The sequence below is a fragment of the Mytilus trossulus genome, chromosome 10 (assembly GCF_036588685.1).
Source record: "Mytilus trossulus isolate FHL-02 chromosome 10, PNRI_Mtr1.1.1.hap1, whole genome shotgun sequence".
NCBI classification, from domain to species: Eukaryota; Metazoa; Mollusca; class Bivalvia; order Mytilida; family Mytilidae; genus Mytilus; species Mytilus trossulus.
The window spans coordinates 698,735-770,823 of record NC_086382.1 but is presented as its reverse complement, the minus strand read 5'-3'; the positions used below and the strand labels follow the sequence as shown (position 1 = coordinate 770,823).

Genomic DNA, 72,089 nt, shown 5'->3' with positions numbered 1-72,089 from the left:
ATTTCAATAAATGTAATCTATGTATTATTCGTAAATTATAAAGTAAGGGATTTCACTACCAGAAATTACTAAAAAAAACTTTTTCTAAATTCTTCCGTAAATATTAAGCTTTGGCTTTGAAGTTTGTTTGCACCTGTAGAAAACTTATTTGAAACGGGATAGCACATTCTAACCTTTATGGAGATGTTATTTACCGAAAACCTGAAAACTGTTATTAGATCTTTGAAATGTTTTAATCGGTATTAATATTGATTTTGTTATCAATAAATTAAAATCAAAGTAAATATCATTTTAATATACCTATGCACGTTCATGGCTTTATAATTTATCGATACCTGTATCTTGCCGGTTTATTCCCGATTGTCCCACTTTTTAAAATTTTACAGTTCTGATTGTCCCACATGAAAAGTTCTGATTGTCACACATTATTTTTTTATGTGAAATGTTCTTAAATAAACAGATGACTTTGTGTTTATTTTGTTAAAATAACAAGAATTAATTATTAACTTTTATATAGTATTATTTTTGGATTATATCCATTTTATTAATTATTAGATATGATTTTTTTTAAATTATGAAATTAATTAAATAATATAACATTTTGTATCTAAAAATATATCTAAAATGTTACTTTTAATTATAAAACATATACAAATAACAACATTTATAATTTTTGTTTTGATAAGATTCTAACTAAATATCATTAAATAAAGGCAACAGTAGTATACCGCTGTTCAAAACTCATAAATCCATGGACAAAAAACAAAATCGGGGTAACAAACCAAAACCGAGCGAAACGCATTAAATATAAGAGGAGAACAACGACACAACACCAAAACGCAACACACACAGAAACAGACCAGTCATCAGACAAAACACCACGAGAATAACAAATGTAACATGAAAACCAAATACATGATTTTGGGATAGACAAGTACCGTGCCACGTCTTATCTCAATATCTCAAAAATAAGAGAAAACACAAACGACTCAACGTTAAAAATGCATACATTTAACATGTTTACAAAAAAAAGAGTATAAATAAATTTAATATTTTTTTGTTAAAATTCTAAATAGGTATTAAAATAATGCACACAATCAAAAAAAGAGTATAAATCAATTTAAATTGATTTGATAATCTAATTAAAGTTAATAATTAATTTTTGTATGAACAGAGGATGCTCTGAGATCATTGTTCATGTCACACAGCACAAGCTGCTGAATGTGATAAATATGGGATGCTCATTGAGCACTTCTCACTAGTGCTTTATAATGTAAAAATGCTGAAATTTTGACTATTCGCGGTTGACGTACTCGTACTGATCACAGTTTAACACTTCTCACTTTTTGGACAATCATCATGGATATACCTGATGAACTGAATGCCTTGTTAGCAGCCATGAAGTTGACTGGTAAAGAACCTGCCTGGTAGTTCTCGGCAAGTACTGACCAGGTGACAGTACAGTTGACGTGGACCAAGGCTAAGGAACAAGAGGCACCCTCCTGTAAACCCAAGCCGGACCTGAAGAGTAAGCCAACATCCACCAGGAGAAGGGACGCCAAGCGTTACGACCAGTGGATGGCAAACAAAACAGCCGTTGTACCTGCTGCCCTATCCAACAAACCACCATCACGCAAACCGAGGCAAGAGACAGCGTAGTTGGATATGTACTCACACCAACTAAGTACAAAGGGGAACCAGTTGGGGTTGTAGTCAATAGCTATAGTGATATTGTCACCAGTCCCTACAACCCCAAAAAGACCTGCCATCGCCTGGTATTTCACACCTCCACAAATGACAGAGGCAAGCGCAGTAGGATCGACTTGGAAGAAGGGTTTGACATCGACGACCCAGACCTACTGCGCACACCACCACACACTTCGCCCATCGTCAACGAAGATTCCAAAGAGGCAATACAAGCAGCCATACTAGCAGCACGACCTGATACTCCGTACCAGCAACACCAACGCAGTCGGAGTAAAATGAAGGCTAAAAGACAAACAGACTCCGGTCTTTAAAATCGGTTAGTCCAGTCCGCAATATCCAGACAGGATAGCCAGACGTGAAACATCCACATATCATCATCACATTTTGATCATAATCAGTAATTCTAACTTGAAGTATAGATGGCTAACGCACAGTTACAAGTCACGTTTATAGACAACGGGCAGAGCCTTGTATACAGAGACTACCGTTTCCAGGTTAAGAACAGACGCAATGATACTGGAGATGTGCTACAAGAACCTGCCCTGCAACTATTCGTATATTAAACAACATACCCATTGGATTAAACCTAGTACACAATCATCCACCAAACCCAGCCAAACTAGAGGTGACCAAACTATTGCAACAAATAAAGAAAAGATGTAGAGCAGAGACTACTCATGTACCAGAAATCTATAAACAGGAAATAGCCAAGCTTCGTACACCAGAATGAAATGATGATACTCAAAGGATGGTTGAACAGCTACCAACTTTCACTTCTCTGAAGTCCAGTCTTTATCGTCAGCGAGAGGACCCTATACCACATCTACCAACATCTCTACTGAATATTGACCTCCAGGATGAGTGGACCCAAACTATAGCTGCTGAAAAATTCTTGCTTATCAACGATGGTACTTTTGATAAGATTCTTGTATTCGCCACTGACAGCAACCTACAACAGCTGTATACTCTACATGCACTGATTGATGGATAGATGTTCCCACTGGTTTTTGCACTTTTACCTGGAAAGTCAGAAGACACCAGATGCTTCTCACTACTGAAGAATGCTTGCACCCAACGCCAGATTCAACTGAACCCAACTACTTTCATAGAATACGAATCTGCTGTACAGAATTCTGCAAGATCTCTTTTTTCGGGAATTACTATCAAAGGCTGTTTTTTTTCCACTTTACACAATGTATTTGGCGTAAAGTGCAATCAACAGGGCTCGTCACAAACTACAAAGGGGAACCATACATCCACCAACTGATACGCAGGGCAGCAGTTCTCCATCTCGTACCAACAGCAGAAGTAGAAGACGTCTGGTTTCATGCACTAGAAGAGTTGGAAAACTCAGATTCAACTGCAAATACTACCCCTTTTACAGATTACGTCACTACTTACTGGGTTGAAGAAAACAGACAGCTGTGGAATCACTACCAAACAGAAGGACCAAGAACAACTATATGGTTTACTTTATAAAGCATGTTAATTTGATTTGTATAATTCAGAAAATGATCCAAGTGCCACACCCATACATATATACACTACTAAATTACCTCAAAGAAGAACAGGCATTTAACGAGATAACTCTTATCCAGTACCATGCCGGGGAGTAAGACTTACAGAAGAAGACAATATACCCAACTCAACCAGCGCCTTCAACAACTGAAAGATCAACTACAGAATGGTGATATTACTGTATTTCAGTTTGCAGACACTGCCTCCTATTTGTTACATTTGGACTAGATTTGTTTAATGATATTTTGTGCTATGTATGATTAAGCCTTAATGGTATACTTATGTATTGTGAATGCTTTATTGTTGAACCTTCTACATTATGTGTGCTTTATACTATCAATTTAGTTCAAAAATGCTTGATTGAAACCCATTATCATACATTAATGAAGAAATGAGTAGTGCTTGATGTATTATATTTTATGACTTTACATTATATTCTATGTAAAATGCTATTTCATATTAATATGTGCAAAATAAAATATTTAATAATCATTTTATCTTCTTTTTTTTTAAATTACCGAAAAATTATTAGTTACCTGTAATTACCTACTTCACACTATAAAACAGATTAATCACAATCAAAACAATTCCCGATTGTCCCACAATTAAACTTCCCAATTGTCCCACAAACATCTTCCCGATTGTCCCACAAAAATTCACTACCTTTTTACCTGTAATTTCAAAAAGTGGAACAATCGGGAAGACACCATCTTGCCATTGCACAAGGTTATGTTTATTTATGACTGTTAATGAAGTTTTTACACTAGATCCATGGGATGTTTGATATGAACTGATTGATATTTTAGTCTAAGATGATTTTTTTTATTAGTTCTTATTTGCTTAGAGCAGTTCCCTACCACGTCCACTCTGTCTTTCTGTATATGTCGTTGATGTGTATCCATCTGATGAGTTTAGTCTTTTTCAATTGATTTTAATTGTTTTTTATGTTGTATTGTTGCACCGGACTAGGGGAGGGATTGCACCATCCAACTAGTTTAACCTCTTCATGTTATATATTTGCCTGTCCAAAAGCAGTAGCCTGTTACTGAGTGGTTGTCGTTTTTTGTTTCTCTTATTTGTTTTTCGTCCAAATATTTGCATAAAATTGAAAATGGAAATGGAGAATATGTAGAAGAGACAACAACCCGACTAAAGAACAGACAACAGCCGAAGGCCACCAATTGGTCTTCAACGCAGCGAGAAAAGCCCGCACCAGGAGGTGGTCCTCCGCTGGCCCCTAAATAAAGGTGTGTACCAGCTCAGTGAAAATGGACATCACACTAAACTCCAAAATATACAAATGAACTAAAGTTAAAAAACATACGAGACTAACAAAGACCAGAGGCTCCTGACTTAGGACAGGCGCAAAAATGCGTCGGGGTTAAACATGTTTTGTGGGATCTCAACCCTCCCCCTGTAGCCAATGTAGAATAAAGTAATACATATCAATACGCACAGTAAAATTCAGTTAAAAAGAAGTCCGGTGTCAGCCATGCCAGCTTCAGACCTCAATTAAACTGATTGATAGATTATGTCTTCACCATATGAAAATCAAGTACAATCCTTCCCGTTAGTGGTTTATTTTATTGCATAGTTTATTTGTTTGTTGTGCCATAACACCACTGTCCCAGAATATGCGGAGGGTTTAGAGCCGACAAACTAGGATAACCCCGCCACATTCTGTATGTTACTGTCCCAAGTCAGGAGCTAGCCTGTAAATCGGTGGTTGTCATTTGTTGCTGTGAATCATATTTGTTTTTCGTTCATTTTTTGGTAAATAAACTAGGCCGTTAGATTCTCGTTTGAATGGTTGTACATTTTTCATTTCGGGGCCTTTTGTAGTTGACTATGTGGCATGAGTTTTTATCATTGTTAAAAGCCGTACGGTGACCGATACTTGTTAATGTCAAGGTCATTTGGTCTCTTTTGGTTGTGTTATTGCCAATTTTACCACATCTTCTTATTTTTATATTGCAAGTAACATGCCATCTCGAATACTCAAATTAAAAGAATGTATTTAACTGCTTATTTCTAATCCAGTACATAAATACGCATACAGAGAGCCAATTATAAATTATATATTGTCAAAATGGCATTTATTGTGTTATTAACTTTATGAAACTCCTTTTTAGACACGTTTCGAAAAAACGGTTTCGTTTGTTATAAATCAGTTCTGAAATTAATCTTTTGTTAATGTGAGTTCCAGTTATTCAAGTTCTTAAAAATCTGCTTTATATGCTTGCTAAAAAGTTTTGAAACATTCCAACTTCCGTAATGTTTCCTGTTTGAAAAATCTATCCTCTCTTTCCAATCTTTCCAAACGTCACTTTACACCTTACTGCGGTCAAGCTTAGCGAAAGGTCGTGCGACATAATCAGTCAAACAAACTTTATTAGATTAACTCTCTAAGGAACGTCATTTTCATTGGTCAATTCAAACCTTCAACCTCACACCTGCGAAAAAAGAACACACGTACTATAACGTTGAATGGGCTGATTAATATTCACGTAGCTGGTCAAGGTCGTTTAAAGCTTCCATCGTCATATTCGCATGCATGATTCCACAATTCTAGCTTTTATAAATGTGCATGTGAAATTCATTGGTTTTATAATTTTCTGCAATTGGTAGTAAAGTTTAAACTTTAAAAACTTAACAGTTTTCACATCTAAATATTCAATTTAAATGTCTCCTATAGATCAAGGGACGACATCAAAAGATCAATGTAGGATAAAAAAAAAATCAATTCACATATTGTTTTCATTGACTCCCCCCAAGTTGCTTATCCTGCCCTTTATTTTACTCAATGGACTCGATGAATTCACGTTGTACTTGAAAAATGAAACCGTACTTTACTACAAACATTTTTCATATTCTATGCCAAGTTTAAGGTATTCGACAAAGGATAGTGATTTTTTTTTCTGATTCCGTTTACTTGATGGAAGAAAAAATCCCGAAATTGTAAGTAAATTCATAACATGTAACCAACCATGCTTTGTTAAGAAAAAACGGAGATGACCAATCATGGCACAGGGAATGATTAAATGTAGTTTATAAACCCCAACGATATACATTTTTGTACTCCATGAGGTTTTGCTATTTTCGGTTGAAAAACGAACGTAAATTATATATTGGTTTTACACTAGTAATTTTGGGGCCCTTTATAGCTTGTTGTTCAGTGTGAGCCAAGGCTCCGTGTTGAAAGCCGTACATTGACCTATAAATGTTTACGTTTATAAATCGTTATTTGGATGGAGAGTTGTCTCCCTGTGTCTCACACCACATCTCCCTATATCTATGTAAATAGAAGTAAAGAGTTTTTTTAAAAAGTGTTTATTCATTAAATCATTTAAATATTTTGATAAAAAGGTGATTTTCTTCTTGTACATGCATTTAGTCATCCTTAATTTCTTGATATTTTGTTTATCAGTTTAGCATACACGTTCCGTTTTGTATTTCATTTTAAATACGAATACATACTAAATATACTTTGGCGGATAGTACAACAATGTTGTGCAGCTCTATTCTTACAGTATAAAATTAAAAGATAAATGTTCATTCATTTAAAATCGAAAACAGTACATTTATATTTAAAAAAGAAGATGTGGTATGATTGCCAATGAGACAACTCTCCAATAGAGACCAATATGACACAGAAATTTACAACTATAGGTCACCGTACAGCTTTTAACAATGAGCAATGCCCATACCGCATAGTCAGTTATAAAAGGCCCCGAAATGACAATGAAAAACAATTCAAACGAGAATTGTTCCTTATAAACTACGACATTTCTCACAAGTATTAATTTATTATTTAGTTCCACACATGCAAAAGTAAAATCTTCGCCAATGTAACATTTCAATTTATTACAACAACATGCCTTCACTGAATTCATTCAGGTGCACAAATTATACGATTAAAGTCATTTTGTTTCTATCTTTTAGGGACAATTTCCTCCGTTTATGGTACGCTCATAGCTACTGTGTGTATGTTTTATAGCATGCAAATAATAAAAGAGGAATGTCAGAGCAACCCATCATTAATTATTGTATTGTATTATGAGATACTTATCATAAGTGACTACGACATTGTTAGGATTATAACCTATCGTCAGTATGAAAGAAATTAAAAGTGGTTTATATATTCATCCGTATAAAAGCGGCACATGTATTTTATTTTATCCTTATATTTCTCATCATGCCGGTTACAAGATAATTGAGTTGATGCATGCATAAAAAACTTAGAATATTACTCAATACAAAATATCAGTATTATATTTCGACCCCACTATTTGAATTTAACAAAACATTTATTTAATTCTTTTGACCAAATGTTTGTAAACTATACAAATCATTGATTTTACGTTCGTAGTAACATAGCAAATTTCATTGTCGGTCACCTGTGTCAATTCACATGCATACTGACTACATTGCTGTTGTATTTGAATCTTTCGACCAATGAAACGAGACGTTACAAATTGTTAATTTATGATACGCCAGAATGTTATCAATGAACTATCAAACGCTAAACCTCACTGTATATCACTATATGTAGCTTACACAAGCTTTTCGTGGAAAATGTCTTAAAAACTGTTTTTTACATTTGTTGTTATCATCTCTCTTTGGGAGTAATGCGTAAAACATTTTTGTGGCCTGCATGGTATCACCGATAGCAAAATAAAGGTTTCCTACGGAGTATTCAAGACTAGGATAATTACTTTGGTTGGTTGCTATCATTTGTGTTATACGTTCCACCCATTGTGCGGCCCCTGTACGTATTTCGTCAGTCTGTTCAGTTTGGAATAATACATTTATAGCAATCAATAATCATCTTCGCTGACAGGTATTTGGCATTGTCATTTTTGGCGCCTATAACCTTCAATACTGCAGATACTAAATAGTCATTTTGTTCATTAAATCTCTCTCTGCAAGTCCTCATGATATCGTTTAAAATAACCGCATTTACAAGATTGTCATTTCAATCAAAAACAATCAAGACGTACTGCATTTCGCTTCTCTCAGTCAAGCAGAAAAAAGTCGGTTAAACTGTAGTTATTTTCGTCATATAATTCAATACAACTAAACATTTTAAACACAATATAATATTCATCAAACTAAGCATCAATGCCTTAATCATAATTATAAATTTAAATCAAATTTCTAGAATACGTCTTGTAACAAAAATAATCCGATATTACCCCAGCAAACAAACGTAACCTCGATTATCTAAAGCAAAAGTCTGAAATTGACTGCTTAAAATGCTTCTGTCATATTTTGAACCCTTCTGCAAAGGACTTTTCATTGTCAATAGTAAGAAGCCACAAGCTGAAACATCATACCAAATAATTTATTGCAATCTGCTCCATTTTGTACCAGCATTTCTACTATGTCTTTATGATGACTCATATACGAAACAAACAAAGGAGATGATCCACTGAATGTACACTTATCAATATCGGCTCTGTTGTCCAGTAGTTCTTTAACTATCTCTTTGTGATTTTTCTGACAAGCAATGAACAACGGTGTTGCTCCATTATTCAAACACTTATTTATGTCTGCTCTATTGTCCAGTAATACCTTTACTATCTTTATATTATTATTGTAACAAGCAATACACAAGGGAGATGTCCCTTTATTGTTACACTTATTAACGTCTGCTTTGTTGTCAAGTAATACCTTAACTATCTCTATAATATCATTTTGACAAGCCATAAACAAAGGAGATGGTATATTATCGTTACACTTATTAACGTCTGCTTTATTGTCCAATAATAACTTTACTATTTCTTTATGATTATTCTCACAAGCAATAAACAAGGGAGATCTTCCTGAATCTTCACACTTATGAATGTCTGCATTGTTGTACAGTAATATCTTCACTATCTCTATATGATTGTTCATACAAGCGATAAACAACGGGGATGCTCCAACGTCCAGGCACTTATTGATATCTGTCTTGCTGTCGAGTAATAGTTTTACAATGTCTGTACGATTTGAATGACTAGCAATAAACAAAGGAGAAGCTCCTGAATCGGAACATTTATTAACATCAGCCTTGTTATGCAGTAATATCTTAACTATATCTACATTATTATTCTGACAAGCAACATACAAAGGGGATGCTCCATCATGTACACACTTATTAATGTCTGCCTCTTTATTCAGTAATATATTTACTATTGCAATATGATTATTCTGACAAGCAATCCACAAAGGAGATTCTCCACTATTTAAACATGAATTGATTTCTGCCTTGTTCTCCAGTAATAACTTCGCTAGCTCTTCATAGTTATTCTGACAGGCTACATACAAGGGAGACGCTCCATTATATGCACACGTTGTTATATTGGCCTTGTTTTCTAGTAATAACTTAACAATCTCTATATAGTTACTTTGACAAGCAATTAATAAAGGAGATGCTCCCTCCTCTGTTAACTTATTAATATCTGTTTTTTTGTCCAATAATAATTTTACTACTTCTATATTATCATTCAGACAAGCACCAACTAATGGTGATTCTCCATTATGTCTACACTTATCAATGTTTGCATTGTGGTCAAGTAACAGCTTAACTATCTCTGTGCGGTTTTTGAAACAAGCAATAAACAAGGGAGATATCTCGTTTTGTTCACACTTATGTATGTCCGCCTTGTTGTCCAGTAATAACTCCATTACCTCTGTATGGCCTTCTTGTGCAGTAACAAGTAAAGGACTCTCACCTCTAAGGTTGCACTTATTGACATCAATACCGTGATTAATACACCAGTTGATGAATGGAATATCACCTAAGAAACAACAGTGTATCAGAACAGTGTTTTTGTAAGCAACATCACAAGTAAGTGCTAATTGTCTCTGGAATGAAATATCTAATGTGTTTAAATGACAGAGAAATTTCTGTCTGATCTCTGGTATTTGCAAATTGAGATTATCAAACACATGCTGTACTTTACCTTTAGACCAGTCACAAATCAATCGCTGCATGTATATTAGGTGGTATTCTGGTTTTATTGTGATAAACTGAACCGTACTGTCTCTCTTTTCTAAAACAAACCTTTGACTAATTAACCAGCTATCGGCATTATTTATCAAACACTGAGGCATGCTTTTCCCAAAATAATATGCTAGGAAGTCAAATATTTTATCATGGAGACTTGTATATACATCTTGTTCTTTTTTCATGAATGTATGTATAAGAGACTTCATTTCATCTAATAAGGTAAGTCGAGATGTTCCTCTGTTCAGTTTACATGCTTCACATGTATTTTTTATTCTTCTTTTAGTTTCTTTATCTATTTTGTCTGTCAACAATTCCTCTTTTAGTCTGTTGTTAAACATGACACACATAGCTAAGGCACAATATTTTTCAAAATGTCGATTTTGATGCAACTTGTCAAACTCTAATTCATAAACTTGAAATGGATTCTTGAAGAAATCTATTATGTTTGGTTGAGGATTTTCATTATACCATTTACAGAGACGTGGAAAACAATCATATAAATCACAGATCGAAATTATTTCTGATGTTTTTTCTTTAAGATATAGTTCTGCTATTGACTGTTCCTCTGTTTGTGATAAACACAAATCCTCTGATAACAAGTTGCATTCGCATCCCCTGAAAATTGATAAGAATTTAAATCTATCATCCTGATAAACTTGAAGTCGACATGCAACAATGATTTTTGTTGTTACATTTTGAATCAATAATTCTTTAATACTTTCCATGACTGATTCAAAACTATTTACGTCAGATTGGTTTAGAGAATTAGTTCCACAGAAGTCATCCATAACGAACAGTGTTTTTTTATTTGGATTGTTAAATTTAACAATGTCATGTGGATTGGTTACGGGTAAAACATTGTACCCATCAGCACCCATTTGTAATGCCACGTGTCGTAGAGTTACTGTCTTCCCAACACCAGGACTTGCTGTAATAGTTACACAACTGTGTTCCTGTATACATTTTAAAACATAATTGGCAGCCTTCGTTTCAACCAAATTGGAATCATCCAATGTCCATGCTTCTAATTTCGTACTGATTTGTTCTAAAGTATATGAATTTAAATAATATATTCCATGATACTCATACATTGAAATTTTGCGATGTGTGCATTGCTGGTATTTAGCTGTGGCTATCAAGCAAACAATATGGAAGCCTGTAATATTCATTAATAATATTCGACTTCATAATATTCTCGTAACAGAGAGGCGAAAGATAGAAAAGGGACATTCAAACCCACAAGTCAAAAATACACTGACAACGACAAGTCAAAAACTGAAAAGAATAAAAGACAAACAACAATTATATAGAAAACATGAAATAGAAAACTAAAAACTGGGCATCACGAACCTCACAAAAAAACAGGATGTTCTTGCTCTGAAAGGATGAGCAAATCCTACTCTAAATGATAATAATTCGGCAGTCACATTTGTGGCAAAATTGCAGAATTACGGTTACGAACTTAAGAAACAATTCGGCTTCATCTGTGAAAAGGTATTTCCTAATGGTCAACCAACTCGTCATTTTAATCTGTTGTCAATTTCTTTAGTATGCATCTCAAGTTCGACGGGATATATACATTCAACATAGTCCAAAAACTTCGAATAATTTAGTGATAGTAACTCATCTTTATAGCGGAAGTTAAAGTGAAAGTATAATGACAACTTCTTTTCTTTATTCCTCGGGATCAGAAGCTCATGTATACAAAGTCAGCCACATGTAAGTTAAGGAACACATTGACTTGAAGAGGATTGTTACGGGTCAAAGTGTACCAAATTTTTTATCCTGTAGACGTAGGCATTTATTGAACCCTTGGCTTTGTTCAGGTAGCCAATAATTTTATTAGTAAAGGATGCCAAACAGAACAATGACCTACTTTCGAAAGAAAACGATTTTACTAGTAGGAATTTCAATGAAAAAGCTCATGTGAAAAGTGATCTGCTTAATTTTGTAATATACAACCTTGATGAATCGCTCATATTCATAGATATACCGTAGAAGTACTTTGTTCGTTGGGTAACAATATTTGGTGGATTACGTTTATGGCTTTATCCACTAATTTATGTGTCAAACGCAACATAATAATTGTTACTAATATCCAAATCAAGACGATTAAAGATTAATATTAACTACATGGATACAGGCATTGAATATCGGCGACGCACACCAATTATAAGAGAAAAACAACGGAATAACAGAAACATTAGGTCAAAACAAAAACAAAACACCATCATGCATAGAACGGACTGTACTGCACATTTTTCAAGGCCGTACGGTAAGTTTTAGATGGTAATTTATGTGTGATTTATTTTTTTCGACCCTTTTGTGTATGCAACCGGATGTGACGTACTATGATTTGGTTGTATTACATCTGAAGAAGACTTGTTTGTTTAATAAACTGCATCTGATTTTTTTCCTTTGTAATTCTGATTATTACTAGCATTACTATCAAGTTTTGTGATAACCATTCAATAGTTTGAGAAATATCTAGTACAATGTTATACGATATCTTCAGCGATTCGACAAAATTATTTTGAAAAACGTAAATAAAGCTGCATCATGATATAATATAGTGTGAAACAATAAAAGATGAAATATTTTTTGTTTCTACCGACAAGATTTAACTTTTTTATGCCAAAATGTTCACTCATTAACGAAAGGGATGTGATAATAAATAAGTAATTGAAGCATTCAAGCTGTAGGAACCATCCTTATAAAGGTATACTGATTCCATGGAGTTTTATATAAGTCTTTACCTAAAACTCACATTTAAGACGCGTTCCAGAGAGAGACATAAAAAGCTTCCCTTTTAGTAAATAATTTGTTGTAAACGCTATAAAGTATAATTTCTTTTACTTATTACTAAATATTTATCAAATTATTACTTTGGAAAAAGTAAAGCAAAATATAAGAAATACTGCGAAAAGTCAGAAAAGCTCCCCAAAACAATGAGTGTTGTTTGTTCTGTATAATAATATATACTGTATAGTCTATTACAAGGCAATTTTCTCATAAACATTTTTTGAGAATCAATCCATTCAAAATATTCCATTTATTGTGATATTTCACTGAAATGCCATGAAATTTTAACAAATGAAACTTCACACAAGGTCAAAGGTGAATGTGCAGCTTTCCATATTAGATGTAATACAACCATTGATTTTCCCCGATTAGTCTTAATGAAATTTGAGCTTTTTAAAACAAATGTGCTAACTGTATCTTTGTTTTGAATTAAGAAAGACTTGGCAAGAGTAAAGTTTATTCTGTCCAGTACTATAGAAAAAACTACATAATGTTTAATTGCATATAAGAAAACCCATAACTGGAAGTTAAACCAGACAATTGTGTACCTCTTTTCTACCTGTGTACCAGCTTTAGTAATCCTGTGAACTTAAGTTTCCATAATGTTTTATAGAAACACAAAAAAAAGAAATAATGGTGATATGAAAAACCAAAGAGGTTTGTCTAGATGTCTTTTACTTCAATGAAATGAAGGATATATTTTATACAACTGTGAAATTCTAGGAAATATCGACCATTTTTCGTATGCAACCGGATGTGACGTACTATGATTTTGAGGTATTTCACCAAAAATAAAGAGATAAACTTCAGGAGATACATGCAACTCAAAGCAAACAATAACATGACAAAGAACTAAACTTGATTATCTCATAATGTAAACGAGAAAGTAAACCATGCATGGCCTTCTGTTCAAGTTCCTTCTTTGTATGTTCGGATATATTGATCTTCAGTTCAAAGTTTCTGTCCATGGAATAACCAGCATAAGGAATTCCAACAAATATCATATGTTTTAAGTAATTTATGAATGGACCTATAGTTGTTAATGTTTGTGTCATTTTGGTCTTTAGTGGATAGTTGTCTCATAGCCAATCATACCAAATCTTCTTTTATATATTTTAAGTTTTTGTTCTTATCTCTTATGTAGGTATAATTTGTCAAAGGTGTGATCCCTACCTCTTATGTTCCAAGGTACAGTCGACTGTCCCAATATTTTTGTCCTTAATTCATTACATTCATCAAGCATACTTTGGCCACCTAGTCTACAAACAGCCTGTAAACAATGATAAAAAAAACATCAGATACTTCTAAGCCTTTTTCATACGCATTTTTGGAATTTCAGATTATAATGATTCAGCTTATCAGGATTTTGTTAACTTATGTCAAAATGGTTTTTTTTCTTATCTTCAAAATAAAAATTAAAACCATATCTTGCTCTTGATATCCTCATTTACTTTCATGTTTATAACCTTAATCTTTAAAAGGGGACGAAAGATACCAAAGGGACAGTCAAACTCATAAATCTAAAACAAAGTCACAACGCCATGGCTAAAAATGAAAAAGACAAACAGAAAAAACAATAGTACACATGACACAACATAGAAAACTAAAGAATAAACAACACGAACCCCACCAAAAACTAGGGGTGATCTCAGGTGCTCCGGAAGGGTAAGCAGATCCTGCTTAAAATGTTTTCTTCATTATGAACATGTGAGCTTTTAAATTTGATTATATGCTAACAACTTCAAGGTTGACTATTACCAATCCCCTTCCCTTTTCATGAATGTGATCTACAGAATTAGACCATTCACCAGGTTTGTAATAAGATGAGCAACAAGATGGGTGCAACACGTAGAGCCGGATCTGCTCACCCTTCTGGAGCACCAGAGATCACCATCAGTTTTTGCCGGGGTTCGTGTTGCTCAGTCTTTAGTTTTCAATGTTGCTCCTTGTGTTCTATTATTTGTCTGTTTGTCTTTTTATGGTTTTTTCATGGTGTTGTCAGTTTTTTTTCGATTTATGAGTTTGACTGTTCCTCTGGTATCTTTCGCCCCTCTTTAGCGTGATACATAACTTAAAGACAGATATACAAATGCATTGAATAGCACATACGACTAATGTTCATATAATCCACTAAAGTGTAAAAGTTGTTTTATAAATTTAAATTTAACTGTTTTCCAACTTCATTCCAATATATCAAATTGTATGACAACTAGAAAAATCATTTTACCATATACCTAGTCTTACCCCACTAATATCATTCCATGCTTTAATGAAAAATGTGTTTTCTAACTTCCCATCTTTATTGTGTGCTATGAGGTTTCTATAGTATTTCACCCTCCCCAAATCAGCTGATACTGTAATGTCTGTAACCAATGGTAACTTGCCATAATGGTTTAACCCAGTAAGATTTGTAAGCAATGTTATCATCAAAGTTATATCAAACATTTTTGACTCTGGAACACCTGTTAGTAGAGTTAAATCATCAGTTTTAAGTATACTATTCATCAGTCAGTTATTGCTGCGACGTATAAGAACCTTTTGGGGGACTTGTTGGTAGTTGGAATTTAGTTTGCGTTACTTTTACATGTTTTAGAAACATCAAAATTACCGATCCACAAATGTATGCTGATCATTTTTTGTTCTTTGCGACTTGTTTCTTTCTTCATATGAGGCTGATTTCATGCAAAAACTTTTAAGAAAGAAGGAAAAACAGTTACAAGTATTCCTTAACTGATTCCGCTATCAAAACTATTTTCTCACACTAAATAACTAAAGAATTAATAACTAGGTTGAAAGCATCACTTTCATCGAACGTGAAATAAAGGATACAACCGATACAGATAACTCTGCCACATATCTTGACTTACATCTAGAAATTAACAGTGAGGACCTGTTGAAAACAAAACTTTACGATAAAAGTGATGATTTCAGATTCATAATTGTTAACTTTCCATTTCAATGTAGCAACATCTAAACAGCGCTTGCATACGGACTAAATATATACGATAATGTAAATATTTATATAAAACAAAACAAAAACACGCGGCAAATGAACGTCATAGTAGTTATTATAACATAATGTATCCAAGCAATGCAATTAATGTGTCAGTGTTGTAATTTATTTCAATGAAGAAAACCGTGATAGCCAAAACGTAAGGGAATTTGTGTTATAGTTTTTTATTATATATTTTGTATCTTGCATTGATTTGTAGGATCCTTCACAATACATATGTCAGCTGATCTGTAACAATTCCATCTTCATGCCTTATATATCATGTACTGTATTACGACGCTAGATTACAATTGACGAAGAAAGGAAGCACCCGGCCACCGAAAGCTTTATTTTTGTGAAGCCAAGGTGGTCGCGTTGTTTAGCGCGTCGGATACAGTAGCATATATATCTCAGTAGCATGAGTTCGAATTCCGGCGAGGGAAGAACAAAACAAATTTGCGAAAGCAAAGTTACAGATCTAACATTGTTGGGCTAATGTTTAGACAAATGTCTAAAAATAGCAACAATCAACATTCAATCTATTTAAGCGTGGATCAGTTTGTGAAAATAAACTGATACCGTTACTGAATTAAAATTAAATGTCTAAAAATATAACTTAAACACGCTAATTAATACATTAAAAGTTCTATTAGATTTTAAATAGAAATACTCAATATTTTGCTAAAAATTAGCTTCACCAGGCGTGTGCATCTCTCAAGGTGAAATCGGATGCATGACAAAAAAATATGGTTGTAGCTTAATCTATACAAGATTTGAGGAAAAGTGTAACATATTGATTGATGTTGCATAACATATGTTTGTAGCTACAACTACATGAAGTTGGAATGAAAGTTTAAAACATTTATAGATGTTCGATTAATTGTATGAATTTCTATAAATTAATTTGTATGATTTGAAGATAATTATGGTTTTGATTTGCTTTGATTTTTTTTTTCGTCCCTCTCATTGAGTCCATCAGGTTCAAGAGTTCGGAACTGGTGCATCCAAAATCTCTCTCTTTTTTGTCTTCCTTGTGTTTCCCATTTTTAATTTTTCTCAATGATTTGAAAAGTGCAGTTTTCAAAATCATGTCCTGCTCTTAAAAGGTGTCTTGTAATTGGGTAGTTCCTTTCTTTTGTATAAAATGACCGATGGTTATTCAGTCGGATGTTACATGGTGTTTCTGTTTCACCAACATATTGTAATTTGCAAGTTCCACACATTAGAACATAAATGCAATTTTGCGTATTGCAATTTGATGTTATAAATATGTTGTATTTTTTCTTTGTGACTGTGCTGACGAATTGGGTTTCGATGTTGGCGACTTTGCAGCACTTACAATTGTCCATTCCGCATTGTTTATAACCTCCAATTATTAATATCTCCTGTTTAGATACTTTGGATGTTACTAGAATATCTTTGAGGTTTTTTGGTCTGCGGTAAGCCATAACGGGAGGTGATGGAAAAATCTCTTTTAAGTAAGGATCATTTTCAATAAGACGCCATTGTTTGTGGACAATTGATGAAAGATTAGTCAGGTGAGGACGAAAGCTAACAACAAACGGGATTTTATTTATTTGTCTTGGCCGTCTTTTCTTTCTAGTCAAGTAGGTTTTTTTTCATTTTCTTTTGCTTTACCGAAAGCTTCTGAAATATGTTTGTTCTTATAACCTCTTCAATTGAGTTGCTGTCTGAATTGCCCCAAACGATGGTTTAATTTGGATTCCGATGAACAAATCCGTTTTAACAGTTTTAACCGTTTGGCTTGGCTGTACGGAATGCTCCGGGAGCAGTGTTTCGGGTGACAACTTTTCGGAGAGAGAAATTGGTGTTTATCAGTTTTTTTGGTGTGAAGATCGGTTGTCATGACTCCGTTTTCTAGGGTTATGGTGATGTCGAGAAAAGCAATTTTCTCATTTGAAACTTCAGATGTGAACTTTATCGATTGATGGAAGTTGTTACAGAAATCGAGAAATTCTTGCAGACGTTCTGCAGTTTGGTTCCATTCGATGTCGATGTCATCATTATACCGGAGCCAAGGCAAGGGTTTTTATGGTACATTCGAAAGGATGCGTTCTTCGAGACTCCCCATGCAAATGTTGGCAAAAGAAGGTGCCATTTTGATTCCAATACTGGTTCCGTCAACTTGCAAGTAGTGCTGGTCGTTGAATACAAAATTGTTGTTTTCAAGCACTAGTTTCAGCAACTGAACGAGACAGTATGTTGGGGGATGTTTATCCTTACGATTGTTCCATACTTGTTCACAAGCGACTATTCCTTCATTTTTGGGAATATTTGTGTAAAATGAAAACACATCCATCGATACCAAAATTGTGTTGTTTGGTAAGGGATTTAATTAATCCATTTTCTTCAAATAATCTGTAGTATCTTGGATGAAAGATGGCATTGTTCTAACATGTGGTCTAAGATGGTAATCCACGAATTCAGATATTTTTTCGGTTAGATGGCCATTTGCAGATACTATCGATCTTCCCGGAATCCCTTCTTTATGAAGTTTTGGGAGCAAGTAACGTCGACCGGCTGTGCAGGTTTCATGAGGGCGTAGATAGTCGTACTTGTCGTCATCTATGTGTTTTTGCTGTTAATGTCTGAAAGGACCTCATTAATTTGTTTTCTTATTTTTTTGTAGGATCACTTTCTAAATGTTTGTAAAATTTGGTATTTGAAAGCTGACAATTCCCATCTTCAATGTAGTCGGTTTTGTTGATCACTACAACTGCACTTCCTTTGTCTGCTTGTTTAAAAACAATAACATCACAGCTTTTTAAATAATTAATGGCTTGGCTTTCTTGTTCAGAGAGATTCCGTAAACGTTTGCCACTGACTGATGATTTTACTTCAGTTTTAATAGATGATATAAAGAATTCAAAATTGTCGTTCTTACTCCTTGGTGGATTTCATTCGCTTTTCTTTTTAAATATTGGGATGCACTTGTCCTCTTATACACATACATATAAACAAGTCTAAATTGAAAACTACGTTCAAACATATGATTGCGTTGGATAAAAACCGCAATTTGTATACGTGTGCATGTAAAACAAATTTCGTTGAAGAAGGGTCTAAATACAGAACAAACAATATTTTCCAAACGATCAAAAAAGTGAAAAAGTATGTTTAAACAAAACGCATTTGACTAACAGGTCGAACAACTTATGTTCTTAAACCCTGCTGACTGCCATTGGCGATTGCCAAATTAAATTGATCACGAGATTTAACAAAATGGATCTTAATATAAATTAAATACTAAACAGAAAACAATAAACTTGTGGCCAAGATGTTATGCCACAAACACAAGGTGTCAATATTTTTTTTTTGTACACCAGATCTAGATTTCGACAATATGTGTCTCTTCAATGATGTTAGGGATCGAAACGGTATTTGGAAGGCAATATAATTTACCCTCAATTTCAGATAAACTCTTGAATTTTAAGAGTCAATATAGGATGAACAGATCATAAATTCGGACGGAAAATATGATACAAGCCCAAACGAAAAAATATAAACAAGTCGAAATTGAAAACTACGTTCAAATCTTTGTTTGCGTTGGATAAAAACCGCAATTTTATATTTGTGCATGGAAAACAAATTTCGTTGTAGAAGGGTATGTGTATATATATTTACCGGTTGATACGAATTTACAGGGCTTGAGTTTCATATCATTATGTCCTTGAAGACAGTTGCTGCTCACAGGGACACTTGTAAACCAAGATTCCAAGTAATGAAGTTGAATTCATCTCTTTGTCAAATCACGAGTTGGTTGACCGTAAAATAATATCTATTTCAAAAATGATAACGAATATGTTCCGATTGTCGTAACTACAATCCTGTCCCCCTTTCCCAGGATGTGACTTAACAAACTCGAGTTATAACCGGGTTTGTGCTTACAAGGGCAACACGACAAGTACCTCATGTATAACGAGGTTTGATAACTATTCCGGTGCACCTGAGATCATCTCCCCTTTTTGTTCTTTTAGGATTCAGTGTTCCCTTTTAGCAATGACGTTGTCAGATTTTTTTTTTACTAATGAGTTTGACTTTTGGTATCTTTCGCCTCTCTTTTAATCTCCGATTGCTCTGATGCCCTATTTTTTTGTATGACTTGTCCGGGCTGTAGAACGTTGTGGATACTAAAAAATTCCAAAGATCTTTTAGTCAGAGTACATACAATCTAACTCTCCTTCATCTTGCAATAGTATTAAAACATTTGAGTTTTCTACACTTTACACAAGAATCTCACATTCCAAACTAAAAAACAAATTGAATGAGTTTGTTTTGCTTGTTTCATAAAACAGAATGCCAACGAAGATACAAGTATCTGTTCTTAGGGATGGATAAATCCTTCTTTGTAAAGGATCAATCTGATTCAACAAAGAGTTTCTCTGAAACCAACATTATCAAGATGCTTGATTCCTTGATTGACAACATATTTGTTTCGTTCGGAGGACGTGTTTTTCAACAGACTGTCGGCATTCCAATGGGAAGCAATTGTGCCCTCTTCTTGCCGACTTAGTTTCTATTCTTTATTATTATAAGGCTGACTCCATACATGAATTTCTTAGGAAGAAAGTAAGAAGTTAGCAATATCCTTAACTCTACTTTCCGCTATATAGATGATGTTCTTTCACTAAATTATTCAAAATTTGGTGACTATGTTGAACGTATCTATCCTATCGAACTACAGATAAAGGATGCTACAGATACAGTTAATATAAAAAAGAAGATGTGGTATGATTGCCAATAAGACAACTGTCCACACGAGACCAACATGACACACACATTAATAGCTATAGGTCACCGTACGGCCTTCAACAAAGTCGGCCTCATATCTTGACTTACATCTAGACATTGACAATGAGGGTCGGGTGAAAACAAAACTTTACAACAAAAGAGATGATTTCAGCTTTCCAATGGAGAACTTTCCATTTCGAAGTAGCAAAATACCAGCGGCACCTGCATACGGGGTATATAACTCCCAATTGATACGATTATCCCGCGCTTGCATGTTCTAGCATGGATTTCTTGATAGAGGGTTGCTGCCCAAAAGGAAGCTATTAAACCAAGAGTTGCAAATGGTGAAGTTGAAATCATCCGTTCGAAAATTTTACGGACGCCATCACGAGTTGGTTGACCGTTATGGAATAACCATTTTACAAATGATATCGGATATGTTCCTTACGTCGTAACTACAATCCCCTTCCCTACATGAATGTGACCTACCGAATTAGACTATTTACCGGATTTGCTATAACATGAGCAATTCAACGGGTGCCACATGTAGAGCAGAATCTGCTTACACTTCCGGAGCACCTGAGATCTCTCCTAGGTTTTGGTAGGGTTCGTTTTGCTTATTCTTTAATTTCTTTGTTGTGTCATATGTACTATTGTTTGTCTGTTTGTCCTTCTCATTTTTAGCCATGGCGTGGTCAATTTATTTTCGATTTATGAGTTTGACTCTCCCTCTGGTATTTTCGTCCCTTTTTATGAACGTATAAAATACATGAAATTTATTGACACAGACATTTGGTGCAATCTTCTGTTTAATACAGTTGTGACTATATAATGCAGAAAAAAGCCTTTTCTTGTGTACAAAAACCTACCATTGCGTGGAAACAAAATTTCCCACTGTGATTGGTTGATTATCTTTTTCTTTTTCAGATCATTCAGTTTGTTGGTTTCTTTCTTAATAGTAATATTAATATTCAATGGATTAAATTCATTGTCAAACAACACTCGTACTGCACGAGGGGAAATTTCAGACACCAACAAACTCATCCTGACATAGTTTTCCTCTTCTTCAGAAATTGTTGCCATTTCATTTTCACCAATACTTAGACTGGTCTTTATGTTTTCTATTATCTAAATTGAAAAATTATCCTAAAATATATGTAATGGTTTTGTTTTATTTAAATTTTCATGCAACTAATTTTTCAATTCAAATCTTTATCATGACATAACATAAAACACTACAAATAAACAATATCAACAAGATCATTATTATACATTGTGTAGATTTGTCTCATTGGCAATCAGACCACAACTTCTTTTTTGTCAATTGTCAATTTTCACTACAAAAGTCCAAAAGTCTGAAAAGACCACTTTCTGTCTTGATTTGCATGAACTTTTACTCGACATTCACCAAAAGTATGACTTCTGTCTTAATTTTTCTTGACAATTCTCATTTATATTAAATTTGTAGGAAATTTACTCGACAAATTTTCGACATTCTGAGTATGGTCTTAAAATTTCTTGACAAATTTTTGACATTTGAATACTGACTTGAAATTTCTCGACACATTCTTGACATTCTTATTTTTTCTCAGTATGGCTTGACATATTCTAAACATTATGAATTAATTAAGTTTTTATTTCTCTTCATATAAAAAAACACAATATATAGGCATGTTTCGTCAAATGTGGGTATGTTGATATAAAACAATTTAAATGTTGACTTTTAAATATTTACAAACATTGATTCCTAAATCTAATAAATAATTGCTAAATGAGTAAAACAAATCATACTGTAGACATTTTCGTTTTATATGTATAATATTCAATGTTAATATGGTAAATTATTGTACCAAAATGAGGTTTTTATAAATAGCAAAGTATGATGGTATCCTAGTTATTCTAGGGATATTTATAGTCCTATACAAATCCTTGATTAAATAAACAGAAGAAAATTTGTGTAATGTCATCTGTTGCAAAACATTTATATATTAAGTATTACATCTGGACAGGATTTTCCCTATAAAATTAAGGTATTCCACACTTGGGTATACACAACTGTTATATGGAAATTTAATACTTTAATACCTGTTATCAGCAATGCAACTTTATCAGTTGACTGACCATGCTACTACAACTTAAAAAGTGTGTTGATAGATGAAAATGAAAACATTATTTTAATAAATTGATTTCCTGAGGAGAAAAAAATCAGCAGTGAATAATCACAAATATTCAGTTTTGATAAAAAAAAAAATATGAAATTCAACACTCAATTTGGAATAAAAAATGTTTTTTATAGTTCTAAAAAATTGAACAAGTTTTTGAATCAAGATTGGAACAAATTCTTTGACCCAAACGAAAGTCCCCCGTTTTGGCCACACAAACACGCACAAAAAGAAACATGGTCACATTTTAAAACTGCCTCAAGTCACCCATTTTAGTAAAGCAAATTTGACGGGCAGTTTTTCGAACGGCAAAAATCTAAATGCTGTTTGTCAGTAACTTTGACATATATTCAAAGTGAAAACAATTAATAAAATGTATAATAAAATACAACTCAAAATTAAACTATATTGGTGGCTATTCGGGGTATTCTCACTTAAATGCACCCAAAGGGTATCCTTACTATACCAAATTAATCCTTGATTCTTCAAAGTTTAGTTAAGCGATAGTAAAAATGAGTTTATAACAGCAACAGAAAGTCATAAACAGTGCAGAATGTGTCTGTTTACATTTCAGGCGAAATTTAAACTGCTGAGATAGTGTAAAGTCTTGTTTAGACCGTCAAGAATGTGTCGGGATATTTTCAGACAGCTTTAAGACTGTCAAGAATGTGTCAAGACATAATCAGACATTTATTAGAATGTCAAGAATATGACAAGACACATTCAGACATTATCAAGAATGTCAAGAATATGTCAAGACTGATCGAGACAAATTAAAGACAGTCAAGATTTTGTCGAGACTAATCAAGACTCTTATCAGATGATACAGGAAGTGTCGAGAAATTTTAAGAAACTGTTCATACTGTCAAGACACTTGTCAAGAAAAATCAAGAACCTCATTAGACAAATTCATACTATGTTAAGAATTTTAAAACATAATTTAAACAAATAAAGAATGTCGAGTAAAAATTCATGCTAATTCAGACAAAAATTTCATGTCAGATATATCGTCAGATATAAGAGATAGTGTTTTCATTAACAGCCTTATTAACATTATAGATAAGCCGACGCACTTTGATACACGTACAGGTAACACTTTGTTGTTTGATCATATTTTAGTGTCATATTCGATACCTGTTGTCGATAAAGACACGGTGCCCATAGATTGAGGGATCATTGATCAAGATGGAACATATGTCACAATTAATTGCGGATTTACAAGTAGTCGTACTTATAAGCGGAAGATTTGGGATTATAAAAATGGGGATTTTGACCTCATGAATCAAATGGAATCAAAGACCGATTGGGAGCATTTGATATCTAACGCAGAGAACATAAATGCTGCTTGCACTAATTTCACAAATTCACTCCTTGACATAGCATCAGAGTGTATACCTACACGAGTAGTTGTAGTGCGATGTGATGACAAAATTTGGTATAATTCTAACTTGCGTCGTGAAATGATCAAGCGCGACAGATTTTCGTAAATTATTTCTAAGTTTGAAATCATCTTTCGCTGAACTTAAGTTTAAACAACAGCGAAACAAAGTAAAAAGCAGGCTAAAAAACACTTTTACGTCAGTTTAAATGAAAATTTAGATGAAATCAAACAAGCGAATCCGAAACAGTATTGGAGGATTATTGATATGCATATTAAAAGCGACAGGCCTGTCCATGACGTACCACCTTTGAAGGATCCGAATCAAAATTATAATTTGGCATATGAGAGCTCAGAAAAGTCTTATATTTTGAAAAAAAATATTCTGTTCAACAGCTTATTTGTAGAATCCAGATTAGGATTTTCCAGCCTTTAACGATCGTTGTGCTGATTCCTGTCATCGATTGTAGTTAGTAAACAAGACGTGCACGATATGATTTCCACACTTGATGTTGATAAAGCGGTGGGGCCTGATATTATAAGCAAAATAATGTTACTTGCTGTCAGAAATCAACTTTCAAAACCATTATGTTTATTATTCAATAGGTCATTACGGGATAAAATATTCACAAACCAGTGGAAAATTGCACATGTTATTTCATTATTTAAAAGTGGTGATTATCTTTGCCCTCAAATTATAGACCTCTTTATTATCTTGTGTGAGCAAATTTCTGGAAAAAATAGTTTTTAAAAATATTGTTAATCATTTGCATTCACATAATCTATTATACAAGTTTCAATCAGGATTCATTCCAGGATATTCTACTACCTGTCAATTGATTGAGTTGTATAATCATATTATTAAGTCACTAAACGACAAACAACTTACTAGTATAACATTTGTGGACATAAGTAAAGCTTTTGATAAATATGGCATTAAAGGGGATTTATTATGTTTGTTGAAAAGTTACTTATCGGGACGGTCTCAAAGAGAGGTTATGAAAGATTCACTATCCACATTGGACTGTTTACGAGCTGGTGTGCCCCATGGGTCGGAACTTGGTCCATTATTATTTTTGTTTTACATAAATCACATTGCAGATGATCTAAGTGGGTTCAGTAGACTTTTTGCTGATGACATATCTATTGACCATACTGCACCCGATGTTACAAGTCTCAACACTTTAATAAATATTGATTTAGATAATTTGCAAAATTGGTCTGAAAACTGGATGCTAAAATTTAATCCTAATAAAACAGATATCATGATTTGTAATACTAGGAATATGCAGAACGTCCTTACTTTTGATTTTGGTGGAGTCTCAATAGCTCCTGTAGATACACATAAACATTTAGGTATTATTTTTAGTAGTGACTGTAAATGGATAAAACATGTTGATAAACTGATAGAGAAAACGTCAAAACTTATTTTGAAATATTCTTCTGACAACTGAGGGCAAATTAATTCCGAAAGGTTAGAAAAGATTCAGATTGAAGCTGAACGTATAGTTACCGGTGTACCATGTTATGCTAGTATCAACTCTATTTATAGAGAAACGGGATTGGAGAAATTAAGTGTCAGAAGTGAATTTAAAAAACTGACCATGTTTTATAAAATTGTAAATAACCAAACACCGGATTATTTACAAGTATTGGTTCCTCCTTATGTATCAGATACTAATAATTATAACCTGCGAAATAGACATAACATTAATATACCATTGAATCGTCTATCAGTTTTTCAACAGTCTTTTTTTCCATCTGCTTTACATTGTGGATTGAATTAGATTTGCATATTCGTCAAATTACTACTTTTTCTTCTGCCAAGCTACAATTTCAACAACTGTATTTTCATAACGTAAAACCTCCTAGGTACTATTTTTATGGAGATAGACTGCAATCAATATTACATGCAAGGCTACGCAACAAGTGCAGTGCACTTAGCGCAGATTTAAAGAAGGCCAATTTAGAACATGATGCATATTGTGCATGTGGTTACACTAGTGAAAGTGTTGAACACTATTTATTATATTGTAATAACTTTGCATCGCAAAGAAATGTTAACGTTATGCTTACTGAACTGACCCACTTAGACATTCCTGTTACAATTGATTTGTTATTGTTTGGTAATGACAGCTTAGATACAAAAGACAATTTTGTAATATTTTCTGCAGCACATACATATATAAAAGATACTCAACGTTTCTCACTCTGATAAAAACCTTGCTGGTTATTGTTTTATTTACTAGTCTACAGTACAGACGATGCATTGTTCGAATGATCGATTTGTTGTTCATAACGGTTAACATAGTGTTTTGCCTCAATGGATTTCAATTATTGAAGTTAATACAAAAACGATACTTACATTAAATCTTTGTTCTTGTCATCCTTTTATCCGTATTTTTAACGTTTGAATTTGATGTCACAATTATATATATTCACAATATTGCACGTTACTTTTTACAACTTATGCAGGTTAATATTTTAGAAAGTCATTGAAAAACACACTAGTAACAATCGTTGTTTTCCTTTTATACAGATCGTTTGGGTGTATTTGATTATTCAAAATAAGAACGTTTGGTATCCATTGAGTTGTTTCTATTATTTTTTTGTGTATAAATATTATGATAGCAATAGTTGTGATTTATTTAATTATTTTTCATGCCTTCATGCTTATTAGAAAATTACAAATTTATGTAATGTGCTATATAAATATAATGTATATTCATGCATATTATGGAGAAGACGGAACTAAGTTGAAAAACTTGTATCTAATCCATTTGTTTTAAACAATAAAATATGTTTAAACTAAAAAAAATATTGTTTTATGTTATAAATTAAAGTAAATATTTGCCTTTGTCCTTACTTTTATAGACTGATTTAAAAAAATTTATAACTTACAAAACATTGTAAATATACGGACGGACGGACGGATGGACAGACAGACAGACGGAAGGGCATAGTTAAAACTTAAGAGCTCCTGCATCGAGGATTAGGGACCCTAACTAGTACTTCTTTAAAGTAGTTCTATGTCATTCATATATGTTGTTATTGCACGAATGTTCATATCACGACGATATATTTAAAGTCCAACTGAAAAGTTTTCTGATAAATCAAAAGAAAGATGACACTTTTTGTAATGACAACGAGGGTAATGGACACCTCGACTGGTGTAATGACTCTAAGGCGTAGCCCGAATGTATGCTCAGTATGCAAAAAATGAAAAAAATGTGCATGTGTTCGCAGCAGGTAAATTTCGAGGTTTCTGAATGTAACAAGGTGGGGATATGATGATGACTCCAATAATTTCCAAAGCAGTATACGTGGTCGTGTTTGTTATTCCTTTAGACTATGTAAAAAAAATGAAAGAATGACAGATAAGTGTTCTCGACTTGGTTTTTTTGGCAAGAAGGCTACGGCAAGCGCAGAGGATGCTGATACGCTAACCCTATGTCATGTCTAATCTGAAATGGAGTCTAGCGTGACAGAGTGGTATCATTGCTGGGCTTATAAATATATGTGTCTGTCTAGGTACAAATATAAGCCTTTTTTAAATATGATATATCTCTTATATCTTAACAAAATATACATTTTGTAACAGTGCATAGAATATTATTGATACTGTAAATATCTTAACATTCTGTCTTGTTTAGATCAGGTTGGAAACTTTTACATTTAATATTTATGAAGTAATTGATGCTAGTTGCGAGAAAACAATAAAATTCTGCATACACGGATAATGTATAGGTTGTAACAAGATAATGTGATTTTTATCTCTCTTAATGAAAATCATGTCTACGAATATATGAATAAAAAAGTAAAATAACAAAAATACCTAACTCTGAGGAGAATTGTAAACTTAAATTTACAAACCAAATGGCATAATCAAAAACTCAAACACACCAAACGAATGTATAACAACTGTCATATTCCTGACTTGTTTCAGGCATTTTCTTATGTAGAAAATACTAGATTAAACCTAGTTTCAAAAACGTACGTCTTAATTATGAACATACCCAATTGATAGACAAATCGCCACGATGATGTAAGTTGTATAAAAAGGACAATGTAAATTAAAACTTATTTATGAAGAAAAGCAAGACGATTAAACATTTAACTTACGTTATTCAGCTGTCGACCATGACACACAAATTGTTAGACATGTTACGAAAAGGTATATTCTCGACGCTGAGGTTGACAAATTACACTTTAAATTTGGGGACGGTGTCAAAACATTGATTATAGATAAAAATTAGATCATGTGCGTCTTGATGAATTCAAATCACAGTTATATAGAACATCATTATGTAACATCCTAATATTATGACAATTGCTTTTGTGATATTGATGGCTATCATACGACATGAAAGGTGTCCGCGTGCAAAAGTGGGTGGGCTAGAAAAAGGGGGGCTGAGAGTTATACAAGTTCATTCGATTCTAGATTGATAATATATACATAGTAAGCCAGTTAGATAATAGTTTTATTGTTGTATAACAGTTCCTGAAAAAATTCAATCTATCGCTGTACTAATCCCGAATTAAGGTCTTCAGTCTGATTGATTTATTCTCTCTGGTGTCTCCATCAGCTTCCAATGACTCTGAAAGTTTTGAAGCGCCTTTATCGTGTTCGACATATACCCGCCACTCTGATAAACGTAAATTATTATTTTTTTACATTTTTTTCTTTCTGCTAGTGGTTTAGCTCTTAGTTGATGCCTTTTTCAAATATAAGTTAACCCAAGCCCCCTCCCTCTCCCTGAAAAAAAAATCTGGTACGTCCGTAGAGTAGTAATAGGTACACATCTATTAAAACGCCATTATAATTTTTTTAGAAAACCCCTAGCATCGTTAGCTTAAATAGAGGAAAGACCAATCGGTCTTCGGTGTTAATTTTTTTGATTGTCATTTTCTTATGAAACGGTTGGCGAATTTCAACAACATTTTCCAGAAATTTATAAAATACAAAATATCTGCATAAGGTGGTGTTAATGTGTATATATGTAATGCTTTTGAAACTCTGCAGGAATGTTCAACTGATGAGTAGTGAGTCATATTTTACACAAACCTCTTATCGTTCTGAACAGGCATTTATGCAAACAATAATCAATCAGTCACAAAAACATTATAAAGAAAATACAAATTGAGCTGAAACTGTTTAAATTAGGACAAAGTTGGAAAGAAATAAAGAAAGAAAATACATGCCCTCGAAGTTATGTGACCGGGAGTAAAAAAATTCTAAACTAGAATGCAATATGTTTCAAGTTAAATTGTAAAAAAAATCATGTTTATGTGTTTTAAAACAGACTCCGTTAGATAAAAATTCAGGTGGCAAATAACTGGATCAAAATACATACACTTCTTTGTGTGCTTTTCATAACTATATGAAAATGACCGGTATATATATAGTTACGAGCAGGTATAAAGCAGATTATAATTCTTAAGATTATGTGCAAGGTCTATCATATTTGCAAGGGCTCGCCGAAATATTTACACAGGTAATCTCTTTTGTGTTTTGACACAGTCCCTACATTTAAAGTGTAATTTGTCAACCTCAGCGTCGTGAATATACCTTTTCGTAACATGTCTATTATGTTGGGTGTGTGTTATCACTACAGTATTTAAACAACAAAATCATATCTATGTACAGCGAATCAAAGTTCGTATAAATATACATTATTGATAAGATTTCAATAAATAGATTAAATTGCGTTCTAATAAATATTATGACACTGAAATGTTTTAATCTTGACATTTTCCTTGTTATTGGGGATTTTCGAAGGTGTTTTCCCAGTGTTATTTTTTTATCTGTTTTTTTTTTTAAGAAGTTGCAAATTGAATTTGCTGATACAAGAATTGTCAATAAGTATTAAAAGATATAATCATAAAACTGCAAAGTGTAAATTGATTATAATATTGTACATAATGTAAATAAATTAATAACTATGTAGGGACATAGACAAATATTTGATGATATTATATAAATTTCGAATATCTTGGTCGAAAGGTGCAAGGCTTGCGACAATTGTTATGTTCAGAAGGACTTAATACAAAATATGTCTTTGATTCATTGGTTTTATGATAAGTGAAGATCACATGAGTTAGATTCTATTTAGTTGAAATACATTTTCTATCTATCTTATCGGTAATCAAAACCAGACTATCCTTAATCCCTCAATTGATCCAATTGAGCCGACTCTATTTCGTGTAATGGAATGGCAAGTACGATGATATTTTTAAGATATTTAGATACCAGAAGTCAAGATGGTCTTTTATTTAACCAATTATGTTCTAATTCAGATTATGACAGTTTGAATACGTATGGAATCACATTGCCAATGAGGTATACATAGCAGGATATGAATGAACTGACGAATAATTTGGTCTCTTGTGATTCTGTCAGTTTTTATTCGTTACTTTGATTTGATTTACCTTATCAATTTGCAAGATTTGAACATTGGTAATCTACTGTCTACATAAGTGAGATAGTTCATCACTTGGTGTCCGTCGTCCGTCGTCATCTTTGTCATCCGTTAGCTTTTATAAAAATTTTCTCTTCTGAACCTACTGCGTCAGTTGGAACCACACATGGCCTCATTCATCAAAAGAATACCTTGAATAGAATAAATTTAGATAGCTCGCCTACCAACCAATATGGCTGACATGGATAACATTAGAAGATAACTATCTGTAAAAGCACGTTTTGTCTTAAACCGCGATAAATCGAAAATATATAGCCAAGCAGAAATGTTCAGAATTGCGAGACCTTCCTACAATTTATTTACGATAATAATTAGAAATACATCAGTACATGTATGTTCTAGTGTGTATTTCAAGATATAAATCTTTTATATTTAAAATGTCTAAATTGGACATTATCATCAGGGCTTCTTTCGACCTGCAATTAAACCATTGCCAAATCAGGGTGTCCAATTGACTGTGTGGGGTGTACCAAGTGTTCAGACACGTCCGATCAGAATAGAGGATTTTACAGTATATGCCTCGTGTAGAGAGAATGGCATGCTGTCTGCAAGTTAAGAACGTTTGCAATAACTCATTGAGGGGTCCGTATGTGCCCAGTTGCAAGGCTAAATTTCTGTCCCTATCAACAATACCCCCATTTTCCGGTGGAAGTCCAATTTTTTCCCGACCTTAAACCCAGTTGACTGGACCTACCTATTGTTTTTGTTGTTAATTTCTTGTCTTTAACATACATGAAGTATTTTCCATTGGACGCTGCCATTAAATAACCAATAATCAATCAATCCATCAAGAGATTTAATTGTTTATAAAAAGCTAAAAATGGTTCTAAGGCCAACTCAAAATCCGTTTTAATACAGGTTGATAATACTTAAATAAGCCATACACGGATGAAAATATGGATATCTAACAAGTCTTTCATTTAAAATAAAAAAACACCAAATCATAAATATGAAGCAAAAGACGATAATTTACTCAATAGTGTAATAATGGTAACTTTTATCATATTGAGTCATATCTCAAAGATATACAATATGTCCTAACATGCTGTTTCTGAGAGATTATACAATAATGCTCGAGGATGTCGTGGTATTGTTCATAGGAAACTGCACGTCGTCTTTGGTTTACAGTTGCAGTTCAATTTAACAAAGCATATAATTGTCATGTCTCGATACACATAGAAACCATAATATTATAATTGACTCTCTAATACTTGGATTTTTACAGCTACATTTCTAATTGAGTTAATGTCGTCTTCAACGTCACCAACGTTGTTGAAAGAAATTATTTTCACTTATAATATATTTCTAACATACATGATCAAACATCAGTTTTCTGCACGGATGAGTACTTGCCTCTTATTGCAAGGAATTTAAGATTTAATTAAAACACTCAGACACGATTACATGTGTAACATCAGATCATAATTAAAAGCATTACAAACGCATAACGAAGTAAATTTGCAATACCATTTATACACATAAAGGTAGATATGACAATGATATATATTTTATATATATATTTCAACATTTCAAAAAATATTAGCTTTTTTTTATAAATACAGTTGTACATTAAACATTGAAAGAAAACCTTTCATTTTTGTTATACAACTAGAATTCACTGTAACGTTCCACGCAAAAGACGTATCTTTTGAATTAAAAGAATTTTGTAATTTGATAAAGGACCTTTCGATTTGAGTATTCCTCGGAGTATTTTTGTTAGTTTACTTTGTATTACTACCCTTTTTTGTTGAGTATCTTGGTGCTTAATTATAAATATTCTATTTATTGTGCGTTGTCTTTTATACAGTTGGTGTATAATCCATATACCTAAAATAAATCGTATTCATATCAAACCAAAAATATGAAAATATTTATGAAATACGAATTATTATAAAGAAAAATATAGCTTTGTGTTTGATCAACAAAATCAAATTCATATCTAACAAATGTAATCGTTATCAGTAATATTTCTATTCTTCCTTATGTGTCTCGAACGTAAGATACACACATTCAAACCTTGTCATTAAAATAAAACTTGGTATTTATGACAAATAAAAATTATCAAACAACAATATTTATTCACCGATAATATTCAAGGTCAAGACATTTATTGTTTAAAATGAAGGACAAACTGTTACCTGAAGAACTACTAGTATTTCAAGTCTTAAAAAAAAAGAACTACTAGTATGCTACATATTACAGCAAATACAGCAAGTTGAAATGTTCGATTAAATATGTCAAATTTGATATAATAAATCAGGCAATATGCTTATGTCTTTTTATATTCTTTTTGAACATGAATGGTATTAGTAATACATTAATGTCAAAGTTGTGCCTTTTTTGCATATCATAGCCTTTTATATCGAAAAATATATTGTACTGATGACTGCAATCGGTTACAAAAAAATATCTGGACAAACTGTTTAATTGGGCATCTTAATGGCAGATGAGATTTAATACGTCAAAATGTTTTGTATTTAAACAAGAAAATATATATAATACTCAACTACCACATTTGCGGTAAAATATTGAAAATAAGAAAAGAATGCACCCGCTCAAGCTTCAAACAATTGAAAATGGGACGGACGAACGAAGACGGGAAGACGGAAAGACGAAAAGACGGAAAGACGGAGGTTAAAAGGGTAAACTTGATGACCCCGTCGCCTACGGCGGGGGCATAAAAAGATGTAGACCAAAACCCATATTAGGGAGTTCAGTTCCTAAACACACTTAAATTGCATACCCATCAATAAATGTTTAGCTTAATTTACAAAACAATCAGAAGAAATATCAATGCATTCCCGTAAGAAATTGAAAAAAGAGCATATCAAGCTTTTGTAAACCAATTGTTGAATATACGTGTAGTGCTCAATCTCGATCTATATCAGAAAAAAACACATTAAAAGATAAAAATGGTGCTGAGAGGATTAGCACATTTCATTAAACATTAATACAGTAGAAAACCAGGATCAGTTACTAACACATTGAGGGATTTGAAGCTACCGTCAATTGAGTGCTACAAAAATATCCAAATGCTGTGCATGTTTCATTAGGCCTTACATCATCGAATAGTCAAAGATATACCGAATTATATACAACAACAACATAGGACAGCAACTAAGGCAATACGACCAACGGAAATTGCAAAACTTTCAACAATCAAACAATACTTACATAAACAGTTTATTTCCTCGTATCTTCAATGACTGTAACAGTTTACCAACAAAACGTTTAAATTTAAATAATGCAGAGGCATCCAAAAAGTGGCGGATTTACAGGGGGCTCAGGGGGCAAGTGCCCCCCTAGTTCAGGTCACCAAAAAAAATATAACATAATTTTATTGCTATTGCATCTTCTTATCTAGAGCGGAAATTAATCCCAGCTTGATTTGATTTCTTAAACTGGCCGTTATGTTATTAATACCAGCGTCCACATGTGTGATTTATGACAAATTATCGGTGGGTGTGTAAATATTGTCACCTGTGTGTAATGTCTGTTTGCAAAAGCTTTTATGTAAAATATATTTACATGTTGATTCGAATAGTACGGGTTGTTTTTGGTTTATAATTACGATTAACAGGTGAAACTTCAATGCTAACGACATTCTATACCAGCATTTCAATCAGTCCGATCATTCAATCGTTTCTATGACAGTTCGCATTATCGAAAAGATATACCATAGCTCTAACAATCCTAATCTTTCAACGACTCTCCGTAGACAAAAAGAAGACTACTGGATTAGACAATTGGGAACTGCAACACCGTATGGCTGTAATGACAAAATTGATGGTATAGGTATTCTATCTAGTCCTTCGTGTACCTCGGTGAATGTGATGAATATTTTCAACTCGACTCCTCGACGTAGACGCAGTCATGGTCATCGTCATTATACATCATCCTCTCTGCATGATGTCTCTATTAATGACTTGCTGCCATTCATACAAAAACCGTTAGGTATTCATCACATTCGCACGAAACTTTATTCATTACCCCTTTCAAAACTTCATTCTCTGTTCAATTTATGTTTGGAATCCACTGTTACAAACCCTCATTCAAACCAATACAAACTTCAGCTATAATTTCGGATATTGCAAGTCACAGACTTTTCAAGCCAGATCGCATTGGAAAAGATGAAAAAGAGAAAATATCTTTTCTAAATCTTTCCTCTTCCAACAAAGGTCTCGATGGCGTCAACCTAGGCAATATCCTTCATCATAAATTAGTTCAATCGAAAATACCTCCTCATTTCAAAGACCAGTCTGTTCCAATAATTTCTTATACCTATAACAAACCTATTGCAACTAAAACTTTCAATTACAAACGCGTTTTGCAGGATCTCGATATTGACGACTTCAAGTCTAAACCTCCTGATTGCACTAGTGCTAGTTCCCAATTCACATATAATCCTGCTGGCTACGTTATTACCGGTGGCCTTAACATTGTTAATAACACTTCTCTACGAAATGTGTTATCGAAAGGTCCGAAATATCGTGAGCCTAAATCCATCAATTGAAAATACAACTTTCAAATTTTGATGGATTCAGTCGAGGTTATGCCAGGCAATGAGCTAAGCGCGAGAAGAAAGACGTAGACACTCTATCCGAATGCATTAACAGTAGGACAACCGGATGTGCCTTTTTGGCCAAAATGTGATTCGGCGGCGCTCAGTAGTCCTACGCCGAAAATTGGACTATTTTGCGTCGGCCGACGTCAGCTGAAAAATGGCGCGCTTTTGTAAAAACATTTCATTCGTTTACAGCAAAGTACCGGCGGTAAATGCTGTTGATTGTAAGCTCATTTATAAGAGAAAAATATATGAGCTTACTTATTATTTATATGTTTGAACAAAAAAATAAAAAAAAATCTTATTTTTTCACATCTGAACATCGAATTTCGGATTTCGATTTTCTGCACTGTAGAATTTAATAGCGATATTAAAAAGGGGTACAAAAAAAAGCCTATCCTTCAATTACCTTAAATTTTTTACATCGTAATTTCGCTAGTTTTTCAAATCGAAATCCGTAAAGAAAAGGGGTGTCCACAGTAGGGCAAAAAATTGTACCCATTTTAAAGTAGGGGTCTAATTTTTTTGAAGGTTTTCCCTTGCATGGCCGGTAGAATTAGAAATTGGAAAAGATTCTGTTTTTAAAGTAAATATTCATTCAACTATCAAGAATAGCTGAATCCTTATAGTATGTAACCCCTATAAAAATAACAATATGTGTCAATAAATTGTAAAATTATCGATTTTTTTCGAAATTGAAGAAGACGCCATTTTCGCCCATTTCTCTATTACGTCTATAGGTCTGCTATAATTATTAGATGATTCTAAAAAATCTCCGCCTCGATTTTTTTTATACTTTCATTTTATAATCTTTGGTACATAATGCAGATGTTATGAAAAAATTAGGCACTTCTATCGAGTAGAAATGGAGAACGGTCATCTTTATTTTGTATGTCCCCACTATGGGGGCGTGGTCATCCTTCACCTTGATTCTGAAGTACACGATAGCTATTCATCTCTCGAAATTAATTATCAAATAAATATCATTGAAACAAAATGAATATATTTTAAGACATCAACAAATTTTAAGTGCTACTGATTTTTTTAACAGAATATGCCGGAATCGACCCCATCCGATGTTGTGTCAATACATAGATCAACGTTGTCAATTTCCGGCGCCGAAAATGTCAACGTAAAATGTCATTAAAAGTCGGAATCTTTTCTTCTTTGTATCAATTTTGTTTATCTTAATGTCAAGAAAGTCATGCAATATGTTGAATCCATATCAACGTTATACCGAAACAGGCCCTACTTGGTAAACTAACAGTTTGAGGCCTACATCATCATCATGAGATTGACTTGTTGACATCGTACTTGTAGTTGATCAAGATTCATTTCGTGCATTTTTTTACCAGGTTACCGGTCGCTAATTTTTTTAAATGAACAACTTATCTGTTTGGTCATATCGATTTCTTTCATAATTTTCCTTTCGTTCGTTAATACAATTATCGTTATGTGTTTTGTTTTCAGTGTTTCCTTTTTTTTTGTCAAAAAGGGGGTTGGGATGGGGTGCTCTTTTAATTTTATCAAAGGCATGCGTGATTTTTAGGGGCTTATGGTTCTCAATTTCTGGTTTGCTGTTAAGGGTTCAATATCTACTTGACTTTACTTATTTCAAATCTGCAGTTTCTTAGATCAATGATTATTTACAATTACTATGTTAGTACTACAAATATATAGTAATATATTTTGCATAGGGGGAGGGGGTGGCCATTTGCTTTTTTGGGGGGAATTCGAAGAGAATCCTGGTGTGTTTGAATTGTGCTTATATATAAAAAAAAATAAAAAAAAAGATGTGGTATGGTTGCCAATGAGACAACTATCCACAAAAGACCAAAATGACACAAACATTAACAACTATACAATGTAAGTCACCGTACAGCCTTCAACAATGAGTCTTTCAAACAATTGCTTGTCTGTTCTAGGTACTTTACCTTTATATCCAATCAAAGGTTCCTGTTCATTTTTTTTTTGTTATTTTGTTTACTGTAAATTATTTGAATGAAGTATGTAAAAGTTTGTTGCCAACTTTTTTTAATAAACCACATAAACCATAACATTGATGATCTACATGTATAGGATTTTTTTCCTAGATTTACTATTTATTAATTTGCATCATATGATTTTATTTTTTAATATATTTCACTTTTGCATAAAGACACAGAATATATTCCTTTTCAGGTCGTCTTGTGTCATGTTATTTAGGGGTCTTTTGTATATGTAGCTTTCTATACGTTATTGGTTCTGCTAAAATAAATGTTGAAGGCTGATCATAAAATAATTCCATACACCAAATATAGTTGACCAATTGCATATAGTATTAGAAAAAAGACCAAAACTCAAAAACTTAACTTTGACCACTGAACCATAAAAATGAGGTCAAGGTTAGATGACACCTGCCAGCTAGACATGTTCATCTTACAATCATTCAATACACCATATACAGTAGACCTGTTGCATACAGAATAAGAGAAAAACAGACCAAAACACAAAAACTTAACTATAACCACTGAACCAAGAAAATGAGGTCAGGTCAGATGACACCTGCCAGTTGGACATGTTCACCTTACAGTTCTTCCATACACTAAATATCCTAGACCTATTGCTTATAGTATTTGAAATATGGACTTGACCACCAAAACTTAACCTTGTTCACTGATCCACGAAATGAGGTCGAGGTCAATTGAAAACTGCCCGACGGGCATGAGGACCTTGCAAGATATGACATACCAAATATAGTTATCCTATTACTTATAATGAGAGAGAATTTAATATTACAAAAAATCTTAACCTTTTTTTCAAGAAGTCACTGAACCATGAAAATGATGTCTAGGACATTGGACATGTGACTGACGGAAACTTCTTAACATGAGGCATGTATATACCAAGAATGAAGCATCCAGGTCTTTCAACCTTCTAAAATATAGAGCTTTTAAGTAATTATCTAACATCGCCGCCTAATCAGCCAGCTCACTGTCCCTTTGTCTAGCTTTCTGCAACAAAATCGCAGGCTCGACAAAAATGAGGAATCTTATAAATTATACAACAGTGATATTCCTTCGAAATTTTTTTTCATGAAAACAACTGAGACAATGATCTGATTTTTTTACTAAATATAGTGACATTTCACTGTCACTTATGCACATTTGAATGTTGATGAGTCTTTGCATATTTCAAAATCCTCTTTTTACTACACATTGAGCCCATAGTCAGCTTTAGACTGAGTTAAGTTTCATTTATTCAAATCCTGCACAAGTTCAACAAAAATGTCTGCTAATAAACACTTGAACCACCTCGGTTACCATTCTGTACATGAACATATCTCTCATAACAAATTTCATATAAATTTTGCTGATTCCAGGTATCAAAATTTTCATCCTCCAGTATGTGTTGTGTACTGAAAATAAAAAAAAAATTGTTATTAAATTAAGTTTGTTGATTCAATTGAAAAGTAATGATGGATGATAATTATAATATATTATATTTTATTGTTATTTGCATCTTTGACCAAAATATGGTCTGCTTAAGTCATTCTCTTATCTGAAGAAAATGGTCAATTTTATTAAACCACTTCATTCTCATGGATTATGATGCACATAAAGTAAGAGTTAATTCCCTTATATTGTTTTTTATCTTTATAAATTAATTTTAAATTACAGTACCCTTCATTCTTGAAATTTGGTTTTACATCCAAATGAAACTATATTGAAATTATACAGCATAGATAATAGTATAAAATCTTTAAACTATTAAACATGTTAAAAGTATACCATTTGGTCTTAAAGTCTGCGTACAAATGTGCATTTCATAAATAAATATAAACTATAAATTTTAACTTCCATTCCCAATTTATTCCAATGGCAATTTTCTTGTCTGACTGTTAAATGTAAGATACATTTTGTATATTCAGTCTATTTCCTTATCAAAATAGTTAATACATAATCATGATAATGTCTATCATGTTTTTGTTTCATATTTGAGGGATTGAAGTCATAGCGCATTGTAAATAACCCACTGTTGTTACCCTGAACAGACACATTTGGTTACTTACCCTTAATATATTCTAGTCATATTGTTTTGTATTAACAAAATAATTTTGCTTTCGACATTACTCGTTGTTGACTCTCTATTTGATTACTGTTTTCCTGCTGTATGTATATCAATCATACATGTGCATGTACTGCAAGTGGTTTTGTTGATATATATATAAAAGTCCTCTGTTTTGAATTTTTGATTCATAGTCAACATCTTTCTCCATCCTGTATATAAAGCAAACGTACATACAATTACTAAATAAGATGAATATATACTAAATTATTCAAAGCAAAACTAAACTTTGCATTGTTATAATCAACACATGAATACAAATTTGCCAAATAAATTACCAAGAAAAAAAACATATTTTCTTGCTCCAATGAAGACCCATTGGTGGCCGTTGACTGTTGTCTGCTCTTTGTTTGGGTTGCTGGTTCTTTGACATAGTATCCATTTCCATTCTCAATTTTATATATTTATTATGTATTAGAAATTGTTATGCCTCTAGCAATTCTGCTCAAAACATAAAAGTTATAGGCAAATTTAAAACATACAATGTATTATAATAGTGAACATGAATATCTAACATGTCCTTTGTACAATGCAAGCTGAAATTTTATACATTTTGGGGGCACTCACAACCTAGTTTTAATTTAAATTCATGAACCACCACTGTCATAACACCATTAATTGGATAATATTATGATATGAATGAAATTGGGGTACATTTTTTTAAAGTAATTACTACAATGTATTGTCAATGGATTATCATTTCTAATTAGTTTGTATATATATATATATATATGACTATAGCCTATAGGATTACTATATACCTTGATGGATATCAAGAAATTGTACAGGCATACATGTATTAAATTTGTAACGTAACATACATGTATCCTGCCATTCCTGGTCATGGGGGATACATGTTTTATGATATAAATTTAGAGAATGGCTATCTATTTTTTTTTTTTTTTGTATATGTGAAAGAGAAATCTGTGACTGTGATCGCTTTCCCTTTGTAATTTTTGTTTATGAAAGATTTAATTTTTATGAATATACATGTTGGTGTATATGAAATCAGGGACACAAAAATGTTTTTCCAAATGAAATTTCATACCAGGTATAAAATAGCCAACAGTGAAGGTATGTGTCTTTAAATACATTCCAATGATTTGGTTCATGGACTTTTGAGTTGAACCCGATACGTTCAGCAGAATTCGTGTAGCCTCAGTAGACTAATATTTGGGGCCTTGAAATTACCCCCACCCCCTTTTTAGAGAACTTACAATCGGCATGAAACGTGATCATACGTGCTTTCGAATTTTATTCATTTTGGTCCGTATTTGCAGTTAGAGGTTTACAATGTTCTATTATCCGAGCAAGAAGTGATTGCATGAATATTTCCCATGGAGATCGTGAAGAACATGACCAGTTTGAAAACGGATGTTGACAATTTGTGTGGGTATAATATTTCCGGAGACAAGTGCGGACACCTTAGACCGAAATCCGAATGTAATTCACCAGTAAATAGTTGATTCAATACCAGTATCATTATTAGGAAATGATGATATATTGGATTTCAATTTTCATGTTTGATATAATTTTACATTTTATTTTTGCCGTTTAAATCATTTCTTTGGAGCCGACTTATTTGATAGTAATTTACTGAAATATCTGGAATAAACCTTTACCTTTTGTGTTGTTTAGCATAAAGATTAAACATCCAAGAATGTCATTAATGCAACTTTTCAGCATGGAATGCCAAATCCAACGTCAAAAAATGGCCGCCATTACGTGTTGACAACGTCGTCTAGTGAACCGTATCACTGAGCGGCGAAATCCTTACTCAGGCGCTTCCGGTTGTCCTACTGTAAGGCAGTGAGGTCGTTAATACAAATCAGAATTAAGATACTGAATGGGTCCATCAATGCCCATGCTACGTCAATCTTCAAAGACCCAAATGTTGCTAAACACCTATCCGACCTCCATGATAAATATTTTGTTGTCCCCGCAGACAAAGCCCCAAATAACATCGTTTTTGTCTGTGAAAGTCATTACATTAATTGCTTGATAAACGAATTAGGTATAGACAATTCACTTGGAAACTCAACATATACCCTCACGACACTTACCAAAGAGGAAATCCTGGATAATCATAGGTCTGTTCTTTGTTCCTTTGGTATTTTAACCAAAGATGAAGAACTGGATCTTCCATCACTGTATTGGACACCTAAACTACATAAGTGTCCTTACAAACAACGGTATATTGCTGGGTCTTCCAAGTGCTCCACGAAACTCCTTTCTAAATTATTAACATCTATTTAACATCAGCAATCAAAGACGGGCTTCAAAGTTATTGTGAAACTGCCTATTCTAAAGATGGCGTGAATCAGATGTAGATACTTAAAAATTCCAAAGATCTTTTAGAGTACATACAATCTAACTCTCTTTCATCTTGTAACAGTATTAAAACATTTGACTTTTCCACTCTTTACACAAGTATTCCACATTCCAAACTAAAAGACAAATTAAAAGAGTTGGTATTACTTTGCTTCATAAACAAGAATGGCCAACGTAGATACAAGTATCTTGTCTTAGGGAGGGATAAATCCTACTTTGTAAAGAATCACTCTGATTCAAACAAAAAATTCTCTGAAACCGATATTATCAAGATGCTTGATTTCTTGATTGACAACATATTTGTTACGTTCGGAGGACGTGTTTTTCAACAGACTGTCGGCATCCCAATGGGAACAAACTGTGCCCCTCTACTTGCTGACTTGTTTCTTTATTAGTATGAGGTGACTTCATGCAGGAACTTCTTAGGAAGAAAGATAAGAAGTTAGCAATATCCTTTAACTCTACTTTCTGCTATATAGATGACGTTCTTTCACTAAACTATTCAAAATTTGGTGACTATGTGGAACGCATCTATCCCATCGAATTGGAGATAAAGGATACTACAGATACAGTTAAGTCGGCTTCATATCTTGACTTACATCTAGAAATTGACAATGAGGGTCGGTTGAAGACAAAACTTTACGACAAAAGAGATGATTTCAGCTTTCCAATTGTGAACTTTCCATTTCTTAGTAGCAACATTCCAGCAGCAACTGCATACGGGGTATATATCTCCCAATTGATACGATATTCCCGTGCATGCATTTCCTATCATGATTTTCTTGATAGAGGGTTACTGCTCACAAGGAAGCTATTAAACCAAGAGTTCCAAATGGTGAAGTTGAAATCATCCCTTCGTAAATTTTACGGACGCCATCACGAGTTGGTTGACCGTTATGGAATAACCGTTTCACAAATGATATCGGATATGTTCCTCACGTCGTAACTACAATCCCCTTCCCTTTCATGAATTTGACCTACCGAATTAGACTATTTACCGGATTTGTAATCATATAAGGTAGCAATAAACAGTAAGGAAAAAATATTAAAATTTGCCCTTATAAATTTTACCATCCCCTTTTCATTGCTTTCTTGTAATATCAAGCTTACTGTTTGTGTCATATATGGGCATATGTATGTAATCAGAATCTTCCAAAGATTTCATATCCAGTATATAAAATGGTAAAATGTAATTTCTTTTGGGTGTATCCATGGCAACAATCTGCATTTATTTGTTATAAAATGTTGCAAAAAGGGAGAAAAGATGTCAAATATTTCCCCAAAATTTGACTAAAAGTAGAATTTCAATCGCTTGATGTAATACCTTTTCTGAAACTGTGTACATATATCATTCAGCAAATCTAATGAAAATCAGATGTCTTTATCTCATTTTTTTGTAAAATTGCGTCAAAAACTTCGTGTAGAAAAGAAGTGTTTGTAAACATTACATTAATTTCTGGAGCGATTGCCGGTCTAGCTATGAAAATACGGATTGTCAAACAGAAAACAGCCCATAAAACATGTAAAAAATAATCTTGATGCTCTTATAAACCATCTTTGAAGTCTAAATTAGCACTCAGTTGTCTAAAAATGAATTTTATTACACAATAACTTTCCTATTTGAAAAATCCACAGGGGCCAAAATGCGAAACTAAACTCCTAACTGTGTATTGCTACCTAAGCAACACGACGGGTCCTGCATGTGAAGCAGGATCTGCTTACCCTCCCGGAACACCTGAGATCACCCCTAGTTTTTGTTGGGGTTCGTGTTGTTTATTCTTTAGTTTTCTATGTTGTGTCATGTGTACTATTGTTTTACTGTTTGTCTTTTTCATTTTTAGCCATGGCGTTGTAAGTTTGTTTTAGATTTATGAGTTTGACTGTCCCTTTGGTATCTTTCGTCCCTCTTTCAGATGTGTTTTTTTAACAAATAGGTACAAATATATGTTTGAAATCGATAAGGATGGCATACATTTAAAGTTTGGTATCTCTTCATTCCAAAATACAGTACTCACAAATAAAATTTCTTCTTCTTCAATTTCAAAACTCGTTTTGAGAATTTATTCAGCAAACAATTTAAACTGTTTTTTTAATAAAATACAAGATTTGTTTATTTTAAACGGCATGTCATGTTTCTTTCTCTTCTTTTTTCAAGAGAAATTAACAATTTGTTTTACCCCTCCCCCTTTTCACCAGGTCCAGGAAATTGATTTGACATTTTCTAATAAATAATCATTTATGAATGCTATTTTATTTCCATAAGATCTACTTTAAAACAGAATCTGAGACTTATACAGCCAAAGCATACAGTTGTATTCGTTTTTTTTCTTTTTTCAATTACCATATGTACGTACATGTACAAGGAAATGAAAAGGTCACCATATATGAGGATATGAAGGTGTTTTACAGAGATAAGAATTCTGTGCAAAAGAGTAAGCCTGGAAGGGAGGCCAAAAAGTATAGATAAAAGAAGGTAGAGGTGTTGAAATATAATGAAAATATTGATTGATTGTTAGATGTTAAAAGTCCAGCGGAAAATATTTGATGCATGTTTAGGACGAGTATAATAAATATCAATTGACAGGTAAATAAAGTATAAAGTGAAATAGTTTTAAAAAAATTGAAAACGATGATGTGAGAGCGCAAAGACGAAATAAACAACCACTGTAAAAAAAAAAAGCTGAGAACACTTTAGTTGCAAAGATATTTTATTCAGATAAGGATATATATGTGCATGATCCTGTTATCTTTAGTGTTTCACTTCTTATGTTCTACCATTCCATCGTTCTATCACATGCACAGTCATTTCTTGCCAGAATGATGGATGTAGTCCAAGGACAACACATGCATCGATACACCATAGGTGAAGTTATTTGTATATTGCCACAATCAGTCAGTATCCACCGTCCATTTATTCTTCGCCTTCTGAAAATATCCATGGAAATAAACTAAACTGTATTTATTATTTTGAAAATTATGAGTAGTAACAAGTCATTTTTTGAAAGAAACGATTTTTTTTTTGAAAATGTAGGCGTCACCTGCTAATCATGGATCAACTTTATACAAATTCAGACTCGATAAAAAAAAATCACGTTAGGGAATAAGCTACAAACTGTAAATTAAAGATCAGATCACTTCACCAGTATCTTTAGACCTAAGATTAGGATATTAAGTGTCTCATGAGCTGATAGACAGACACATTATAGCCGTCAACTAAATCGTGATGATACCAATAAATATTGTGTCGTGTCGATTTCATAGTTCTTCCTCAAAACTCAGCTGGGGAGTTTTTTCCCAAAATGCTCTTGTTCTTGTTGATGAAGATGTTTAATATGGACATGCACTCAAGTAATGTATTGATAGAGAAGTAAAATGTGTCGGGTAAATGATAAGAAACGATGATCACCAGGCTTGAGAAAAGGAGGATTTAAATCAAGGTTCAAAATTTTTCCTATTTTTTCTAGAGGAACACAATTGTAATATTTATGTTAATTGAATTTGTTTATTGTGGTAGCTTTGATAATAGTCAAACATATATTAGCTTGGTTTGGTTTGAATATTTTGAATTCTTATACATATACTTTTTTGTTGTTGATACTTTTTAATTGAAAAAATTGATATCACATTCATGATTCAGGAAAAATTTCAAGTAAATTTATTTTGACATGATCTAAAAAAATATTGTGTAAGGTTAATTTCAGAGGGAACGCATATCATGTCGGAGTTTCGCCGTGTATAAAATGTCACATCGTGGTAAACATTACAAAGTCTGGTGATAAAATGACTTTTTAAAAATTGACGAATATAAATAAGGCATAGAAAATTGAGGAAAATTGTTCTAATGCATCAAAGATACCATGCTTAAAATTTATTACATCTACACAAAACGTATCATTGGCGCTCAAATCAATCATTTGTCATCCAATGGATAATGATAATGTGTTACTTACGATTGGCATATTTTAAGATGATTGCAACTTCTCCCTGTATCAATACCATACACTGTCTTTGGCCACTGTCCATTGCAGGATTCATCGATCATCAAAACTTGCCTTTTAACACGACCACCTGAATAAATATGGTACAATGCAGTTCTTTCTCATATTGTGTGTTTCAATCTCATATGATAGAATTAGACAATTGAAAATTTGCTAATTAATAAAATGACACACAGCATTCATTGCATTGCTAACAACTCGCGCTTTATTCTTCATTTTCATTTTTTTTAGATTTTGGATTTTTAACACATTCGCTATTTTCGCAATTCAACTAGTCATACGAGATATGCAATATGAATAATGACTGTTGAATAAAGGGTATAGGTGAGGGTTAAGCGATAACTCTTTAAATTTTGTAATTGTCAGTTTAACAGTTCTGTTTTCAAACACTTGTAAAACGTTAAAAAATATATGTGCTTTTTATGAGCTATGAATGAAAAGAAGTAATTTAAAAGAGTTATGTCCCGTTTCTCCGTTTGATCTTAATCAACACTGTAATCAAAATCACATACATGTATATCTAATGTGGATGCTTTGTTATTCGTAAGCTACCACTTTTTTGTGGATTTCGTGGGTACAAGTGAACCACAACTCTAATTATTCAACGAATTCCAAATTTGCTATAGGTTTGTTTGAAGAATTTGGAACGAAAAACGATATCAAAAATCCAGGAAGAAAAAATCTAGGTACAAGCAATCAAACACAGAATTAAAGGTCGAGGTATTTACAGTCAAACAAAGAAGTGAAGGTCAAAGTATTTACAGTCAAACATATAAGTGAAAGCCTTGGTATAAACAGTCGAACAAAGAAGTGAAAGTCGCAGTATTAACAGAAAACATAAAAAGCAAGTCGAGGTATAAACTGTCAAACATGGAAGTGAAGGTCGAAGAATAAATAGTCAAAAATAGAAGTGACAGTCGAGGAATAAATAGTAAATCTTAGAAGTGAAGGTGGAGGTATAAACAATCAATCAAAGAAATGAAAGTCAAGGTATAAATAGTTGAACATAGTAGTCAAAGCCTATGTATGATCAGTCACACATAGTAGTTAAAGTACAGGTGAAAACAGTGAAAACGTCAGTTAAAATCCAGGTACAAAACAGTGAAATACGGAAGTCAAAGTCAAGATAAAAACATTGAAACACCGGCGGTGATGTACATGTATAAGCAGTGAAAAACGGTATTAACAGTGAAACATTTAAGGAAAAGGCCAGGTATAAACAGAGAAACGTGTGGGTAAAGTCCAGGTATAAACGGGATACATAGGACTGAAGGTCCGGATATGAATAGACAAATAAACAGGGGAAAACATAATTTGGAGGAAAAATAAAGTCATAAACAAGCAAACATGGAGTGCATATCCGGGTTTCGGTAGACAAATCGGGCACTTAACATAATTCAATTAATTCAAAAAGACATGAGGCCCTTTGCATTGACCAAGTAAAATGAAATAGCGAGTATTTTTACTTGTACGTAACAAACAAAAAGAGTTCGTGTATTCTAAATAACAATAAGTGTTTCCAAAGCTTAGAGTGGTATCTGTAAAATCTTTACTCAAAGAAACAACAGAATAATCCAATTGATTTTGTTCAAATATATCCAGTTTCAGTCTTAATAAAAAATTGGGAAAGGTTAAAGTTTAAATCAATTTCTTTCCTTTCAACAAACTCAATATATCTGAGCTTTGCAATTATTATTTCTTTATTTATGCTTTATTTTGACGACCATCTTAAGTCGGGTTAAACATGAATACCTATGCAATATGTCATGGTCTTACCTTTGAAGGCTTGTTAACGATTTAAAGAAATTTCTCCCTTATAATTATCAATTTTATGCATTTTAATTGCAAGTTATTACAGTGAATCAGTATTTGGCACACAGTTATCAAATTATTTTCACCTGTACGGATACTCTGTTGTTACGCTTGCGCATCTGGTGCAGTGAAATTGATACCATTAGTGTAATATTCCGTACAGAGTTTAATTACCATCCATTTAGGCACAATTATAGCAATTTATAAACGGTTCATTTTCTCAAAACAGTTAGAGTTTATTACATTTAACTATGTTTTACCTGCAGAACGTGTTATATTCAATACTTCAGAATCATCTGGTATCTTTTTTTCCTTATACACAGGGTATTTAAAATCTTCATGAAACTCTTGCAAAGCCCCTCTGAGTGAAATGTTATCAATTATTTCATCGAAATCAGCAAAATACATTTCCACGACCACTTTTTCGTTTGCATTATTTATGGTTTTATCACCTTTGTTCTGATAAAAGAAAATGTTTTGATTAATAACACATACAAACAAACCTACACACCACGCCACTCAAAATCTATATCGATCATAATGGTTGAAGTGGCTACAGTATCTATATTTTATACAACATGCCTAAAGGAAAACGATCATTGTAAATAATGATTTGATTAACTGGTGTTTCACAAGTTAGATAAGTTATCATTAACTTTTCGAACAATGATGAAAACAAAATAACTTCCTGCATTTTTTTGAGAAAATTGGATTAAGTATGTTGATTTTATACCACATCTTAATGTCTTATTCGTACTTCATAATTCATTTTATAATTTTAATGCATTGCAATTCCTTTAAGATTGTTTTTGAATGGTGGCAAAGATATGCTGACTTTGGAGTTGACTCTTCGAGGTTATTTACATTTAGAGCTTCTGATTATCTAACAAACGTAACATTTTTAAATATATCGTATACCCAACTGTAAATAAAAGCCTCTGTAGTTTGTCCAGCATCTACTGCATTTTTTATGTCTATGTCCCGCAGTCTACATTGCCTTAAGGAAGGGAGACATTTCATCTGCTGACCCTGTAACGAAAACCTTCTATTTCAAAGAATTATTATCTTTGTGCAATATTTGGTCGCTAATAAAATGATTAATCACTGAAAATTGAATGTTTCGAACATTTTTCTGTGCAATTGATAAATATTCAGCAAATCATTAAACAAAACACAAATGTCTAGTCTCTAAAGGTAGTATTAAAATATTCCGTCATTGGAGATCTTAAAAAACGTAAATTATCGTTCTCCATTATTAACTGAAAGTAGTAAAATTTGCCGAAGATGTGTAATTCGGGTTTTTTTTTTTTACTTTAAATAATGGATTTAACTTTTTATGACAAATACAGGATGTTTTTTTCGTTTGTTCAAATATTTCTAAAAATATACTTGACATACTTACTGATATAATTAAGTTGATACAAGTTTAGACATTACACAATGTAAATATATATCTTATTTTCCTTTCTCAAAGAAAGTCTTCTAATTTTCAGAAAGCATTTTAAAGAAGCTATCTTTCAATATTTTATTTTAAAATATGTTTCCCATTTTTTCTCTAATCACGCGCTATCATTAAGTTATCCGTGCATAAAAAAAATATTATAATCAAATTTCACCACAGTCATGGGTGTAATCTACATTTCTTACCATTCTTAGGTTATAGAGTTTTGTATATTTACAAACCTGACGGAAATCTTGAATAAGGTAGGATTCCATAACATCATTGTGTGCTGGAGTGTGAATTTTTACTGTATTCTTTTCTAGATTTGTTTCTATATTTTCAAAATATCTGGCTTTCTTTTCAACAATATGATAACCAAATTTCTGGAAAAAAAATTAAGACGTTTACCCTTTAAAAAACTTTACAAGCACTTAGTATAGATAATTTTTTTTAGAAAGCGAGGCAGATTTGAACAAAACTGCAACAGTAGAGTGTCTTTTTTTATTATTCACCATTTGAATACAGCAGTTTAAATTTGAAAATTGAAGTTATTGTAAAAAGAAACATAAAATCCATCCAAATTCATTCTTTGCATTGATTTGACGTTTTCTAAACAATTTCAAGTTTAAACATGATTTGCAAAATAAAATAGAGCACAGAATAAACTTAACTAAGATCAAAATTATCCTCATCAGTTATAGCTTTGACTTTTGAAGAATGTTTATAAGCCAAAAATGCATACGTATAATGAGTTTTTGTCACGTTTTATTCCTCCTGCTTGCGGTAAGTATTAAAAGTTGAATATCGTTAATTCGTTTTTCAATTTTTCACAATAAGTGAAAATGACGTTAACAGTTGTTTTAGTTTGTGTCCGTTTGTTCGTCTGTCTGCGCATTATATTGGCAATGTTTTACAATATATTTTAACAATATTGTTTCAGATTTTTTTATTTTTTTATATTAATGATTATCGTTATTTCTCCATACCAAAACTATTATTTGTCATATCTATAGAAGGAATTTGACATCTTTAAAACTTTCTTTCAATTTATAAATTGACCACGTAAGTTACGTGTAGTTTTTGTAGAAATCTCATATTTACAATTATCTTACCTCCTGTAAATTTCTTGGAATATGATTGGTTAAAAGCAACCGCTTGGAGACCGTGAATATTCCATTTTAGGTTAGTAGACGGGCTTATTTCAAAACACGGTTAGTATTGGTGTTACGTCCCTTTATAAAAAACAACACGGTGTTGAGAGAAAATCGTAATGGTTTCAACAGACGAAGAAATTGATAATTTACGATTGAAATAAATTCATAAAACAAATTTAAGGGGGCTCGCGGGTCTAAATCCAATTTTTTGTTTAATATATGATTTCACCATATTTTTTGTATAAATGAACTTTATCTTATACTTTATAGAAAAATTAAATGAAAAAATGGGGTCACCAATCATTTACGGTCACAATCTGCCTTGGAAAGAAGCATACATTTTTGTTCTGTTGAACTAATAGGAGAAAAATCGGAAATATCGAAATAAAAAAAGAACCTTATTACAGAAATCGCTTAAATTTTACAATTATTTATTTTATGTACAGGTAATTCGAAAACAACCATAAAAAATATAGGTCACGGATGAGTTAAAACAGATATTTCAATTTTAATGCCAAAAAATGGCATTTTTGCACCAAAGGGAGATAATTTGGAGCTTTTCCAATGATATCTACTTTTTAAAAGTCACCTGTGGCCAACACGAAAAGATTTTTTGGAATGATTTTTGTACCCTAAAATAAAGTAACAACTACTTAATGTAATTAATAGAATTTGAAATGAAAAATAAAAGTTTTTTTTTTTTCTGAAAATCTTATACCCGCGAGCCTCCTTAAAGCATACAAGTTGTTATTGTTGGCTTTGATTTTGTATAGACCAATGGAAGTAGTTTCCTTATACTAACGGTATTGAAGATTTGATTACTTTGATAGGCCACTAGTCTAAATACCCCATGTTAAGATAGTCGGTACGATAAATTCGTAACATAGTGTGTGAGTGACCTAATACAATATATAGGTCACTACCACACTATGTAACTTATAATATTTGTAATGTGATCATAAAAAATTAATATGTGAAAATTCATAGTTCCATGGCAAAAATGGAAACAACTTAAACGAAAATCGTAAATCATAAGTCGAGAACAAAATGACAAAAACTAAAAATGACGAATAGACAAAAACTAGTCTACAAAACACTGAACAAATTACTCAAGATTGAGCAGCGCGAACATTAATAAAACGGGTTGGGGAAGTGAACTAAAGGCTGCAGAAGGGTAAGCAGAATAGAATGTATGAATACAAATATTACACACAACTCATTCTTTTAAGTCATGCATGCAACTTATTTATTTCCTGAGATAGAAATAACATACCATATCCATATTGGCCGTCACAACGGAAAGAAAAATAGCATTTATCAGAATAATCAGTAAACGGTGCATTGTTGATTTCTGTAAAAAAAACAATTAAGGAATACAAATTAATTAATTACACTCATGTCGTTCGGACTTTTTTTCAGTTTGTGAGTTAATCGCCCCGGTTTACACATCAATAACCTCTAGAAAAAATGTGTTTATTCCTATAATAAATGTGGCAAATTAACTTTTTCTTATCCCATATATAACCCTTAAATATTTTGTTTATTAAAATGAACTGATATTTACATATAAAATTTGTCTGAATAAAAAAAAACACACAACGTGATGAATTTGAAATAATTGAAGAAATGTTAACATTTTACGGATTTAATGATATTTACTAAAACAACAAGTAACCATAAAACATAAAACAAAACAAATAAATAATAATTTATTAAGAACGAGCTTATTACATTTAATAAAAAAGTATTTGAATTCAAAATCACTTACCTTATGAAGTCTTTACCACAATTGCATTAAGGACGAAGCGTTGTCGCTTTAATACTTTCCAACCAGGATGCAATATAATTGTTTCTTCGAAAATCAGACAGCTAGAAAGTTGTTGTGTTCCACTAAATATATGTAGGAGTTGACACGACAAAATTTCAAGTGAAGAAGAGATTTAGAAAGATCGTTTTAAGCATGTTAAGTGTGACCTTCCTTTGAAGTGATGAAATAGCTTTGTACTACCTAATTTATAATTTTCCACATTTAATGATACAAGAAAAAACAACAAACTGTTCAATTAGTGTTAAATATAAAAATAAGAAGATGTGTTATGATCTACCGTATAGTCAGCTATAAAAGGCTCCAATATAAACAATATGAAACAGTTCACTTGAAACAAATAACGGCATAATTTATAACAAAACAATTCACGGAATCCAACAATAACTACAGGCCTCTGACTTGAGACAGGCACATAACGAGCAAAATAACAAAAAACAACTTACTGCAAGGGAAAATCATTATCAAATGACATATAAAACGAATGGAAAACAACCGTCATATTCCTGACTTGGTACAAAGCATGTGGCGGTGTTAAACACGTCTGTTACCGCTCATTCCTCCTCTAACTTTGGACAGTAATGTAACAGCACACATATATGTTAAAAGAGTATTCACGTATTGGATAATCTTGTCGTCGTTTTTCGTTTTTGCTTATGGCGTTGTCATTTTCTTTTAGAGATATGAGTTTTGAAGTCCCCCTTGGCATTTGAATCCTTTTTTTTAAGCTATAAAGTAAACAACAGATATTTTCAAAACGGGAAACAATTACCAGTTCCGTTTACAAAGGGTTCATTATTCGCTTTTTACATTTAAAATTATAGTAAGGTAGATCATAAATATAGACCTTTCGAGACAGAATTTATCCTATAATTTGCCAAAATGAAAATTTTGCAATGTTTTTTTTCAAAAATGTAATATAAAGTATGGGTCACCGTGCAATTTTTCGTGCTATGAGTCGTTAAAATTTTCCTTAATTTGGTTAGCTTGTCCATGAAAAAACACATTTGTGTACATTAAAAAATTTCTATTAGATAGAATTTTGAATTAAATTGTTAGAAGATAGGTTTTACAAATGTTTTAAGAAAATAAAAAATGGTGTTAACCGAACTTGTTTTTTTAACAGTAAAAATAAAAACATCTTTATTTAGTTTAAACATATTTATTTATAGTGGATTGGGAAACACGTTTTGCAACTTATATTAATCCCTTTCCACTTTGCGGGTGCAAGTGCTGCCTTGTAGCGGCATTAGCCTACTTTTTTTCGAAATCTACAAGGGTGTCTTTAACGTGCAAGAGATATGGCTCAATCTTAACACGGGTCAGCCATTTATCGTCCCCTTCCGACAGACTATCATCGTCTCCTTAAGACCATACTCGCAAATGGTGTCAAGGGAGAGCCGAAAATTTGTCCAGTATAAACATGATAAAGGTTTTACTTAAAGAGTTATCTCGTCTTAAATTACTCATTTGAAAATGATTCTAAAAACAAAAAAATAAATGATATTCGTTTAAATAATTTTAGTAATACAATAAATCACCAAGTTTTCTGTATATAAATAAACAGTCTAACCATTAAATTGCAAATCTGTCACCAAATTTGCAGATTAGGGCACATAACTTGACTGATTTTATAATGTGATTGTGTAATCCACGATGGTGATATATCATGAATATACCTTAAAGAAATATAATGTTTTCCCGGTAAATGTTGGGTTTTTCTTTTCATTATCAGTTTATTACTTCAAAAAAAATTCTCAAACTCTTGACCGACCTGAACCTCATATGGGGTAAAAGATGATCCATTTGCTTGCGTAATTAACCAGTTTTGGATCATTTACATAATATATATCTAATTCTACTCTGGAGAACAACGTTTGAAAGCTTGACAAATGAATCATCATAGAGATTTATATGTCATAATATCAACCTAACCAATAAGTTGTATGAAAGAAACAACATTGTTGACATGAATATCAATTATATGGTCATTTTTATAAATTTTCTGTTTACAAAACTTTGAATTTTTCGAAAAAAATAAGGATTTTCTTACCCCAGGAGTAGATTACCAGAGCCGTATTTGGCACAACTTTTTGGAATTTTGGATCCTCAATGCTCTTCAACTTTGTATTTATTTGGCTTTTTAACTATTTTGATCTGAGCGTCACTGATGAGTCTTATGTAGACGAAACGCGCGTCTGGCGTATAAAATTATAATCCTGGTACCTTTGATAACTATTGCTTCTATGTATGTTTGTCGTCTCATATATAAGCTATTTGGTTTGGATACGATTGCCTATAAATTATTTGAACTTTTGTTTGCTTGATCGTCAGCTTGTTGGTCGTTCTCGTTTAACCGATTGCAGTTATCTTTTCTACACAATTCAACATAATCGAATTGCGTGCTTATTGTTGTATGTATTTTTCTTATTATAGAACCAGGTTAAACCAACCATTTTCATCGGAAAATGCCTCTATCAATTCAGAAAATGACAATTGTTTTTCAATTGGTAAATTAAGTCACTATTTATGGACCACCATATTTTTGAAATACCTTAAATTTCAATATTTTTGTCAGTTAACTTTAGTGAGTTAAGTGGGAAATTCTACTCTTATCACCTCACTTGAAAATGAAGTAAAAATTCTTTTTATGCTTTTAAAATGCTTGGTAGACTAATTGTTGTCAGCTTGATCATTATCTTTATTGCTATAAAATATTTCGTAATACTGAGTGTAAGTTGTGCATTGAAAACTGGTAACCGATACAATATCCGTGTACTATTTAGTTACATAACTACATAGTACATAATTTGTTATAACTCCAATATAATTTGCACTGTGATGTGTTATTGTCACACATTTGTTACCGGGAAAATGATGTTCTTGATCTTAACACTTAATAGGGATGTGATGAGCTTACATTCGTTGAACACTTACAATAAATCTTTCTTGTTCAATGCCCTTATGACTACTTCATATCATTTTAAATCTCGTCGAGTTTATTATTACAGAAATTTTCTAATTGGAATGCTGACGTAGTACAACATGTATAGATTTAAGTATATAATCTAACTGTTTCACTTAGATGCAGTCAAATTTCACTATTTATTAATAACAAAAGTTGTTTTATTAAACGAATTGATCACTGAAATATATGACTTAACTTTATTACCCCAAAGAAAAATCATTAATTTTTTTTTCATTGAATATGTTATGTATTATATTTCTTTTCAAACTACATGTATGAGAACAAGTTTGACTTTGCATGTCATATTTATCTCATAGCGTAATAGGAGAATGTTAAAATATATTATTGATTTGTCACTCGGGAACTGACATCTACACAAAACAGTGAATTTATTAAATGCAAACTTTTAAAAAGAGATTTTATATATTCTAATTTTAAAAAAGAAAATATAAGAAAAAAAGGTAAAAACCTCCTCCGGCAACCTGACCTTAGATCAGATTGGAAAGTAATCTACTAATATACATCGCGTGTTTTTTCTTCTTCAAATTTTGTAGATTCCTGAATCCCTGGTATAAGTAAATCACGGAAAAGTTTTCGGCCGCATAATTTCTTTTAACTTTTAGCTGCATGTAAGTTTTTTTTTCTGTTTTTATATATTGAAATAAAATACAATCAAATATTAAGAGACCACTCAAAGGATAAGGGAAAAGGGGTCTCTTAATACAGATTGTCTTTGTATACAGATTCTACACTTTAAATTAGTGTTAATAATCACTAATGTGTTGGTCTCGTATGCATATCTATAATGACTTATTATGAGAAATATTTATTTTGTAATTCAATCTTTATTTGTCCATTCATCAGACAGGGTTACTGTTATAGCAAATTTCAGTCTCATTCCTGAAAATTTCCAAGATTGCAGAGCCAATCACTGCAATCAAGAGTTGAACTTTTAAAAAAAGCAATATCTTCTTGGGCTTGGTAATAGACGTCCTGATTGTTAACATTTGTGGTAAAAAATTGTCTAAACTCGTTTGATTCCGTACAAGCGGATTCACAAGTGGAATGCCGAATGTTAGAATGTTCGAGTCAATCCGGTTCTCTCGGAACGGAATCGGCCGAGTTCAAACGAGGAAAAAGTCTATCTTGAGCATAAAATTGGCGGTACGATAACACTTTTTCGCTGATCCTTCCCAGGAAATTGTGGTCGTTTAAAACAGTGTGTGTTGTTGTTTTCAACATATTGATGAGGTCGCTAGTCGCGTTATCGGATGGTCTTTTAATAACGTTAAAATGTACAAGGACATCTATTGAAGGCTTGAAAAGTGGCCGTTAACAGCAGTTGATCGTTTAATTCAGGTTGTCGTTAAGAAAGGTTTGTATTAGTAATACATAGATAGATAGATCGTTAATTCTCATAAAATCGTACAGGTACAAAGGTTTCAGAGAAGTTAAGAAAATAATGTACATAAAAATAAAAATGAATAAGAAATACTTAATAATTTCGGATGAGATAACATATATCATATAAATATACTTTTACGGTCAAATTGTAGGGTTACAAATGTTTAACTGTATAGACAAAGTAGGTTTTGAAAAACTCAAATTAAATTCTGTAATGGTTTGAACAAGTTCATTATTCATTTACCCACAAAACATAAAGTTCAAGAATATTCTACATCTATTGTCTTTTATTATATCTTGATACAACAAATGAAATCAGGCAGGAATAAGTGAATTGTCACAAATAACAGGGCAATCATTTGTTGGGATTTTATTCATTATGTATTCTATAATTGGCGTTGTGTACTCTACAGTTATCCCTTTATTTGTCTCTGAAATATTATGCTATTTGTGAATGGTCGACACAATATAGAGAAAATATCACTAATTTTCATTAGTTCAACCTACATTGGTGCAGACCAATCATTACAAGAAGACGGACGGGAAAATGTGAACGCAGCGCTTTCCCGTGTGCACTTCATGTAAACACTGCGTCAACTTTGCGTAGGTTCCGAATTTTCAGTAGAAAAAAAAGTAAGCGTCAAGCGAAAACAGCGCGTCTTTTGATTTGTGAAACAGTAAACGGGTACCTACTTTCACATTTGTTTCCATGTTTACGTGAAATAAGGTTTACATTGAACGCACGTTGCTGTTTGTAGTAAACGTTAACACAGATAAGCAAATGATTAACTTTTAAATGAAAAGCCGCGATAATGTTCTAAGGTACGGAACCAAATGTGTGTACGCTATGTCATTTATTTTATTACTTGAAGCATTACATTTTTTTTTTGTAAAATCTGTACATCTGTACATCTGTCGTAAATAATGTTGACTAATTTCTTATGATACTGTATACAACATAATTTTTCGTGTACACATAGTTTTGCATTTTTTTAAACATGGAAATTAATAAAGAATATGAAATAATGGAGCAATAAGTTTAACGAACCAGGGGGTGATTGGGCACTGAAAGAAATGATAAACTTAAATCTTAAGGGTAAATGTATAAGAAGAAGCAACGATGTGTAATAGACCACAAGTCTGCTACCAATAATCATACACACTCTTTAGGTATTTCGTTTTCTTTTTTCCTTTTTGTACCTTTTTGCATGGAATGGCTCATATTATTTGCACTGCAAGTTCTTTCCGTTTTAAAGAAATATTTTTATTTTTAATAAATCATTGTACCTGACTGCACTAATATACTTAATATGGTTACATTTCTGTCCATGTAAATTGATGTTATCGCTTGTCTCAGAAATGTTTGTTCCCTGATAAGATTTACACCTAACTATCTATACCCAACAGTGCACTCTCGTGTTCAGAAATAGATTACAAATATGCGTGTCCTTGTGTAAATACACTACTGCATATTGATTTTTACATATCTGTGTTATTTATAGATACACACAAAAATGACCAAGTTTTTTTCTTTTGATTACAATCTAATATGAATGGTAAGTTTAAGAAGCATCTGAAATATCTCTTTTGAAAATAAACGCATTCATTTTTGAAAACTTTAAGTTGTATTGTCGAAGAAGAAAGTTGGTTCTAAAACAAGGGGATTAGTTTTTTGTGTTTTTACTTTTTTCTAGAAGCGTCCATTTGTATTTTGAAAATTCCATATTTTATTTGTTATACTTTAGCATAAACATTTCTAGTATAATTATTTATTGGCGACAATGTAGGGGTGAATCTTGGTTGGTTTTAAAGTGATTATGTGGATACCATACCAAAATATTTCATGATTACTTGTTCATCTTATTATCTAGAATTGTAGTTTTGATTATTTGATTATCTTGAAGAAAAAAAACAGAATTAAAGATAATGTGATTTTATATGCAAATCATTTATGATTATTTGATTTTTAAAACACCGCCATAAGGGCCTCTAAAATTGTCATGTAAAGGCATATTTTTATAAAAGTGTGATGCCTTTCACATCATACATTACAATCAAAATCCATATTCATGTGAACTATAATTGAACTAATGATCTAGAGATGGGTTACGCATGAACAAGGCTTGACTAGTCATTAAAAGAAAAAGCTTGTCAACATTGAAATTGAAACAAGGGTCAACCATTTTATTGACTGATTTGATCTACAAAAACTTGTTCTTATACAATTAAAAAAGATTCTTTACATATCGTTCAACCTATAATATGAAATTAAACAGACCTAGAAAATTCCAACTGTTTTCTATATAAAATATACATTTGTTTATGTTTTTACAAGTTATTTAACCGTCGGCATCCGTCGAAACGTCACTTCGATTGTTAACTAGATGACGTCCAGACTACATTACACACGAAATATTGATGCACGATTTTGAGTTAATGCATCTTTAATTATTTATTTTAGAATTTTATACGTTTTAGATTGTTAGAAGTCAAATATATGCACATTTTAATTCAAATTGTAAAACTTAATATGTCGGCTATTGCCCCTTAAAATAATAAAATGTAATAGCATTGGCATTCTGGTTTGTTGTATTACTCCGATCATCTATTATCTGGAAATATAAAGGTAACTTCGTTTTATGAAATAGTCTTTTGGTGAACAGTTAGATTTATAAACAAAATGAATAATGTTTATTTACAGCAAGTACTTGAAAACAGTATCAAAGACAAGTCTTCTGATATTTGATCAACCTTTGGTCAAATTTAAACATAAACAGAAAGACGCATTTGTTTACAAAAGAGGAGGAAAACTACATCAAACTGGACCAACTCATCGGGATATTACAACGTGCAGCACGTGTTTTCTTTGATAAAGAATTTGCTCCAGTATGTTTAGGTAAATCGATCAAGAAAGAGAAAAAGAAGCTGACTGATCTGAAACCAAAGCGGATAATTTACCAAAAACAGTGGAATCTGCTATTTCCCCAAGAAGGTAGAAACTTGAAAATCTCTCGTTTTCGCTCTCTCTCTCTCTCTCTCTCTCTCTCTCTCTCTCTCTCTCTCTCTCTCTCTCTCTCTCTCTCTCTCTCTCTCTCTCTCTCTCTCTCTCTCTCTCTCTCTCTATTTAGATATTTAATATAATATCATTAGTTTATCTGCAGAAAAATTCATACATTAATTAAAATTGAAAACAATTGATGGATCATACTTTTTCTTTGCATTGAAATGAATAGCACCAATCCCAATATCTGAATTGTACGATTTTATTACGGACGCCAATATCAGGTCTATTCAATTCTTGTATTATTTTGTTATTATTTCATGACCTCTTCAACATTTTTTTTACAGGTGATCCAGACTCTAAGACCTTTGATATCAATATAATAACAACGTGTCTCAGACACCTTACTGACGTATCTTCTCCAAAACGGGGATATGATCAACTGCCGTTGGATGATGAGACTTCACCTGTTTCAGATTTGGCCAGACTCAAACACTACAGAAATGAATTAGCACACATTGACGACAGGAAAGTGGAAAACGACAAGTTTTCTAAAGCGGGGAGTGATATTTGTTGGGTATGTTTAATGAAACACGGTTGAAATGTATAATTAAGTCTTAGATGCATGTTTTTTTTATTAATTGCTATTGACTTCAACCAGCTGTCAGTAACTGCGAGTACTCTCAGATCTGTGTTCAATGTTTTTTTGTTGTTACGATATACAAGTACACGGCCACGTCCACTTTGTGTTTTGTTAGATGTATTTCTATGCATATCCATCTGATGAGTAAAGCCTCTTGGAACTGATCTTTCCAGCTTAGGGGAGTTTTGGGATCCGCTAACATGTTTATCTCCGCCACATTATGTATGTATGTGTCTGTCCAAAGTCAGGAGCCTTTAGGTAAGGGGCTGTTGCTGTTTATTGCTGTGTTATATATTTGTTTTCGTCAGTATTTTGTACACTTGTTGGACCAATCGTTTTCTTGTTTCAGTTGTTTAAATTTGTCATTTAGAGGCCTTTTAAAGCTGACTATAGGTTTGGGCTTTGCTCATTGCCGACGGCTTCACGGTGCACATAGTTGTTAATTTCAGTTTCATTTGACAATCACTCCACTTCTTCTTTTGATAAGCACAGCTGTATGATGTTTGGTTGTATAAATTCACAACTGAATTTTCATTAAAGATGTTCGCTACGCTGTTTAAAAATAACAAGCTTTTTAAAAGACTGTTATAAATTGAAATTATATAAATAAAAAACTGAAATAGCAGAAAAAAATGTGCTTGTTTTCGAGATATAAGCCGATGAAAATTTGGCGGCAAATAATTTTCTCTAGATTTTTCTTTCACTTAACATTGTCACCTTTTTATTGAAAAAATAACAAGGATTTCATAAGATTTTGTAGTATGGCCTTTTAAACAATATGTAATTGAAAGATGAATAGAAAAGAAGGGGTTATTGGGTAATTTTTTTTAATGTTAATACATGGATAAAACCAGAGGATTCCGAAAATTTGGCAAATTTCAAAAAGAAGAGGAGCAAACATCCTTGAAGCAAATTTCATTTTGAATAAAAATATTTTTGAATAATAAAGGACAGTTAAGTATTATTTCATCTTAACTGACACTACTTAGAAGTTGTGAATACCAATATATAAACTTTTAGCTTCATGTTCTCCTGAAAATAAAGCCAAGCTTATTGCATGATGAATGTTAGAGAAAATCTACAGAAAATTGTGGTTGAATCTTGATTTATAAGGTGCATAATATGCATGTATGCATTACTACATTAAGAGTTCCTTTGATTCCCTAAAAATTTAATTTTAGATGTAACACGTCTTCTGATTGCCTGACGTTGTTTTGTAAATGAGCTCATAGACATAATTTTGTCACGTGACCGTGACATCATCAACATTTTTTCATGGTTTTCTTCGGTTTAAAATTAACTTTATCTTTAAATATAAGAAAGAAATGTAGTGTCTATTCGAAATTACATAAAACATGTGGTGCACAGTTTAAAATAACACGCAACGCGGATCATTCAGTGTGCACCACATTTTTAGACAAAAAAAATATTACAGTCATTCCTTAAATGTTTTGATTGCTTGTTCACACATTAAAAGAGGGTTAACCCTGTATGCCAACATTGCCCATGTGAAATTTAGAATTGTTTGTATAAACATTGAACGACAAAAATATGTGACGTATATAGTTTTCTGACGTCAGACACGCCAATCAATGAATGTGATTGTAACTAGATCTTTCTGTGTTCTGCTTAATTGTTCTTTTAAGCTCACCTGGCCAAAAGGGCCAAGTGAGCTTATGTCATCACTTGGCGTCCGTCGTCGTCCGTCGTCTGTCGTCTGTCAAGAATCTTCTCCTCTGAAACTACTAGACCAAATACTTCCAAACTTTAACTGAATGTTCCTTAGGGTATCAAGTTTATAAATTGTATCCGAAGTTTTGATCTATCAACAAACATGGTCGCCATTGCTAAAAATAGAACATAGGGGTCAAATGCAATTTTTGGCTTATAACTCAAAAACCAAAGCATTTAGAGCAAATCTGACTGGATAAAATTGTTAATCAGGTCAAGATATATCTGCCCTGAAATTTTCAGATGAATCGAACAATCCGTTGTTGGGTTGCTACTCCTAAATTGGTAATTTTAAGGAAATTTTGCTGTTTTTGGTTATTATCTTGAATAATATTATAGATAGATATAAACTGTAAACAGCAATAATGTTCAGCAAAATAAGATTTACAAATAAGTCAACAACACCGAAATGGTCATTTGACCGCTTTAGGAGTAATTGCCTTTTATGGTAATTTTTTAACCATTTTTCGTAAATCTTAGTAATCTTTTACAAAAATCTTCTTCTCTGAAACAAATTTTAGCAAACTTGGTCACAATCATCATTTGGGTATATAGTTTCAAAATTGTGTCCGGTGACCCGGTCAACCAACCAAGATGGCTGCCATGGCTAAAAATAGAACACAGGGGTAAAATGCAGTTTTTGGCTTATAACTCAAAAACCAAAGCATTAAGAGCAAATATGACATGGAGTTAAATTGTTTATTAGGTCACGATCTATCTGCTTATAACATTTCAGATGAATCGAAAAACCCGTTGTTGGGTTGCTGCCCCTAAATTGGTAATTTTAAGGAAATTTTGCTGTGTTTGGTAATTATCTTGAATAATATTATAGATAGAGATAAACAGTGAACAGCAATAATTTTTCAGCAAAGTTAGATTTACAAATAAGTCAACATGACTGAATAGGTCAGTTGACCCCTTTAGGAGTTATTGCCCTTTATAGTCAGTTTTTAACCATTTTTCGTGAATCTTAGTAGTCTTTTACAAAAATCATCTCCTCTTAAACTGCTTGGCAAAATAAAACCAAACTTGGCCACTATCATCATTAAGGTATATAGTTTAAAAATTTGTCCGATGACCCGTTCAACCAACCAAGATGGCCGCCATGACTTAAAATAGATAATAGGGGTCAAATGCAGTTTTTGGCTTATAACTAAAATATTAAAGCATTTAGAAAAAATTTGACATGAGGTTTAATTGTTAATCATGTCCATATTTATGCCTTGAACTTTTCAGATTGCTACCCCTAAATTGGTAATTTTAAGGAAATATTGCTGTTTTTGGTTATTATCTTGAATAATATTATAGATAGAGATAAACTGTAAACAGCAATAATGTTCAGCAAAATAAGATTTACAAATAAGTCAACAACACCGAAATGGTCAGTTGACCCCTTTAGGAGTTATTGCCCTTTATAGTAATTTTTTAACCATTTTTCGTAAATCGTAGTAGATTTTTAGAAAATATTTTTCACTGTAATTACTGGGCCAAGTTTATTATGGAAAGAGATAATTGTAGCAGCAAGAATGTTCAGTTAAGTAAGATCTACAATCACCATCATCAAAACACAATTTTGTTATGAATTTATCTGTGGCCATTGTTTAATATGCACATAAACCAAGGTGAGCGACACAGACTCTTGAGAGCCTCTAGTTTAAATTGCTACTCGATGATGACTGCTGTACCCATATTTGACTATATTATTTATTATGTCTGTTTAGTTCACGCATCATTGTAAATATAACGGAATTAGATGAGACTGTCAACAAAGTGAGAGGTTAAGCGCTATAAAACCAGGTTTAATCTACAATTTTCTACATTTGAAAATGCCTGTACCAAGTCAGGAATGGATTTTCCTCTGAGTTCAGTATTTTTGTGATTTTACTTTTACGAGTTTTAAACATGGTGATATAAAGACAACAATAGTGTACCGATGTGCAAATGAGATGAGACCAATTAAGTGAACAAAGACAAATTGAACGGACAACCATGACTTTCGGAATAATTTAGATCGGAGTGATGACATAGTAAGGATTTCTTGGTATGCATTCGCCAACTGTCAATCGGGAGCTCACAAAATCGAAACCTTGCACTCATGAAATTGAAGCTCATACATTAAGGCAACAGTAGTATACCGCTTTTCTAAAATCATACATCTATACAGAAAGAAAATGCGGGTTACAAACTAAAGCTGAGGTAAACATGTCAAATATAAGAGGAAAACAACGAAACAACAGAAACACTGAAGTGCAACAGATAACCAAAACGACAATAATGAGACACACACAGAAACGAACTATAAGATAACAAGTGCCATTTTGTTGACTTGGTACAGGACATTTAAAAACAATGGTGGATTGAATCTGATTTTGTGGCCAACCAAAACCTCCCGCTTTCAAGGCATTGTTAAATATAACACTTAAATGATAACATGACATGATAACACTACAGTATAAATAAATGCAAGAACAGTACGGACAGAGAAATACACAAATAAACATTACAATAGGACATTTCGACATGCATACTGTAATAAGTACCAGGCCTACATTTCTAAAACACAATACTCGCGCTTCGACTTCATGAGACCCACAAAGGACGACCACATCAAAATAGTAAAGAAAGCCAAAACTGTACAAAGTGAAAGAGCACCGATACAACTATTCTAGTATAAATAGACCTTAGAAGCCAAAAACTCCCAAATTTCACAGAAGTCTGTAAAGATATGCATCTAATTTGGTGTTTTATTTGAAAAAGTCATGTAGATAATTTGTTAAGGTATCACTTTCCCCAGGTTGCACATTGAAGTTAACATCAAATATTTCTATACCACCACTGTGAACTTATCCTAGCATTGACTCGCATTTAAAACGAATGTCATTATTTTTTTTATTTTTTTTAATATTTTGTTTAGTTTTAAACATTTTGTTTTCAGAAAGAAATATCTCGTGATCTGAAAATCAATGACCTATCTTTATACTTGATACATAAACAAGACCTTTACTTTATAACTAATCAATAACTTTCTAAAATTATATAGCTAGAATTGCCAGAACAGTGAGAGTATATCAAAAAACTTTCAGCCAATTCTTCCAATCAAATGTTAAGTGTTAAATAATTATTTACGATACATATCTGTTAATGTATTATGTTTTAAAGGCTATCAAGAGGCTAGGTAATGACGATATGGTGAAAGAATGTGACATTTTACATGTCAAAGACTTAAACCAGTCTACAGTACCAACCAAAGGTAACTATTAGACCGTGCAAACATGTTTAAAAGAAGAACATCATTCTAAGTGAGATTAATCAAATTTTGTTAAAAACTAGAGAAATAGCCAATACTCTCAAGACAGTGATGTGCCTATTTAATGAGTCAGGACATTTGATTTTTACAGTTTGTACTATGTTGTACCGCTGTTCCAGTTCAAAGTTAAAAAAACAATTAACCCCGGCCCGCCCCACACTTTATTCCTGTCTTACACCAGGAACTGTAATACAGTGATTGTCGTACATTACCATCTTTCATTGTTGTGTGCCATTAATTGTTTTGTCATAAATCAGGCCGTTGTTGGTTTTCTTTTTCTTTTGATATATTTTAACATTTTGTTACGTTTGGGAATTCCATAGCTGATTATTGGCTTTTCTTACTTCAAAAACCGAACGGCGACATACTGATCCTTTAATCTGCCTCATTTAGACTCTGTTGGATATCATTTGCAATTATAACATATCTTACTTCATATGTATTATAACCACAACCAGTTAATAACATGGACAAATCGAACAGATCAAAAACCATATACATATATCTTTCGAACGACATGTTTTTATGTTTAGTACCAGGTCCTGTAATATTATGAAGGGGTTGAAAGTGCCTTGCGTTTAGCACACCACGGACCCCTTAACGACAACTTTATAATCAATTTCAAAATATAATGTACACATATCGATCACAGTCGTTATTGTCATGCCTTTCTATTACTTTATGGTTTATAAAGTGCAGTCGTATTTATGTAATATGTTCGAATCATGTCCAACGCATATATATAGCCTTGTTTGCTTTTTCTCGTGTCTCGTTTTTCATATAGATTAGACCGCTGGTTTTCCCATTTGAATTGTTTTACTCTAGTTATTTATGTTGCCCTTTATAGCTTGCTGTTCGGTGTGAGCCAAGGCTCCTTGTTGAAGACCTTTCTTTGACCTATAATGGTTTACCTTTACAAATTGTGACTTGGATAGAGAGTTGTCTCATTGGCACTCATACCACATCTTCTTATAGCTATGTAAATTCCACAGTTCATGCAGATACAGATACTTATCATGTTGTTTCTGTTATATAAAAAAAGAAGATGTGGTAGGATTTATATGCTTTACAAGAAAAAATCAAATCACAAAACTCATGAGTCGAACAAACAAAACAAAACCAGAAAACACAAACAAGTCAACAAAACATCACTTAGAAAATAGATGATTGAGCAACACAAAACCAATCATAAATAAAAGGCGCACGGCATTGCTACATAAGGGCACACAACTTCTGGTCAACAAGTGACATCGTCCTGGCTACTCGTGTAAGTACAAATCCGTCGAAAACTTTCATTCTATTTTTTCTAGATGAAGATTTTATATTAGAATTTAAAGTATTCAACGTTTCGTATTCGTTAATTATTCAGCTTTGCAACTCATGCAAGTAAAAACCCGTCGAAAAATTTCTTTCCTTTTTTAGCTCACCTGGCCCATAGGGGCAAGTGAGTTTTTCTCATCACTTGGCGTCCGTCGTTCGGCGTCCGTCGTCGTCGTCGTCGTCCGCCGTTAGCTTTTACAAAAATCTTCTCCTCTGAAACTACTGGGCCAAATTTAACCAAACTTGGCCACAAACATCATTGGGGTATCTAATTTAAAAAATTGTGTCCGGTGACTCCGCCAACCAACCAAGATGGCCGCCATGGCTAAAAATAGAACATAGGGGTTTAATGCAGTTTTGGGCTAATAACTCAAAAACAAAGCATTTAGAGCACATTTGACAGGGTAAAATTGTTCATCAGGCCAACATCTATCTGCCCTGAAATTTTCAGATTAATCAGACAACCAGTTGTTAGGTTGCTGCCCCTGAATTGGTAATTTTATGGAAATTTTACTGTTTTTGTTTATTATCTTGAATATTATTATAGATAGAGATAAACTGTAAACAGCATTAATGTTCAGCAAAGTAAGATTTACATCTAAGTCAACATGACCGAAATGGTCAGTTGACCCCTTTAGAAGTTATTGCCCTTTATAGTCAATTTTAACAATTTTCGTAAATTTTAGTAGTCTTTTACAAAAATCTTCTCCTCTGCAACTACTGGGCCTAATTCATTCACACTTGGCCACAATCATCAGTGGGATATCTAGTCCAAATAAAGTGTCCGGTGAACCGGTCAACCAACCAAGATGGCCGCCACGGCTAAAAATAGAACAAAGGGGTAAAATGCAGTTTTTGGCTTATAACTCAAAAACCAAAGCATTTAGAGCAAATCTAACAGAGGGGTAAACTTGTTCATCAGGTCAATTTCTATGAATCGGACAACCCGTTGTTGGGTTGCTGCCACTAAATTGGTAATTTTAAGGAAATTTTGCTCTTTTTGATTATTATCTTGAATACTAAGTAGATAGAGATAACCTGTAAACAGCAATATTGTTCAGAAAAGTCAGATTTACAAATAAGTCAACATGACTGAAATGGTCAATTGAGGAGTTAATGTCCTTTATAGTCAATTTTTAACAATTTTCATAAAATTTGTAAATTTTTACTAACATTTTTCCCTGAAACTACTGGGCCAAGTTCATTTTAGATATAGATAATTGTAAGCAGCAAGAATGTTCAGTAAAGTAAGATGTACAAACACATCACCATCACCAAAACACAATTTTGTCATGAATCTATCTGCTTCTTTTGTTAAATATTCATATAATCCAAGGTGAGCGACGCAGGCTCTTTAGGGCCTCTAGTTTAGATGAAGATTTTCTATTAGAATTGAAAGTATACGTTTCGTATTCATTAATTATTTGGTATTACGGATGTTTTCATGTCGATACCACTGATATATCTTTTGAAAACTGGATGTACATATTTACAAAAATTAATAATTTTATTAAAGATTCGCTTGATTCAGGTTTCAAACCTGACAATACAAAAACATAATTTTGAAAATTAAATTCTTTCAGGGTGTAGTAACATTGAAGTTTGGCATTTAACCGAAAACCCGATCATCACAGAAACGAACCTGAAGAAATTAGAGGATAGTATGAAATCGAAAAAATGTGTTATTCTTAAAGGTTAGTTGTAAGGAATTTATTGTTATTTAATTCTCTAAATGGTTTGCTGGAATCTTAACAGTATTTATTTGTTTTTAAAAAATTGTATGTTATTGCATGTTGAGAACCTCTTAAAGATGAAGATAGTATATTTGTTGACGAAGTTTAAATTTACCTACTTCAGATAATTATAACTTCTTTGGTAGTCAAAAAGCGCATTGCATTTGGTTTTTGTCCATTTCAGTTTTTGTTTTATCTTTTGTTTTATGTATTTACATGGCCTTAAATGCAATACGTATATTGTTCTATAGCTACTAGTGTTCACTACATCAATAAAAGTATATTATTCAAAAAAAAAATTAAATTAAAGGACATGCCAATCTACCACGACACACATTCTGGACTCCAATCTGATCAATCTTTGAAAAAGTAGTAAAAAGAAAATTTCAAGTGTTTGGGTTGATTCTACCGCGGATTAAACTTACGACCCACTGTACTCAATAGTTATCAAAGGTAACAATAGGTATCAAAATGAGCATGAAACCATAATGTCGGTGTTAAACTACGACGTTGCAATTGGTTTAGCGCTGTCACGTGGTCCTTAAAGGGTTAATATATTCCATATGGGGTTCGTAACATCAAGTCTGCTGGTAATGGTGACGTCATATATAGATAGTTATTGTATTGTATTTTTTACTTTTCTACAAAATGCAACAGGAAAAGTTCTGCAGGCGATAGATTTGTTATACTGTTCGATACTGCCCTCCTACGGCCTATAGAGGATGAGTCAGATCTATAGGCGATTCGACCTTCAGCCTCACCCGATAAGTATTTAACTATCCCTCTATATCTCCACAATAGGGGTCATTAGCGATTGATATAATTTATAGTATTGAGTTGATCAGTTTAAATCAATATTTAAGATACATAGTGTTCACCTCTCGACAGGAAACTATGATTTTTATAATCATTTTTGGTTTGTCATAAATTTTTAATACTCTTTATATCAAAACTGTAGAAGCTTGTTTATGAAAATACATCTGCAATATAAAAGTTTCAAATTAAAATTCTTCTGGGATGTAATACTCAATGTTATTTAATTTTCAAGGTCTGATTGGAACTGGTAAATCTGAGTTGGCACTTCGATGCTGTTACAATGCAAAAAAACTAGACCCTACAGGTATTGTGCATAAGCTAAAATGCACCGACGAGTCTATGTTTGAAAGATCACTTCGTGAACTGTGCAGATATTTTGAAAACGTCGAAGTTCGTAAAGAAGAACAATCTCAAATAGATACAGTTATCGATATTATATCAAGAGAACTAAGGAAAAGAGCTGGTCATCATCACGTATTGCTTTTAGATGATCTAAATAAAATAGCCAAACATACAGTAAGCAAATTTATTAAAACATGTAAAACGGCAGAAAATGTAAAAATCATTGTCACGACATCCTTATCATTAGATATAGATAAAGAATGTGAAGTTTTAGAAATTAAAGGGTTTTCAGAAGATGAGGCAGTAGAGTTTCTTACTTATGGAGAGGAATGCCGGGAAAATATTAGGAAACATTATAAAGAACTTGCTAGGAAGTTCAGCTACAACCCAAAAGGACTACACATTGCGCGAAAGTACATGGAACAAACTAAATTACCCGTAAAAGATCTTGTAAAACAATTAGGTTGTCCTTCTGATTTACTTGAATTCGAAGAAAGCATGGTTGTGAAAGAGCAAACAACTGATAAAACACTTTTTCATTCATTAGTCAGCTTAATTGATAATATGCATGAGAAATACAGACAAGATCACAAAGAGCATATATTTGAAATGTTACTTTCACTCCAGTTTCTTGAAGTAGAATCAATACCAGTTGTACTGTTTACAAAATTCGATTCTAAGATCTCCTCAGTTTCCATAAATGATCTGTTATTTGAAATAACGAATTCTTCTTTTGGAACAATAAATAAAGAAAAAAGATATACCTCGGGAGAAATTGCAGAGGAGCGGCAGATCAACACCCATGATGTTGTTAGAGTAGCTTTACAGATATACATTACAAACAAGCAGAGTATTATTCATACGTCGAAGGAAAATATTTTGAGAAAACTATTGAGAGCTTTCTTTCTGTTGATGGATAAGGACAACCAAAACCCAGTTGATCTTCGTCGTCACAATCTAATTTTACCACATGCATGCTCTGTTATAAAACATTTGAAAAAGAATATAATAAATGAGAAAGATAAATCAAATTCATCTCTGACGAAAGACTTGTTGTATAATCAATTAGAAAGAGAAGTTCACGTTGTATATATTAATGACTTAATTGGATATACTTTGAGCTTTAATGAAATGTATTATGAGGCAAGTTCATATTTTGATGGGGCTAAACGCAATTTACTTAAACTTCTTAGAGTGAATGATGAAGAATTCCATAATGATATACTTGGTTTTACTAAGCTGACATCTGATCCGTATGAACTGACAACTTTGGTTGATGAAAAGTCAATAGAACTTTTCCAGGCCACAGATGAGTTTATACGCGCGAACAGATTAGCACTTCAGACAATTAGTAAGGACTACGTCTTTAATAAATATAGAAATGCAAATGATGGTAAAATCCTTTCAAGCGTTTTAGAAATTGATGAATTAGAGGAAGCATCTTATTTTGTAGAAAAGGAGTACAATGAACTATGTATGAAAGGATACGCTATTAAGGAAGAGAGACTAGGAGGTGAATTTATGCTAAGTTTACTTGTTTCTATTTGTCACACTTTCGGCAGAAGATTATTTTACCAGGCAGATGATATTAATTGGTCGTTAGGTAAAACATTCTTTTCTTACTTGACGATTGCCCGCAAACTTTCGTATATGACAAACTTGAGCGACAATCATTTGCCTAATACAGGATCAACAAAGCAATATGAAAAAATTGAGAGTATGCAGTTAAACCGCTTGTTTACCTGCTTGACTGAAAGAAGCGAAATGCAGTCCATTTTGAGTTTTTTTGGTAGAAAGGAAAATCTCGTTAAAGCGGCTACTTTAAAGGATATCATAAGTACTTGCAAAAAGAGATTCAATGAAAAAACTGACTATTTAGAATTTGGAGTATTAAAGGTTTTAGGCGCAAAAAATGACCACGCCAAATATTTGTCAGCGAAGATGATTATCGATTGCTATATAGATTTATTCAAACTTGAACAGACTGAAGAAATACGGGCAGAGGCCACACAATGGGGTCAGAGTATTACACATATGATAGCAACAAACCAAAGTAATTTCCCCAGTGTTGAATACTCCATAGGAAACCTTTATTTTGCCATTGGTGATATTATTCAGGCCGAAAAATGTTTTTATGCATTACTCCCAAAGATAGACGAGAACAACAAATGTGACAAACAAGATTTAAAATATTTTCCAAGAAAAGCTTGTGTTAGCTACATAAAGTGTCGCTTGGAAAGATTGGATCGAGAGGATGAATCCTTCAAAGCAGAAACAGAACGGAAATTGGAATGTTTCAAAACTTTATTGCAAACATATAAAGCAGAGTTTAAAGAACTTGAAGAACTGAAACTTACATTAACAAAAGGTTAATTTTACAACTTATTTCGTTTTTTCTGAACCGTGTCTTAAAAGGAGTTTCATAAAGTTGATCACATGACAATTCATGATTAATAATTGGCTTTCTATAATGCATTTTATCATGATTAATGTACCAGATTGGAAATAAGCAATTAAAAACATTACCTTGATTTAAGTAATTGAGATGTCATGTTACTTGAGGCATAAAAATAGGAATATGTGGTATGTTTGCTAATGACAGAAATCTCCATAAGAGACCAAATGACATTGACATCAACTACAGGTCACCGTACGATCTTCAATACTGAGCAAATCCCATACCGCATAGTCAGCTATAAAGGTCCCCGAAATGAAAAATGTACAATATTTCAAAAGAGAATCTATCGGCCCAATTTATTTACAAAATGATGGACGAAAAACAAATATGACACGCAGCAACAAAAGACAAGC

The 72,089-nt window shown here is 32.6% G+C and overlaps 3 protein-coding genes and 1 long non-coding RNA gene across 5 annotated transcripts; 1 reads left to right on the top strand and 3 right to left on the bottom strand.

The window, feature by feature from the left end:
- Positions 1 to 8,526: 8,526 nt before the first annotated feature.
- LOC134686464 (ankyrin-2-like) lies at positions 8,527 to 21,845 on the bottom strand. Its single transcript, XM_063546131.1, has 4 exons — positions 21,632 to 21,845; positions 15,266 to 15,483; positions 14,195 to 14,291; positions 8,527 to 11,264 (listed from the first exon to the last, which is right to left on the bottom strand). The coding sequence occupies exons 1-4, from the start codon at positions 21,843 to 21,845 to the stop codon at positions 8,527 to 8,529; spliced, it is 3,267 nt and encodes a 1,088-aa protein (XP_063402201.1).
- Positions 21,846 to 38,437: 16,592 nt separating this feature from the next.
- LOC134685984 (uncharacterized) lies at positions 38,438 to 41,182 on the bottom strand. 2 transcript variants are annotated; one of them, XR_010101493.1, is made up of 3 exons: positions 41,075 to 41,182; positions 39,397 to 39,604; positions 38,438 to 38,742 (listed from the first exon to the last, which is right to left on the bottom strand). It is a non-coding gene; the product is annotated as an uncharacterized LOC134685984 (long non-coding RNA). The 2 variants fall into 2 exon arrangements; XR_010101492.1 differs by lacking the exon at positions 41,075 to 41,182 and adding an exon at positions 40,670 to 40,788.
- Positions 41,183 to 44,554: 3,372 nt separating this feature from the next.
- LOC134686463 (uncharacterized) lies at positions 44,555 to 57,096 on the bottom strand. The gene is made up of 7 exons (XM_063546130.1): positions 57,079 to 57,096; positions 51,462 to 51,539; positions 49,277 to 49,417; positions 48,512 to 48,622; positions 47,854 to 48,052; positions 45,734 to 45,851; positions 44,555 to 44,708 (listed from the first exon to the last, which is right to left on the bottom strand). Exons 1-7 carry the CDS (start codon positions 57,094 to 57,096, stop codon positions 44,555 to 44,557), a joined length of 819 nt encoding a protein of 272 aa, XP_063402200.1.
- A 765-nt stretch (positions 57,097 to 57,861) lies between these two features.
- On the top strand, positions 57,862 to 71,705 carry LOC134686695 (uncharacterized). Its single transcript, XM_063546377.1, has 6 exons — positions 57,862 to 57,941; positions 59,087 to 59,377; positions 59,734 to 59,963; positions 64,920 to 65,010; positions 67,971 to 68,081; positions 69,169 to 71,705. The coding sequence occupies exons 4-6, from the start codon at positions 64,947 to 64,949 to the stop codon at positions 71,649 to 71,651; spliced, it is 2,658 nt and encodes an 885-aa protein (XP_063402447.1). The 5' UTR covers positions 57,862 to 57,941; positions 59,087 to 59,377; positions 59,734 to 59,963; positions 64,920 to 64,946; the 3' UTR covers positions 71,652 to 71,705.
- The last annotated feature ends 384 nt before the right edge of the window (positions 71,706 to 72,089 follow it).

Bases quoted from the DNA above. Each gene is read 5' to 3' on its own strand.
- LOC134686464 (XM_063546131.1), bottom strand. From the start codon at position 21,845: ATGGCAACAATTTCTGAAGAAGAGGAAAACTATGTCAGGATGAGTTTG. The intron at 15,484-21,631 runs GTAGGTTTTTGT...CTCTACTAACAG, and splicing joins AATTTTGTTTCCACGCAATG to GTGTTCCAGAGTCAAAAATG. The intron at 11,265-14,194 runs GTAGGGATCACA...CATATACTTTAG, and splicing joins TGTACCTTGGAACATAAGAG to AACAAATCAGTACGAAATTA.
- LOC134686463 (XM_063546130.1), bottom strand. The intron at 48,623-49,276 runs GTTTGTAAATAT...TTTTCGTTACAG, and splicing joins TTATTCAAGATTTCCGTCAG to GGTCAGCAGATGAAATGTCT. The intron at 44,709-45,733 runs GTAAGTAACACA...GGATATTTTCAG, and splicing joins CATCTTAAAATATGCCAATC to AAGGCGAAGAATAAATGGAC.
- LOC134686695 (XM_063546377.1), top strand. From the start codon at position 64,947: ATGGTGAAAGAATGTGACATTTTACATGTCAAAGACTTAAACCAGTCT. The intron at 65,011-67,970 runs GTAACTATTAGA...AAATTCTTTCAG, and splicing joins GTCTACAGTACCAACCAAAG to GGTGTAGTAACATTGAAGTT. The intron at 68,082-69,168 runs GTTAGTTGTAAG...TTAATTTTCAAG, and splicing joins AAAATGTGTTATTCTTAAAG to GTCTGATTGGAACTGGTAAA.